This window comes from Hermetia illucens, chromosome 5 (genome assembly GCF_905115235.1).
Source record: "Hermetia illucens chromosome 5, iHerIll2.2.curated.20191125, whole genome shotgun sequence".
NCBI lineage: Eukaryota > Metazoa > Arthropoda > Insecta > Diptera > Stratiomyidae > Hermetia > Hermetia illucens.
Genome location: NC_051853.1, coordinates 325694 through 395695, shown reverse-complemented (window position 1 = coordinate 395695; position 70002 = coordinate 325694). Strand labels below are relative to the sequence as shown.

The 70002-nt window shown below is 42.8% G+C and overlaps 6 protein-coding genes across 11 annotated transcripts; 2 read left to right on the top strand and 4 right to left on the bottom strand.

Annotated features, from left to right (window-relative positions):
- Positions 1 to 15693: 15693 nt before the first annotated feature.
- LOC119656591 (Werner syndrome ATP-dependent helicase-like) lies at positions 15694 to 31817 on the bottom strand. Of its 2 annotated transcripts, none has more exons than XM_038063003.1 (2): positions 31671 to 31817; positions 15694 to 18849 (listed from the first exon to the last, which is right to left on the bottom strand). In XM_038063003.1, exon 2 carries the CDS (start codon positions 18842 to 18844, stop codon positions 15743 to 15745), a length of 3102 nt encoding a protein of 1033 aa, XP_037918931.1. In that variant the 5' UTR covers positions 18845 to 18849; positions 31671 to 31817; the 3' UTR covers positions 15694 to 15742. The 2 variants fall into 2 exon arrangements, with proteins under 2 accessions (XP_037918931.1, XP_037918930.1); XM_038063002.1 differs by lacking the exon at positions 31671 to 31817 and adding an exon at positions 31103 to 31316.
- A 99-nt stretch (positions 31818 to 31916) lies between these two features.
- LOC119656590 (general transcription factor 3C polypeptide 1) lies at positions 31917 to 43888 on the top strand. Of its 4 annotated transcripts, none has more exons than XM_038062998.1 (16): positions 31917 to 31989; positions 32070 to 32104; positions 36855 to 37136; positions 37198 to 37388; positions 37614 to 37756; positions 37819 to 38034; positions 38102 to 38366; positions 38424 to 38592; positions 38649 to 38865; positions 38925 to 39015; positions 39077 to 42498; positions 42560 to 42713; positions 42780 to 42938; positions 43002 to 43201; positions 43263 to 43540; positions 43598 to 43739. In XM_038062998.1, the coding sequence occupies exons 3-16, from the start codon at positions 37052 to 37054 to the stop codon at positions 43708 to 43710; spliced, it is 5703 nt and encodes a 1900-aa protein (XP_037918926.1). In that variant the 5' UTR covers positions 31917 to 31989; positions 32070 to 32104; positions 36855 to 37051; the 3' UTR covers positions 43711 to 43739. The 4 variants fall into 4 exon arrangements, with proteins under 4 accessions (XP_037918926.1, XP_037918928.1, XP_037918929.1 ...); XM_038062999.1 differs by having other exon boundaries at positions 31958 to 31976; XM_038063000.1 differs by lacking the exon at positions 32070 to 32104 and having other exon boundaries at positions 31928 to 31976.
- A 6620-nt stretch (positions 43889 to 50508) lies between these two features.
- On the bottom strand, positions 50509 to 52042 carry LOC119657533 (TIP41-like protein). The gene is made up of 6 exons (XM_038064476.1): positions 51811 to 52042; positions 51595 to 51743; positions 51355 to 51534; positions 51056 to 51275; positions 50782 to 50943; positions 50509 to 50704 (listed from the first exon to the last, which is right to left on the bottom strand). The coding sequence occupies exons 1-6, from the start codon at positions 51862 to 51864 to the stop codon at positions 50609 to 50611; spliced, it is 861 nt and encodes a 286-aa protein (XP_037920404.1). The 5' UTR covers positions 51865 to 52042; the 3' UTR covers positions 50509 to 50608.
- A 588-nt stretch (positions 52043 to 52630) lies between these two features.
- On the top strand, positions 52631 to 59918 carry LOC119657532 (delta(3,5)-Delta(2,4)-dienoyl-CoA isomerase, mitochondrial). Its single transcript, XM_038064475.1, has 7 exons — positions 52631 to 52827; positions 58685 to 58844; positions 58900 to 58988; positions 59045 to 59148; positions 59203 to 59487; positions 59545 to 59691; positions 59747 to 59918. The coding sequence occupies exons 1-7, from the start codon at positions 52773 to 52775 to the stop codon at positions 59843 to 59845; spliced, it is 939 nt and encodes a 312-aa protein (XP_037920403.1). The 5' UTR covers positions 52631 to 52772; the 3' UTR covers positions 59846 to 59918.
- A 4704-nt stretch (positions 59919 to 64622) lies between these two features.
- On the bottom strand, positions 64623 to 65831 carry LOC119657111 (transcriptional adapter 1-like). Its single transcript, XM_038063870.1, has 2 exons — positions 64879 to 65831; positions 64623 to 64823 (listed from the first exon to the last, which is right to left on the bottom strand). Exons 1-2 carry the CDS (start codon positions 65733 to 65735, stop codon positions 64697 to 64699), a joined length of 984 nt encoding a protein of 327 aa, XP_037919798.1. The 5' UTR covers positions 65736 to 65831; the 3' UTR covers positions 64623 to 64696.
- A 192-nt stretch (positions 65832 to 66023) lies between these two features.
- LOC119657934 (annexin B10) lies at positions 66024 to 67528 on the bottom strand. Of its 2 annotated transcripts, none has more exons than XM_038065122.1 (4): positions 67286 to 67491; positions 66526 to 67234; positions 66282 to 66463; positions 66024 to 66225 (listed from the first exon to the last, which is right to left on the bottom strand). In XM_038065122.1, exons 1-4 carry the CDS (start codon positions 67460 to 67462, stop codon positions 66169 to 66171), a joined length of 1125 nt encoding a protein of 374 aa, XP_037921050.1. In that variant the 5' UTR covers positions 67463 to 67491; the 3' UTR covers positions 66024 to 66168. The 2 variants fall into 2 exon arrangements, with proteins under 2 accessions (XP_037921050.1, XP_037921051.1); XM_038065123.1 differs by having other exon boundaries at positions 66169 to 66225; positions 66526 to 67235; positions 67305 to 67528.
- Between the last annotated feature and the right edge of the window lie 2474 nt (positions 67529 to 70002).

Genomic DNA, 70002 nt, shown 5'->3' with positions numbered 1-70002 from the left:
GACGTGAAAGCACGGGCAGAAGCAACAGTGTCGATAAGCCAACAAAAAGCGATGGTTGCCGTAGCAACCCAAACCACTCAGAAGACATCTCTTCCCAAAAAGCTCTTTGGCAAAGAACTCTTCCAAAGTGAAAAGGATATCTCGGAAATTCGGAACAAACGATTAAGAGACCCAAATGAAGAAGTGCAATCTCCCCAACGAACAGCAAAAAGGAAAAAAGAGAAACAGATGCCGGTGCAACCTGGGAATGACGGAAGATTATCTGGGCATACGGAAAAGGCCACTAACAGCGCCGAAGACACTTGGACTAAGGTAGGACCTAAGAAGAAGCTGCAAAAAAGAGCCAGGCCGGACGCGCTGATAATAACAAAAACCAGCGAGTTGACGTACGCGGAAATCCTACGCAAGGTTAAAGCAGATGCCTCCTTGACGGATCTGAGTGCAAATGTCACGAGGATAAGACGAACACAGAAAGGCGACCTATTGTTCGAACTTAAAACCGGTGATGACGGAGGCGAAAACCTACGGAAGAAAATTGAAGCATCACTAGGTGAGGCTGCGGCGGTCAAAATGAGTAAGGATTCGGTGGTGATCGAATGCAAGGATTTGGATGAAGTCACCACAAAATCTGAGATCTGCGAGGCCTTGCAAATCCAATTGGGATTACAATCAGTGAGCGAGTCTAATGTGCTACGACTTAGAAAAGCGTACGGTGACACGCAGATAGCGTCCATAAGTCTTCCTATTGAAGCAGCGAAAAAGGCGATTGCAGTGGGCAAAGTACGTATTGGATGGGTGGTCTGTCGGTTACGGGAACAGAGTCCAGTACATAAATGCTATAAGTGCTGGCAGGTTGGTCATATAGCGAAAGCTTGCACTAGCTCCCAAGACAGATCAAATCTGTGCCGCAAATGTGGAGAACAAGGCCATTTGGCAAAGGACTGCAACGGAATGCCCAAGTGCGTATTCTGTGTGAAAGCAAAAAGTAGTGACAGCGCCCACATTGCAGGAAGCAGTAAATGCCCAGTGTTCAGAAAGGCGTTCATAAATAAAGCCAAATGAAGTTTATGCAACTCAATCTGAATCACTGTCGAGCGGCCCAAGACCTACTTTCCTAAAGCGTTTTCGAGAACAACGTCGACGTTGCGATTGTATCTGAACAATACGAAAATCTGCATAGCGGAGTATGGATAGCAGACAAAACCAGTAAGGCGGCGATATGGAGCTGCGGAAGCCAAGCTATAGTAGATGCGAAAAAACATCCAGAAGACGGGTTCACCCGTGCCAAGATTGGAGGGATATATGTCTATAGCTGTTACGCAGCACCGAGCCTCACATTAGAGGAATTCACGTCATTGCTGGAGAAACTATCCTTCAATGCAAGTCGCTACAACCCCAAAGTAATAGCCGGCGACTTCAACGCATGGGCAGAAGAATGGGGTAGCAGAGAAACCAACGCAAGAGGACGAATATTGCTGGAGACATCCTCGCGCTTGAACGTGGTACTTGCCAACTCTGGGGGAGCCAACACATTCCGGAGGGGAGAATTGCAATCGGTGGTAGACCTCACCTTCGTCAGTGATACCCTAATCAGAGACTTGGAGTGACGTGTCAGCGAGGAGTACACACACAGCGATCATCAGGCTATCATCTTTCAAACCTCGCAAAGGAATAATTTGAAGCCACTAACACGAATAACGATGAGCTGGGTAACTAAGAAATTCGACGCAGAAATGTTCAAGGAGGTACTTCTGGAAGATACATTGCTATCGGGAAGCGCACAAAACAAAGTTTCACAGGTCGTGGAAAAATTGCAGCGGGCATGCGATGCCGCTATGCCTCGACGTAGCACTTTTCGAAGACGAAATCCCAATTTTTGGTGGAATTCCGAAATTGAGGAATGCCGGAAAAAGTGTCTCAAAGCTAGGAGACGCTCCCAGCGCAGAAGAAACCGACCTGAGTTCGAGGAACTACACGTGCAATATAAAAATGCGAGGAAAAAATTGCAAGTAGCTATCGCAACGAGCAAATCCGAACATTTCAAGCGGATGTGTACTGAAGCTGATTCTGACCCATGGGGTGGCGCATATAGGTCAGTGATGTCATCACTAAAAGGCGAGCGCTCCCCACCGATTACTTGCCCAGAGTTGCTGCAGAATATAGTGAACACTCTATTCCCAGTGGATCTGAATGGTACAAGTCCGCCTGCAGTACATTTAAATCCCGACGAAGTTCCGATAGTGGTAAATGAGGAGGTTCTAGACGCAGCAAAAAGATTGATTGAAAAAAAGACTCCAGGACCGGATGGAATCCCTAAAATTGCCCTGAAGGTAGCAGCCAGGACAGCACCAGGTATGTTTGCCCAAGTTTTCACGGCATGCCTTAGGGAAGGAGAATTTCCCGAGCAATGGAAGGTACAAAAGCTAATACTCATTCCGAAGGCAGGTAAACCATTCCTATAGGCCGATATGTCTGGTCAATACCATTGGCAAACTATTTGAACGAGTAATATATAACAGACTGCTCGCTGTTGCGGAAAAGGAAGGAGGCCTTTCCGACAAACAATTCGGATTTCGTAAGGCAAAATCAACTGTCGACGCAATCAGCATGCTGACTGGCTTGGCTCAGGCTGCAATAGAAGAAGGAAAAAGCTGCGCAGTAATAACCCTCGACGTAAAAAATGCGTTCAACAGTGCAAAATGGAATAAAATCATCGAGGCACTCGACAAGATACAAGCCCCGAAGTACATTGTACGCATTGTAGTCGAGTTTCTCCTTGGGAGAAGACTTTACTGCGACTCGGACGATGGGCTAAAAATATTCCCGACAACTTGCGGAGTGCCACAGGGTTCTGTCCTGGCTCCCTTGCTGTGGCTAGTTATGTACGATGGAGTGTTGACGCTACGCCTACCGGACAACGTGACAACTATTGGCTTCGCCGATGATATCGGAATAACGGTGGTTGCAAAGCACCAAGACGAGATCGAGATCTATGCAAATGAAGCGATATGGGAGATCAATTCCTGGTTGAGAAATTCTGGCCTTTCACTTGCCGAGCATAAAACAGAAGTAGTTCTCATTAGCAAGAGAAGAAAGAACACAACTGTGAAAATCAAAGTTGGCGGAAAGACAATTTACTCCCAACCATCCCTCAAATACTTGGGAGTAATTATAGACAGAAGACTCAATTTCAAAAGACACATTGAGTACGCCGCAACTAAAGCGTCTTCCATCGCTACAACGATCTCGAGGATACTACCGAACATTGGTGGGCCAAGACAAAGTCGACGTCTTTTGCTCTCCAGGGTAGTCAGCTCCGTGCTACTCTACGCAGCTCCAGTTTGGGCAACTGCTCTGAATAACAAAGTGAACTGCCGAAAATTGGGAATGGCGTATCGGTTAAGTGCACTCCGGGTATGCAGTGCATATCGGACAACATCAGGAGAAGCGGCATATGTACTAGCAGGGATGCTCCCCATAGACATCTTGGCGAAGGAAAGTCGGCGACTCTACGACAAAACGTATGCAGCTGGAGAGTCTAGCGCATTTCGACGGCAGCTGGCACGGTGGGAATCTATCGAACGGTGGCAACAGCGATGGGACGAGTCCCAAACTGGTCGTTGGACATACCGCATCATTCCGGATATTCGGAGATGGTTTGAACGAAACCATGGGGAATTAAGCCACGAGCTAACACAATTCTTGAGTGGACATGGAGGTTATCGTGCTTATTTACATCGATTTGGTCACGACGAATCACCATGCTGCCCAAGATGTGGTAACGTGGCTGAGAATGCGGAGCATGTCATATTTGATTGCCCCAGGTTCATCGCGCACCGAACAAGAATGGAAGCGGTCGCAGACAGGCGTTTAACACCCGAAAACATTGTGGAGTTTATGCTGGAGTCAACGGATGCCTGGAACCAGGTTGTAAGGGAACTGCAAGCTATTCACCAACAGCTTAGGCAGGAAGAACTACGACGAAAACAAGGAAGGGAGAGAACCATAATGAGCCGCAGCTAAAAGCTGATCCAGCCCCGCGATGCAATACTTGATAGGAGTTCCGTGGGGAGAGTGGAATGAGAAGGAGGTGGTTTTAGTGAGTAGAAGTCTCACATAACTGCGTGGCAGGAGCCAGCAGTAGGTTTTGAACCTTTCCACCTTCCAACGCCGAAAAAAAAAAAAAAAAAAAAAGACAGACCTGTGAGGAGTGGCCAGATCTCCCATCAGGCGCGACCCCAGCTGGCGGATTGGGGCATACCTATTGATGTGTAAATATGTGTTCATGCACTTTTCTTTTCTGACTGTGCGTGGGCTAGTGTTTGCTCATCTCTGGTGCGCGGACCAAAATGGCTATGGGAAGGATACCCAGAATATAAAACCACCATGGAAGACGAGACAAGGAGGAAACTTACGGTGCAGGGGCTCGGAACCCCAGTACCGGCGGCTTTTGGGAATGAGCAAGCGGGCTCCCGGTCGTCGATATCCCTCGACCGCAGTGCCTCGGTGGTGGAAAACTTGGCCACCGTGGCATATAATGCTACAAGTGATTTGGATCTGGAGAAGGAGGTATTCAAGCGAAGTACGACCTTACCGAGAACACCAATAACAAGAGCAAACATAGATGAACTAAAAGCAGCTTTTTGGACAACAAAAACCATGACAACACCCACCGCATATGTTCAAGATGCTCGACAGCAGGAGGTGCTCCAGGAACAAGGAAGAGATCCATTCAAAAGAAGCTCATCAACTTTGAGATCTCCACCAATGCCAAAGACGATGAAGGATAAAGTACAGGCCAAAAGTGAAGGACCATGTAAAAGGAGCAACCCTGCCGGGACTTATACGGAGCAGAGTCCCGATCCGGAGGAATTACCCTTCACCCAGCTTGGGGCAAAGATAGTTGAGCTGTTGAGTTTATCAAGGACAAGCACAACGTGCACCAAGTCATAAAGAATATGGTGAGGGCTATTAGAGTCCTCTATAATAGATCACAGATGGAGGAGAAGAATAATAACAACACGCCGAACCCCGCTGTGCCAACAGTATCACAAGCGACCCAAGTGACGCCTAACCGTACTACCATCGAATCCCAGCGAAATAAGCGAGTACGTGAAAAAGAGGGGGATCCTTTAAATAATCAGCAGGCGCCTAAGAGAAAAAAAGGCGGACAGGACATCCTGAAAACCAACACCAATAGTTCAGAAGGAGGAAAGCATACAGCGAATCTAGGAAACTCGACCAGCGTTGCGAAGCCCAAGACGAACGAAAACGATGGATGGACTAAAGTAACCAACAAAAAAGCGAAACGAAAAGCAAAAGTGCGAACTCGTCCAGATGCGATTGTTATCTCCAGTAAGGGCAATCTGTCCTACGCGGAGATACTCAAAAAGGTCAAAGCTGATCCCGACCTAAAAGATCTGAGCGGAAATGTGAACAGAACCCAGAAAGGGGATCTCATGTTCGAGCTGAAAAGATCCAGCGGTGGCAAAACTGATGACTTTCGCACTCAAGTGAAAAACTCACTTGGGGAGAATGCCGCAGTGCGTGCCCAAAAACATGAGATCTATATACAATGTAAGGATCTCGATGAAGTTACATCGAAAGCAGAAATTTGTACTGCTCTGAAGGAGCAATTCAAGTTGAAAGAACTTACAGAGGAGTCTGTTGTCGGTCTACGGAAAGCCTATGGTGGCACTCAAACGGCCACCATACGAGTGCCAGCAGAGGCAGCGCAGATGTTGTTAGCTGCCGGAAGGGTTCGGATTGGATGGGTTGTTTGCCGTTTAAGGGAGCAAACTTCACTAAAGAGGTGCTTTAAATGCCTCATGTTTGGGCACTTCGCGAAGGCATGCACCAGCACCATTGATCGGTCCGATCGATGCAGAAGGTATGGGGAGACAGGCCATATTGCCAGAGAGTGCAATAGGGACCCCAAATGCCTATTGTGCGAAGTAAAAGAGGGACAGGATAACCGGCACATTGCCGGAAGTGCCAAATGTCCGGAATTTAGGAAGGCGCTCACTGCAATGAGAAAATGAGGTTTATTCAAATAAACCTCAATCATTGCAGGGTCGCTCAGGATTTACTTGAGCAGACCACGTTCGAATCAGAGATGGAAATCGCCATCATAAGTGAGCCGTACAGAAGCCGTCACGGTGGCGTATGGGTCACAGATTCGACTGGTGGAGCGGCAATATGGGCTTGCGGTCGACAGGCCATACAATGTACTGCAAGTCAGACAGCCAGTGGCTTTGTGTGGGCGAAAATAAGTGGTGTATATGTATACAGCTGCTACGCCCCGCCAAGTTTGACACTGCCTGAATTCGAGCAAATGCTTGATAATCTTGTTTTCGACGCAAGGGGACGAAGTCCAAAGGTGATTGCTGGTGATTTCAATGCTTGGGCCCTAGAGTGGGGTAGCAGAGAATCAAATGCTAAGGGGCGCAGTCTATTAGAGGCTTTTGCGCAGCTGGACATGGTTTTGGCTAACGAAGGTGCCGTAAACACCTTTCAAAAAGGGGGGTCAGGGTCGGTTGTAGACCTGACCTTTATCAGCCCTGCGCTGGCGTGTGGTATGTCCTGATGCGTCAGCGAACGCTACACCCACAGCGATCACCAGGCAATCTTCTTTGAGACATGTGTCGAGCCACAGGGCAAAGAGCTATCATGCCCAAAACCGAAAAAGGTTTCAGGCTGGTCTGCAAAATCTTTGGATGAGCAGACCTTCATAGAGGTGTGGTTAGATCAACCTGATAAAGCAGGCACCTCTACGGAAAGAGCCGTCCATCTGGCTCAATGCATCGCCAAAGCATGTGACGCGTCTATGCCTAGGAGGTGCTCATTCCCCAGTAGAAGACCAAACTACTGGTGGAATGATGAACTGACCGGTCTTCGATCAGCCTGCCACCGAGCCAGAAGAGCGGCTCAGAGGACGGTAGGTAGAGTCGATCAGGGGCAGAAAGAGTGCGCCTATAAGGCAGCCCGCAAAACCCTCAAGCTCGCCATCCAGCGAAGCAAGACAAAATGCTTTAAGGAGCTCTGCTCAGAAGCGGACATCAACCCGTGGGGGAGTGCTTATAGAATAGTGATGGGACGATTCAGAGGCCGCTCCTCTCCGTAGATCACGTGTCCCACCCTCTTGTTGAAAATCATCCAGGGGTTATTCCCCCAGCAAGAGGAGAGCACCGACATATTCCAACCACCTCTGAATGTGACGGCAATTCCTCCAGCCACCAGAGACGAGCTGCTGGAGATCTGCGGCAGAATAGGAGACAATAAAGCGCCGGGCCTGGACGGAGTGCCGAATAAGGCCCTTAAGCTTGCCATGAAATCCAGGCCGGACATGTTCGCTGAGCTGTTCGAAGCGTGCATGTCCGAAGGAATTTTTCCGGCGGCTTGGAAGCGACAGAAGTTGGTACTTCTGCCTAAGCCTGGTTGTTGAGGGCCAAGGCGGCCTTTCAGATCGGCAGTATGGGTTCCGAAAAGCCAGATCAACCATTGATGCCATCAAATTGGTTACTGGCTTGGCCGAAGATGCAATTCACGAAAAGGGTAGTACCAGCAAATATTGCGTGGTAGTAACCCTGGATGTGAAAAATGCATTCAATTCGGCCAATTGGAATCTAATACGGAAATCCCTAGCGAAGATTGGTATTCCCGCCTATCTCGCTGCTATCGTCGATAGTTACTTAACTGAAAGGAGGCTATGGTATGACACTGATGACGGACCGTAGGAGTACGTTGTTTCCGCCGGTGTCCCACAGGGCTCCGTATTGGGCCCACTACTGTGGAACATCATGTACAACGATGTACTTAATCTTCCCCTTCCGGAGGAAGCCACAGTGGTGGGTTACGCTGACGACATAGCACTGGTTGTTGTCGCAAAGCATCTTGAAGATGCTGAGTTATACTCAAGCGAGGCAATCAGTGCTGTCAAATGCTGGTTGGAGAGCTCTGGTGAGACGCTTGCGGAGGAAAAAACAGAAGCGGTCCTCATCACGAAGCGCCGGAACAGAAATTACGCCTGTATTAGAATCGGGAATCATATCGTCACTTCCAAGCCGACCATCAAATACTTGGGGGTGGTGATAGCAACACTTACAGTATGTTTGTGATAAATCATCCACTGCTAGTATGGCCCTGGCGAGGATGATGCCGAACGTGGGAGGACCACGGCATACCTCTAGGTTGCTTATAGCCAGGGTGGTGACCTCGATCATGCTCTATGCGACCCCAGTTTGGAGGGAGGCGTTGTGGATGTCAGGGAATGCTACCAAACTGAGTTCAGTCTACAGGAGGACAGCCCTGAGAGTATGCTCTGCCTTCAGGACTGTCTCAGATAATGCAGCATTCGTCATCTCTGGAATGATGCCGATTAACATCTTGGCAGATGAGATGGCGAATATATACAATGCAAAGCCAACCTCTTCCTCATCGCGGACGAAGAACGCTGAGAGGGAGAGATCCATAAATAGATGGCAAGAGCGGTGGGAACGCTCGGGAAAGGGCCGGTGGACGCACAGGCTCATTCCTGCCATCAAGGAGTGGTTGGAGAGACGACACGGTGAGATTAATTATAATCTCACCCAGTTTCTCACGGGACACGGAGGATATCTCCAATACCTTCACAGGTTTAAATTGGAGACCTCACCCGATTGTCCAAATTGCAATGGAGTCCCAGAGGACTCAGAGCATGTATTCTTCCACTGTCCGAGATTTGTGGAAGAAAGGAGGAATCTAGAAGAGACTCTAGGAGAGGTGCTGGTACCAGAAAATCTGGTACCGAAAATGCTAGCACATCAAGAGAATTGGGATGCGGTCAACTCCATGATCGCATCTATTCAAGATAAATTGCGAAAGGCAGAGGAAAGGAGAAAAGCGCGGTCACATGCGCCGCGTATAGAAGAAAGGTGACAAAGCTAGAGTGAGCTGACTCCGCCCCGTGATGTAATACCTTGTGGTGGTTCCGCGGGGCAGGGAGGGAGTCGGGGGTGGTTTTAGTGGGTAAAAATCCCACACGCTGGTGTGTCCAGAACAGTGTCTTTTTGAAGATTTCCACCTCCTCAACAAAAAAAAAAAAGACAGACAGACAGTAAACCGATTTTAATAAGGTTTTGTTTTACAAACAAAACCTTAAAAACTGTTTCGCTCGAAACGTCTCAGGATCAAAGCTCTTACTGTACAAGACTATGATCTTGCCAGTCATTATGTATTCCACGAAGACTAGGGTTCTTTGCAAGGAAAATTGCGAACTCTTGGCCGCGTTCGAGAGAAGAATCCTCCGAAGAATTTTTGGCCCCTACATGAGGATGGACGAATCTGTACTCTCAAGCCTAAGGAATATTACAATAGTGCAGTGCTATCCATTAACGAAAATTTCCAATATAGATGATGTTATCTACGAGCAATCACACGCAGTTCATGAAGGGCTCTTAGAAGAGACATTGTGATCATAATAGGTGATCTAAATACCGAGATGGGCTCCGACAGCACCTTGTTCGGGCATGTGATGGGTTTTGTCGACAAGAAAAAGGACGTATCGTTTGTACTCAGGGTTTACCACAAGGTCAATTGGGTTTCGAACGACCGTCTTCTGATGGTCACTTACCCTCACTTGCATGCCGCGTTTACTCGCAGGAGAGTAGAGCGTCGGCCCTTACGCCCCAATACGAACCATCCCCACAATCCGACCTAACCCGATCATTTTCGCCATCAAAAAAGATCAATGGAGATCGTTAACATCCCACACATGCACACGCCCCAAGTGCGACATTTGGAGTGACTTCAGTATGTTCCCTACCCTCGCAAAGATAATAACTAAAATAATCCTGCAATGCGTTAAAGTATACTCTGAAAGTTTATTCGACAAGAAGCAGACTGCTTTTTGTTCTGGAACTCCTTACGGCAATCACATTAACACCTTCAGATCATTGCGAAATGGTATGTGAGATTTTCGACAGCGTCAACAGGAAGTATATCTGGAATACTCTATGCAACGGGGTATCATGGAGAAACTAATAACAACTATTAAAGTGACATATGACGACAGAAAATGTCATGTGCTGCCCGGAGTAAAATCTCAGAGGAATTGGAATTGGAAAGCGGAGTCTGCAAGAACTGTACTTTGTCACCAATTCTTCTTCTGCTCGTTATTGGTGGCGTTCCCCATATTGTCTAGCCTCGAAGTCGTAGACGAGTATGACTGAGCATGTCCTATTTAAATTTAAATTTTTACATCGCTTTGTATTATGACTAAAGAAAACAATGGAATCTGCGCGAGACATAAAAGTAATGCACTAGTTATATTTGAAACTTACATAGAACACCAGTGGCATAGAATGAAAAAAAAAGTCGGGCCTAGGGTAAATCATCCCCCCCCCCTCCCTCTCGAATGGCTGGCACACGATTACTCCTTATTTAATGCATGGCCACAAAGAAAAAACTCGCATTGGCCATCAAAGTGTGGCAATTACATAGGAGTCGAGAAGAAATTTACCAGTTATATTAGATCAACTGAACTGAAATGGATAAGAAACATGGCATCGAAAGGGATGACATCGAAAAAAGAAATTTGTACTGCTTTGAAGGAGCAATTCAAGTTCGAGGAACTTGCGAAGGAGTCTATTGTGGGGTTTCGAAAATCCTATGGCGGTACTCAAACGGCCACAATACAAGTACCAGCGGAGGCAGCGCAGAAATTGTTTTCGGTCAAAAAAAAATCGGATTGGATGGGTAGTCTCCACCAAACTTCACTAGAAAGCTGCTTTATATGTCTCATGTTTAGGCACTTCGTAAATGCATGCACCAGCGGCATTGATCGATCCGATTGACACAGAAGGTGTGGGGAGAAAGGCCATTTTGGCAGAGAGTTCAATAGGAACCCCAAATACCTATTGTGCCGGAAGCGATATATGTCTGGCAATAAGGAAGGTGTTGACTTCAGTGAGAAAATGACGTTAGATCAAATAATCCTCAATCATTGCAGGGTCGCTCAGGATTTACTTGAGCAGACCACGTACGAATCTGATATGGAAATTGCTGTCATCAGTGAAACATATAGAAACCGTCACGGTGGCATATGGGACACAGATCCGACTGGTGGAGCGGTGATATGGGCTTGCAGTCGACAAGCCATACAATGGACTGCAAATCAAGCAGCCAGTGGCTTGTGTGGGCGAAAATAAGTGGTATATATGCTGCTACGCCACACCAAGTTTGTTTGAATTCGATGAAATGCTTGATAATCTTGTCCTCGACGCAAGGAAAGGGAAGGGAAGAGAAGTTTACTTATAGAATTGTGATGGGCCGATTGAGGCTCCGTTCATCTCTGCAGAACACACGTCCTACTCTCTTACTTAAGATCATACAGGGTCCACAGAAAATGGTTAGGTCCGTCTACTTGATTTGAGTGTTAGCATAAAATGCCAATATTACATTAAAGTGAATAATCTCACACATTAAATTTATATGCACTATGGTCTATTAGCAGTCCAACTAACTATAATCGCCCTTTTGCAATCTGCCTTCACTGACTTTTTAATTCAGGTACTATATGTAGTTTCGAACTTCCAAAATTTTTAAGTAATGATGTGCACGAAGCCGATAGATGAGCGTTCAGATATAGTAACATCAAAAAAACTACACAAAGGAGATTCTTCTCGCCGCGAATTATTTGATATTGTATGGTGGAAAAAAATCATTGCGCATGTTCGACCGTCTAGATTACGTGCGCAATAAAAATTCCGTGTATTAGCTCTAGTGTGACCCAGGACATTGGTGTGCGGCCATATGGTTGGCTGCGAGAATGTAGCATTGCACAGCAGTTTATGGTTTGTCACATAGGATGGGGAAACAAACATTAGAAAACCACCTAGACGCCATCGATACACCAACACTCCAATACATGAACCACAAGGGCCACGGGCCTGTTAGCTACCTCACTCCTAGCCCACAAATACGCAATGACATTCCGTGCCACCTAGACACTTGATTCGCTCCTACTGTGTTTAAGTCTTCTTGGTTCACATGTTAATTGCAAGTACCCATTTAAAGAAGTAGAAGAACCGTTGCATTTTAACCAGATACGAATCCACTACTAATTTTTTTACTTCATTTTTCACTTCTTCTGAAACGGTAATGTACATAATTTGCCTAACCTTTAGTAAAAGCGCCTTCCAAGTAATGCAAATTATAAGAAATGGTGAGCAAATCCTCCTTTTTTTTCAAAAACTTCCATGATACTGGGCGGGCATAAATAAAACAAATTAAGACCATACGTATATATGTCCATCGATAGTTGATAAAGGGTACATTGAAGGAGACAATCTGCTCTTTATACTTTTTCATTCAACTTCTGTTGCAGCTTCCTAACTTTTCCGAAAGGCAGCGATTGACAACGGATTCCGTAAGTTTGCAACATACATAAATAAAGTGAACCAATTAGTTTAGTTTAACCATTTCTGCCCTTCCCACTGGAACAACAAAAATCGATATAAGGTTAGTATTGTAATAATAGCATCCTTCCTAACTTAGTTTAGCAAGAAGTTCATTCCTATTTTCAAGCCGTTGTTATCCAGTTCGTAAGGACTTGCATCAAAGTCGCAATTATGCAGAGCAAAGAGTAAATAAGAATGCAATGATTCTGAAAAGAATAATATGAATCGATATTGCTGAATCAGCAATAAATACTATAATAGTACCTTATGCTTGCGGGGATAAATTATGAGTTTGCACTATCACTTCCTAAAATGCATCAATTTCAGGGGTAAACTGTAAGCTCTAAATATGCAAAGGATGCTTGATTACGGAAAGTGATTACGCGATTATAATCGTAATCACAGGTCATGATCACGATTGTAATCGTGCAATCGCAATCACCGTAATCATGATCATATAATCATAATGAATCATAATCATCAATGAAATCATAATAACTGAAAACCGATTGATTGCAATAGGCAGAGAAACTAACAACTGATTGAAATTGTGTTTTCATTGGTAATATAAAAACAAATGTTTGTACTATTTCCTTGGATACGTATCCATGTGGCAAGCCATAAAAAGCTGTACAATTCGTAAAAGTGGAGTGATATTGTTAGGATGCATTTAGAAATTGTTGGCTGTAATTATGTCAAGAAGACTACACACAAAAGTTCAAGTTTATAGGGGGGATGCAATGGCATTGCATATTCGCGGGGTAGACAGACTGGCTCGTGACTCTTATGATTTATGGATTGGTGTTTCGATGGTGCCTAAATGGTTTTCTTGTGTGTATGTCCACCCCTTGTGGCAAGCCATGAACAGCTGTGCTCGCAACAACTTAGCCATATATCAATGCACTGTATCGCATATACGGCACAAAGGCCAGAGAAAGTACACGAAAATTTTCACTCGCCCTGCCTTAAAGTCAGTTTAGTTTCAACTGACCGACGCCATACGAACAATCAGATGGGTCATTCTGCGATCAGTAGTAGATTTAGGAGTTGTCTCCTGGATGTGGGTAACAAGAGAGGCGCTGACATCGGTTTCGAAAGGGATCACCTCCTGATGGTCAATTACGCTCGTTTACGTGTTACGTCCGCCACTTCTCACTCAAGTTCAACATCAACCGCTTGTACGACCCAGCTATGTTGCTGATCGGACGGTGGATATACTAACACGCCTGAGAATAACGATAAGCATTGGGTTGCCATTAAAAATGCTTTTTTCTCGGGTGCTACACAGGTCGTTGGCCACGTTCCGAAGGGACTTTATAAAATCTGACTGACTGCAGAATCGTGGAAGCGAAGGAAGGGAATGGAGGCTCTACTGACCGCTGCGAGTAATGGTGGACATGACGCGCTCGAACTCCGAGCGAAATCCCGAGAAGTTCAGTGTAGTGTACGCCGTGACAAGAGAGAACTTGCTATTGCACTAGTCAAGGAAACGGAATATGCCACAGATTGGAATTTAAAGAATATATGCCGCATCAGGAAAGAGCTTGCATGTGGTCGCAAATCTTTCGATGGCCCTATGAAGGACATCAACGGCCGATTTCTCATCCACGATGATGAACAACTGAAGAGGTAGAGAGAGCATATCACCACAGTTCTTAACCGTATCACATGCGGTGGAGTTCCTCCTCTGGTGGGTGAAATGGCTAGTCACCGTATCATGCGGATACAGACTGTTCCTACAAGCAGAAGAGAAATCATTTCCCCCATCAATGCACTCAAACGGAGTAAAGCCACTGGGCTTGACGCAGAGTTATTTATCACTGCACCCGTAGTGTTGCGGAAATCTTGGAAATCCGAGAGAGTGTAAGAAGGGGATGATCGTCAAGATCTGAAGAAGAGGACCCGTTTTCAGTGTGACAATTGAAGCGGTGTCTGCGTGCTCCCTGCCGACACAAAGGTAATAACCAAAATAATCCTGGAACGCATCAAAGAACATCTAGAAAGCTTGATCGACGGAGAGCAGGCTGGTTTCCACTCTTGATCCTCTTGCATTGACCACATCAACACCCTATGGATCATTTTGGAACAGTGCGCGGAGTTTGCATCATACAACTACATTGACAGATCGCTGCGGGCAGAGATCACCGCGGCATATCGCGTTCCGTGTGGCGAAGGCTATGTGGTATTGACATTCAAAAGTTTCGTTGCACCTGCGCTTCATCGATTTCGAGAAAGCTTCCGTTAGCGTGAACAGGGGAAGTGTCTGGAGTGTTCTATGCAGAAGGACGATTCAGGAGAAAAAATAGCTACAATCACAGTAGAGCGGCATATGATGGCGCAAATTTTAGCCTGCTCCATCTAGGTACAATCTCAGAGAATTTTGAGCTGTGGAGGAATTCAATGGACGATGACATCATTCGTCAAACACCTCGACCATGCTCATGACATCTGCTTGCTTTCACCGGGTCATGGACTTTGGCCAAATGACTCTGGATTGGGGAAAAGAGGCAGGCAAGTAGAGTTGGACAGAAGATAAACACCAGCAAAACAAATATTTTCAGTTTGACAGAACTTCGCACTCTCCTTATCTGCATTAATGGGCATAGCACCGAAACACATCTAGGAAGCGTGGTTTCTGCCAACGGTTGCACAAAACTAGATGTTGCCTGATGCATTAACAGCAATAGATCCAACTTCCCTGCCTTATCTAAAATCTGGAAATGCAGTCTTAACACCAAAATCAAGTTGAGACTGTTCCGTACTAGTGTTCTTTCTGTGTTGTTATATGGAAGTAGCACATTGAAAGTGAACGCTACTCTTATCCAAAAGCTCCAAGTTCTCGTCAATACCTGTCTGTGTCGTATCATCGAAGTGCACTGGGCTGACACTATCTCAAACAAAGAACTTGGTCGACACAGTGGAATCCACTCTCACAAGGTGGCCGACAAGTGGATCGCCCCAAAGGCACTTTGCCCAGAACAGTAGAGTAAGAGTGCAAGCGTCCTGGGAAGTCGTGGATATACTGAAGGGCATTTCCAGTAGGTGTGGTTGACGCGCAATAATGTAACAAGCGGTGAATGGTAACCATATGCATATATATAAGAAGAGACGGTTAGTTATATTCCGCAAGAAATGAATCGAGGAGGTAAAATCATTATGGTTACGATACCTGAAACTCCTGAACTGACAAATTTCGACTAAAGGTTTCCCGCTTTGATGGGCAACTTCACTTTACTATAAAACTAAACTTCAAATAAAGGTCTGTATCAATTGCGAAATATATTCTAAATATTGTAGAAATCACATCAGAAATTATTACATTTAAAAGCCTTCACAATCTTTCGATTTGGATTCTGCTTTTTCGACAGCCAAACAGGTTGCTGAGAAGCTATCGTTGACGATGAGCTGCAATGATTCGACGACGTATCTTCTTCGCTGCTGTCGCTAGTATCAATAAATGCAATTTTATTTACTAAATCTGACTTTCGTTTCAAACCCTTTTTTTTTTTTTTGTCCTCAGTAGTTAGAACTGACCTAGTTGTAATGTGTTTGTCCATAGTTTTAAAACTGTCACTGTTATTTTCAATTTCCTCTTGTTTTATAGCTAAGATCAGCTTATCGAGCTCATCAGTGTTTTCCGTCTCGTCACTGGAAATGGTGTTAATATCCTCGTACATTTTCGGTTTCGATTCCAAAGTTTCGCAATTTAGTTTGTCTAAAACATCGCCTGATGATTCGTCTAACTTTAGAGGTTGTCCTTCTTTCACAGGTGGATCAGAACATGGTAAATCAATCTGGGTAAAGTCAACATCACTGTCAGAGTCAGGAAAGTGATCAATATAATCTTCACATTGCGAAATTGGTTTGGTTGAAGATTCACATATATTCGATTTCATCAAACCATGACTAATATGAACGGAATCTTCAACTTTCTCAATGCAGCTTTTTTCTTGTAGTGACCTCGAAAAATTTCCACCATTTACCTTTAAATGATATTCAAGCTGGCAGTAAGCTACTACATACTTTAACTGATCCCAAGTAATATTAGGAGGGCACTGCTCCTTCAATGGCGTTAGTCTAATATTGAAAATATCTTCCTCTTGCAATTTCGATGAAATATCGCCGAAAATTTTACTTGTTACGCCCAATTTCTTTAAATCCGTGAATGGAATGAAACCCCCTTTTATCAATGACGATATATGGGTGCAAACCGTACTCTCGACAATACCACGAAGCTCTGCTATTTGCAATGTGTTCTTGCCCGCTTCCCATAGTGACAACGTGGCTAAATGCGTTTGGGTGATGTTTAGCCCTTCCATAGGGTGATTGCTTAAGAACTTTTGAAGCGCAGAATTGTCTTCACCAACCGATGTGCTGGGTAAATATTTCTTGAAACGAAGAATATTTTCGACAAATTTAGGCCCAAATTTTACTACCTTTATTTCCGAGAATCCATCTAACTTAGCATCTCGTAATTCTTCAATGTTCATTGGTTTCAACTGGGCCATTTGATATATGGCGCGATTTGAGCAAACAATGTAGGGCATGATATCAAATTGAGATGCTAATTGGTTTCTTGCCTGCATCAGCATCTTTACCAACTCTGCTTTATCGTCGGTGGTTTTCAAACTAGTCGAGTTTGAAGTAGGTTTGAGTGAAGTTGATGGTTCAGTGAGAGGTCTGATTGATACCTCCTGCTTTTTAACTATGAAATATGTGTACATATCTTCTGGCAATTTTAGTTTCAAAGTGTTGTTAGGACGATTTGCAAGCCAGTCTTCGGCCTTTTGCGTCAGCATGATGATTTGAATTTTTCGGAAGCAGTTTGTTTTGAACTGTGTATCCTGTCGTTGAAAGTATGCATGTTCTTCTAAAACATTTGCTACAGCTTTCCACCAATCTTCTGGCTTATTCTTACCCTTTCCAAATAAGGGGAGAGTTTGATATTTTGCGGCAACTTTTTTACTCTTCGACCCTCGTAAAAATAATATCGGAGCCATAAGACCCGTTTTACCATCAAACACTTCAATGCTCCTTAAAAGTAATTCTGAATCCTTAGAGAAATCATAAAATCCATTTTCATCCAAACCTTCATACTTGGATTCCAGTCGACCATCTACTAAATTTTGAAGGCAATTATCACAACAATGTCTTTTAGGTATAGGCTTTTCCTTCGGGCCTTCAAAATACTCTAGGATAAACCATCGTCGGCATTCAGTCGTATTGATATATTCACGAATTTTCATTTCTAAGCTTTCTAAATGATTTTTCGCCCCCGAAATAGAAGTTGCACGCAAAGCAGCATAAAATTGAAAATCAGCAAGACTATAAAACATGTGACATCTCGCTGCAATACCGTCACGCCCCGCGCGACCAACTTCCTGATAATAGCTTTCGAGGTCCTTGGAGGCTCCGTAATGGATCACTAGTCGAACGTCAGGTTTATCGATTCCCATTCCGAAGGCAATAGTGGCAACGATAATTCGTATTTTATCTCGAACAAAATTCTCATGAACAGATTTCCTTTCTTTCATAGAGAGACCGGCATGATACGCTGCACATTGATGTCCTTTCCCGTTCAATAGCCATGCAATATCTTCAGTTTGTTTTCGCGTTTGACAATATATTATTGTACTGCCGTGATTAGTCCTTCGCAGCAAACCGCCTATATCAGACCACACTCCTTGGCTACCTTTTTTACTAACATGAAATTGCAAATTCGGCCGGTCGAATCCTGTGCAATGTATCTGCGTATTATGCATTGCCAGCGATGTAATAATATCCTTCTGAACCTGGGGAGTAGCTGTAGCAGTTAAAGCCAGAATTGGAACGCTCGGAACGGTACGTCGAATAACAGCTAAGTTTCGAAACGCAGATCTAAAATCATGGCCCCATTTGCTTATGCAGTGAGCTTCATCGATAGCAACCAACGAGAGTTTGCATTCTAAAGTTTTCAGCATGGACACGCCAAGATCGCATGTTAAAAACTCCGGTGTTAAATAAACCAAGGTATAATCTCCTTTTAACACGCTATCGTATGTCGATTTGTCGCTTTGTGCCGATCCAAGAAAACAAGCTTTTATGTTAGAAACAGTTAACGATAACACTTGGTCTTCCATCAATGAAATCAACGGTGATACGATGAAGGTAACTGTTTTCAAGAACACAGAAGGAAACTGAAAGCAAAGCGACTTCCCGTATCCTGTAGCCATTACTGCCAGGTTATCACGCTTCTCTTCAATTATAGAAGATATGATTTGCCATTGCGTTGACCGAAAATTGGAAAATCCAAAGTTCTTTTTTAAACATTCAATATAAGATGACGCGATCGGTTCTTCCTTGGGAAGTTGCTCGTTCGAGAGAATCTCGCTATCTATTTCGAAATCGTCTTCGAACATGTCGTCCATGATTCCTGTGAAATTACAGTTTGTAAAAAGAAACATAATAAAGAAACAATAATAATAGATTCACAAATGGTTTCTATGAGTAACTTAATAACTTATTGGCGTTAGTTATACGATCACAAAAAAAACCCAGGAGTAGATAGCTTTACGTTTTATGTAAGGTAAGATTTCACTGGTTTCACTCTATCTCCCTATATATCAGTTATAATTATGCGACTTAATGAGAAATTAATCACATGAATTTTTAAGACCCTTACAGAAACGTAGTGACTAACAATAATTTGATATTGGGTTGTTTCTGACTATTCCGGTAAGGTACGCTCGCTTGACATGGAAACCGATTTCACACTCACTACAAGATTCCAGCCCAGGTTGAGGAATATCACAACTGTGCTATGCGCCAGTAGAAACTTCTAATATATTTGAAATCCGGTGAGGCTCCTCCTATTATGCACGAAATGGCTAATCACCATAACACCTTCCAAGCAGAAGAGAAATCATTTCCCCCATCAATGCACTCAAAAGGAGTAAAACCGGACGGCTTGACGGTTTCCCCGCATAGTTATTTACTGCTGCACCCGCAGTTACTGCAGATCTGCTGCTTCCACTCGTACGGAAATCTTGGGAATCCGAGCCCTTCCCCAGAGAGTGGAAAAAGGGGATGATCGTTAAGATTCCAAAGAAGGGCATCCATTTTAAGTGTAACAATTGAAGGGCTATCTGCGCGCTGTCTGCCGTTGCAAATATAATAGTTAAAAAAATTCTGGAACGCATCAAAGAACATCTCAAAAGATTGATCGACAGAGAGCAACCTAGTTTCCGCTCCGCATCATCCTGCATTGCGCTACGGATCGGTTTGGAACATCGCGCCGAGTTTAGATCTTCCCTTAATTTGCTTTTCATGGATTTTGTACCATGGCATGCTCTATGCAGGAGGGACATTCTGGAGAAACTATAACCTTTATCAAATCAGAGCAACATACTATATGAGTGCAAAATGTCACGTGCTGCACCGAGGTAAAATCTCAGGGGAATTTGAGGTGAAAAGTGGAGTCCGCCATAGCTGCATTCGGCACTAATATTATTTCTTCTTGTTATTAGTAATATTCTTCATACTGCCTTGTCCAGAGGACGTGGAGGAGTTCAATGATCTATAACATCTTTCCTCAAACACCTAGAATACGCTCATGACATCTGTTCGCTCTCTCATCGGGTCATGCACTTTCGCCAAATGGCTTTGGATTTGGAAAGATAGGCAGGTAGAGCTGAGCTGAAGATAAAGACAAACAAAACCAAAGTTCTCAGTCTGATGGATCATCGTACTCTTCCTATCTGCATTAATGGGCAGAATATCGAAGACGTCGATTAATTTGTATATCTAGGACATGCAGTGGTATGCACTCTCCCAAGGTAACTATCGAGTAGGTCGCCCCAAGGGCATTTGGCACAGTAGGGAAGAAGTGCGGACGTCCTAGGAAGTCCTGGGGAGAGCTGAAGACCATTTCAAGTAGCCGCCTGTTCATTATATATCATTTACATTTTAGTTTGTGTGGTATTATATGTATATTGATTTGCAGTGGTATTACATTGATATTATTGCTGCTTGTGATATTTCTGATATTGTGAGTTTATTCGTGTCCGATTTAGTTTTTCCAGCTCATGAAAAAGGTATGTTGTATGCGGTCGGGTGTCAAATGTCAACGCTTGGGCCATCAATAAAGTTAACTAGTTTGATGACGGACAGAGGTTGAAACTCCTATCCTAGCTGGAAAAACTTTATTGAAGGTGTGATTGATGCTAGGCAAAGTTTATTTTGATAGTTTTAGGTCTTAGGTCAAGTGTAGAGAACCAGGAGTTGGATGGAATTCGAAAAAAGATGTTAATAAAGAGTTGTGTTGGTATTCTTCATTTCAGGCAATCATCACCTTTTTCGTAATTATCTTAAGGCCAACATTCGAGGGTGGGAAGGGTTTGTGGGGGTACTGAGTTAAATAATGGGTGGATATTTGAGTCCGATGCTTTTGCCCACTTATCAACTGTCAATTAAAATGATAACTTTTCGTCAATCTCAGTCCTATGTTGCTACTATAGTCACTGCCGAATTTGAGTGTGCGCTCAGTAAAATAGCTTCGAACCCATGACGAAATATCCGTTGGAACTACATGGGAATGCAAGTAACATTTCGGATGGTTCAGATCAACCATTCCGGATCACAAAGAAAATGACTGATATATAAAGCTTTTCTCATTTCTTCAAAGTAATGTGTAACAGAAATTTATTCAGGTAAGTACTTGTAAATTTATGTTGCCTATAATCATAGCTTCCGCTTGATAAGTATCTAAAATCCTCTAGGAAGGAGAAGGGGGTCTTTGGCTTTCTGGCATTCATTTTATTATTAGTTGCTCAGAAACTGCATTCTGTGCTTCTGAATGGAGGCGTAAGTTAATTAAAGTCGATATTGGTCGGGAGTACATTTATGTAAAGTTGTATGTTTTGAGAAAACTTCATGCCAAAAAAACTCTGCCCTTTGGGCGGTAGAAAAGGAGGGGAATTAGACAATTCTATGACATACCACCAAAGGCAAGGGTTACCTATTATAGTTAGAACTCAGATAAGAGTCCGTCTATTGCTGATAAAAAGGTAATAAGTGAATTTACCACTGTTTATAATTTCAAAATCTGTTATTGTGTGTTATCTGTAGTTGCCTTCATGTAGTGAAATTTGCTGTCAAAACTTACCAGCTAACAGCCTAAACCAAGTTGAATTTAACGCATTACCCAAGGTTCGACGAATGTCCACAAATCGCGCAGCTGTATTTTCAATTTTTTTTTTGAATATTTGGTGTGATTGGCCTAACAATGTGGTTGACATAGTACATTTTCATGTGACAGCCTTAAGGTCCCCTAAGTTTATTATTGTTATCCAACATATTTTAGGACTTATGATGGTTTCAAAGAAATCAAGTGTTGAAATTAAATAAAACCCTTCCTTTTTATTACTACAATTTAATATAAAAAAAAAAAACAAATAGAGAAGATTTTGTGGAAAAGCCTTCTTAAGAGATGCTCATCATTAGCGACAATTGGTGCATTAGTTAGGCTTAGTGAGAACATTTGGACACATGGAGTTCAGCTGACGGATATCAATGATTCAGATTTTATTAAGCAAAGAAAAGGAAATACATATGTGGTGCAAAATATAAATATTCACTTGAAAGCGTAAGTGTGACGTTAACCTAGCCTGGGCTCCTGTTGGCGTAGTGGAGAAGTTGACGGGATGCGGAGGAATATCGTGGAGGAAGATGTTAAAAAGTTTGGGAGCTAGGATGAAGCCCTGTGGGACTACTGAGTCTATAGGAAAGTCGATGGACCGAAGTCCATTGAAGCACAGGCGACAAGTTCTGTTGGAGAGGCAGTCTACAAGTATTCTAAATATGGGGAGGGGAAATTAGTCTGGATTAGCTTAAAAAGTAAGCTTTTCAAGGTCTAAGGCGCAGGCTACGATGCATTCCTCATTTCCCGAACTGACTCACGCACGTCCCCGGACTTCAAAATCGGCCAGTAGTTAGGAATAGTACTAGAATTCATTTTCTAACGCCAATATTCCTTTACTACTTGACTGCCAGGGCACTGGGCCCAGTTATCAAGAACAGACTCTCCACCCCGCGGTCACAGGCCAACGATACCAACTTAAGCCTCTTTCACGTGACTCTCAATTCCGAGGTAGAAGCCACCATAGTCTCTAAACTAAAAACCCAGGAAAGAGAAAAGGGGCTTTAACTGCCAAACAATTTGCCACGTTTCTTCAAATTGCGCCTACGATTCCCTCGTTGGACTGTCTAAGACAACGCCGATAAGGAGTCGGCGGCGCCCCTTCAAATGCGCGAACTTTGGTCAACTGGGTCACCCAGCCAATTTCTCCAAAGATCCCAATAGGATGGAATCAATTCAACGTAAAGAGAGAGCTAAAAGTGTCCCCCTCTCCTGTTCTGCTTCGTTCTTCCACTCCCACTGGACCACCCCTCCCTCACTGACCTCTTCTTTCGCCGCAGTGGCCAGGGCTTGAGTAAGACCCGAAACCCTCAACTACACCGCCCCTACATTCTTTCACTCCCGGGGGCTTCGTTATGGAAACCATGTCCCTTTTCAGCATGTCTTCCTCCTCACTCTGGAACACAATCTCTGACTTCTATCACAACTACTTCCGTCTCCCCCCTGAAGATAAACTTACAACGCCTCCCCAAATTGCTAGACAGCCAAAATGAAGGTGCTGACACTCAACCCTAATTCGCGCATTTCAAACGACAAACGTTTCTTCAGAAGCCGCTCGATGAATCTGACCCCGATCTCGCTCTCCTAAACGACACCAGACTTGGTAAAGCCACCAACGTGAAACTACATGTCCCCGGTTACATCGATTTCCACAATGAAGCGGGGAGAAGTACAGCCATCCTAGTCAGAACGGGACTAAGAGCAAATATCATCCCATCGGATGCACTTGCATCAAACTACCTGTTAGCAATAGTCAAACTACCAGGCACGAGCGACAGCGTCCTCTACTTCCTGGACGGTACAGATCGCAACCTCACTCCCATCTTGTCCAAACTTTGAAAAATCGGCGGCGACCTCAACGCCTGACATGTAACTTGTTCGATTCGTTTCAGACAGGTCCATTCCTTAGCGCGGACATTATCAACGCGAGAGTAGCATCTTTTCCTCGAAGGTCTTCCTTCCTAGACGGCTTTATAATCTGGTCCAATCTCTGAGCATGTGTCACTAGCTGCTCCTCACTGGCAGCTCACTCCGATCACCATGCCCTCAATCTCTCTATGCATTTACAGCAGATCCTTCAATCTGAAAAACTGCGAAGATTTTCAACGCGGATACCAATGATCCAGAACAGGGATTACAACAAAGCAGCACGTTAGATGCAGAATGATTGACTATTACCCATCTATGGAATCGACGCTGACTAATGGTTGAAATAAACTTATAGGTTTCTTTAAAAAAGATTTCAAAATAAAGAAACGTATTAGCTTCCGCCGTCAAATGAAAATCACGACTCCAAGTGGTATGTGGAGATAGTATGAATGAACTAGAAAAGAGAGACTTGAACTTGAATAAACCAATCAAGAATTTTAATAAGGCAAATAATAAAAATGTTAAGTGCCATCATTGTGAAAGATCAGGACGTTATATAAAAGCCTGCAATTATAATAAACCTAGTGCAAAGTATAAAGAAAAGAAGTAGAACATGTTTCCTGTTCAAAATTGGAACAATAAATTAACACTTCGCCAAAAAATAAAATATTGTCTAGCTCGGGTAACTTTCAAACTTCAACTATGCGCCCTGGAGTGCGATTCGTCGACGTAGTGAAAACACAAGACTAACAAGAATCTACCACTGATAGTTTACAGGAAGAATTACCTTCGATTCTCGCTATACTATCGAGTAATATGAATCAGTTCATGAATACCATTTTTTTTCTTTTTTTTGCGGGAGGGGCGGGAAGTGGAAGTGAATACGTCTACGCACAGGGTTTTGGGCTCTCCAAACGGTACGCCTTTGGACTACCAACTAAACACCTCTAAATTGTGAGAGAACTAGCCTCGAACCGTTTGCCACATTACTACGGGCTAGCCCCTGGGCTCTTCCGCCTTGAGAGCGCAGTTCTATTTTTTTTTGCGATAAAAAAAATCCCAACCTAATGTGCAAAACGGTTCCACCAGTCAGCGGTCCACACCGTCTCCTCGAAAATATTGTCGGGAGAGAGCTTTCACGTGTTTAAATAAAGTTGTTGGCGAATCCCATACCACTTTCTACCAAAAAAAAGTTCTGACATCCACAAACTCATTGCAGAACCCACAATCAGGAGATCCTGCCTTCCCAATTTTGCACAGGCATGACTGGAAACCTTAACGCCCATTTAGCAGTGGGTAAGGAAGTAGTCAGTATCACCATGCTTCCCATTCAGCCACGTAGCTAAGTGATCAATTAGCTATGCATTCCATTTGCCTCTTGTCTCGTTTTGCCAAGAGATTTGCCACTCACGAGCAACCACCTCCCTTGCGCTTGCATACGGCTCTATGTTCCATAACAAGAAGAGCAATGGGAATCATTATACCAATCAGCATCACGGCCAGTGCAGGTTGTTTACGATATACACGCTTGCTAGAAGGATCAGCCTGTGCATAGAGCAGAACACACTGCGTTGTATTGTTTATAGAAAACGTAGCCTGCTGGATGTAGGACCCCGAATGTTAGCCATTTGCAGATTTAAAGTCAAAACTATAGATGCAGCCTTGTCCGTGGCTGCTTTGATTTGATCAAAAAGGCTGATCTTTAAGTCGAGCGTCAGTCCAAGATACTCAACCGCTGCTTTTTACCCGATTATCAACTTATCGATCGCTATGAAACGCAAGGGCAAGATTCTCTGTCCCGTCAGGATAACTACTTCAATGTTTTCCAGTGGAAGGTTGAAACCATGAAAAGTCATCCATCTGCTTATCCGTGCTGATCAAGTCTGCTTTGAGTCTGTTTGACAGTGTGTCCGGCAACAAGCACCACAATGTCATCTGCATAACCAACTAGGCGCGACTCTTCGGGCGTGTTCAGTCTTAGCAGGCTATCGTAGTAAGTGTTCCAGAGGCCCAGTCAAAGGATGAATACCCGCTCTACTTCCGACGTGATCTCCATTCTCCCCTAACTCTTTAGAGTCTCATAGAGCAGGAACCGGTTTCTCAGACAATCCCTCAATATCCGTTAGAAATAGCTCGATACATGGAAAGTACTGTCTAGTATGTCTAGAGCATCTCTTCATCTTCTGGAAGTGAAAGCATTTCTGACATCAAACGTTACGAGGAGCATCACCTGCCGAGCTCGGCGGGATACTATCGATATGTTTTTCTTAGATAGGACTACCTTTTCTAACTCGTGTTATAGAAAAAAGTTGGCAGTCGTCGGTACCTACCACACTGCTGTCATCATTCCGTACGGGATGCGCAGGGAATTGTTCCCATACAGTACGTAGAATACCGATTTTTTACGTTGCCAATTTATAATCGAGTCCGCACGGGTCTTCATTCACCCAATCGCGAGCTTTACTTCTGTTTATTGTGCTGCAGAGTTTCATTTTGGCTCTGTAGTTGGGTACATGCCGCCTCCTGGTCGTTTATCCTAAACAATTAATTTAGCTTTAGCCAGCTCAGGTTCAAACTATTGGTTTCGATTGGATATAATTCGCACCTTTGGTGTGTTTTTCTGAATTTATAAAGGAGCGTTTTCCATCTGATGCCACTCACGGTCACGCTGCTCCCAGGGCAGAAGTGAGGCAGCGTCTGAAGAGTTGCCTCTGCCCTGGACGAAACCGTTTGTCCTATAATTTTTTTAAGAAGAAAAAGTCGAAAAATAATAATAAACAATTATATCATCCCTTCACATTATGCTCCTCAAGTTTTGCGTTTATGCCTGGAGATAAAAGTGAAAACATACAAAAAGACAGTGATAATAACTTGATAACTTTGCATTCGGGTGCAACCAACCATATAATTAATGATGAAAGTTTCTTTGCAACCTATGAGGAATTAATTCCCATGAACATTTTTGTGGCTAAAAATAATGTTTATTTTTGCAATAAAGAAAGGAATACTTAAAGTAACCAACAATATGGACTTAGAAGGTGTAATCAAAGATTGTTTTATTTTCGAAAGAATTGCTGCAGAATCTGCTATCAGTAGAACTGATGCAGAAAGCAGGTTTGAGTGTGATGTTTGACCAGAAAGGTCTTGAAATGTATGATAATGAAAAATAAGCAAAAGTATAATTTAAATGCGATGTAGATACAAATAATACAAGATCTATTAGGCCATATTAGCTAATCTAAATTTTTAGATTTGAAAAATAAAAATATGGCAGGTCATAAAAATCTTATTAACTATATTCTACCAAAAAATACATTATATGGATCTTGTATTGATGGTAAACAAGCAAACAAATCAGAAGAAAAGACTCATATCAAACCACCATTGTTTGTGGTCGAATCAAATGATGAAAGTGATAGGAAAGGATAGGAAACCGGTTATTTATTTAAATTATTTGAAAGATGCACTATATACTGGAATAGTAAGAAACAGTAGAAGCTTCATCGACTGAAGCTGAGTATATGACTCTGTATGAATCAGTAAAAGAACCACTTTGGCTAATATCATTAGCTGAGGGTATTAATATAAATATTGAAAAACAAATTACCAGTTGGTTATATTAGTATTGCAAGCAATCTAACCAGTCACAACAGATCTAAACATATTAGCATAAAATATCATTACTCTAGAGAAAAAATTGAAAATAATCTAATCAAACTTGAATATATTCCCACAGATAAACAATTAGCAGATGTTCTAAGCAAGCCGTTGCCTGCTGTCAGGTTTCTGGAAGTCAGGAGCAGTATTGGCCTAAAATAATTTTGAAACATTAGGTAGTGGTGGTGGTCAAAGGGTAGTATAAGACCCAAGGCGAAACGTGGATTAGTACCCATAATGGAGCATAAAGCCTAGAAAACGCCTGCTGAACCAACAGCTCTACTACCAAACCCTATCTCCACTTCCTCGTGGCGACCGCTGGGAGCTCTTTCTTAACGGAAAACTGCAGACGGAGAAGGACGAAGGCGAGTCTTCCGCATCTAAAAATGGGAGAAATTGTACCAGCTGGTCCTCCAGGTTCGGGGTTGGGTAGGGCTGACAACCCTACACGCAAAAAAAAAACTTGTTTTGAAGCTACAAAAGGAGCCTGGAAGACTGGTTTGACTACACAACGATGAACCCGGCATCGATAACGGAATAACGATTTGCGCATTTTCTCATGAGACGTCCGCCCCCTGTACAGAGATGAAGCTGCCAAGCAGCTAACCGATACCCTGTCCCAATATAGGGGACAAGGATCGGTTTCCTCGAGAAGAGCCACTACACCATATATTATAGTGGCCATCCAGTAAACCATGTGCTCGGAGTAGGTTTCTTAGTCAGCTAAAAAATTAAACCTGCTGTTATCGGCTTTGAAAACACAAGCGAAAGGCTATGCACTCTGCGCTTGCGAGGCAAATTTAGAAATAGAAGCCTCATTAACGTTTACGCTCTTACAGAGGAGACTGCAAAGTCGGGCAAGGATACCTTCTACGAGGCAGTAGAACGAACCCTCAAAGCCTGTCCCAGATATGATCAAATCATGATGAAATCATACTTGAGGATTTTCACAGTCAAGTAGAGAAGGAGCCCGTATTCAGGCTATACGTTGACTCCCATAGCTTACATCAAAATACAAATCATAACGGAATGCGGATTATTCAATTAGCAGTGTCGCGTGAAATGGTTGTTGGAAGTACCTGATTAGCGCGGGAAGCGGTCCACAAACAAACGTGGGCGTCTCCAGGCGGGACCACTTTCAACCAAATTGACCAGGTGCTGATTGAACACCGCCACCTCTCAGCCTTGATGAATGTCAGTAGGGGGGCCAATATCACTATCTCATTACCTTAGTGCTCTGAGCTCGAATAACAACACCGCCCAGAATTCCGTCTGACAATCAGGTGAGAGTTAACACTGCCTGACGAGTGGCAACGAGGCATTATCTGTCCCATACATAAAAAGGGAGATATCACACAGTGCAGCAATTATAGAGATATCACGTTGGTGAGTACCATCTATAAGATATTTTCCGCCCATACCAAAGAGGCTTCATTCCAGGCAAATTAGCAACAGATCCTATTTTACTCTGCCGCAAGCGAAAACTGTTAGAATATGAACATCAATTGCACCATCTTTTCATCGACTTTAAGCCCGCCAATGATAGCATAGCCAGGGTAAAACTCTACACGGCGATGAGAGAATTCAGTATCCCGACGAAATTAATAAGATTGACTAGGCTGACCCTGACCAATGTGCAAGGCCAGATAAAAGCAGCAGGATCACTTTCAAGACCATTCGATATCAACAACGGTATAAGATAGGGACCCTATCATGCGTCCTCTTTAGCCTGGCCCTGGAAAAATTGATCCGGGATGCTGAGGTAAATGTAAGGGGTATGATCCTCTTTAAGTCCACTCAACTAGTGACCTGTGCTGACGATATCGACATCATGGAGAAACAAACCCGAGACTTACAAACTCCCTTCATCCAGATCGAGCAGGTGGCGCGAACTCTTGGGCTGCATTTCAATGAAGGCAAGACAAAATATATGGTAGCAACGTTAGCACCAAAAACCAACCAACCAACAACATCAAACCGCACTGGTCAAACGGGTGAAATAAAGATAGGAGGCTATAACTTTGAGACCGTTGATAATTTCCCCAATCTAGCGTCGAAAATCACAACCGATAACAGCTACGATGATGAAATCCGCGCACGGTTGTTGACAGTCAACAGAACCTATTTCAGCTTACAAAAACTGTTCCACTCGAAACGTCTTAACATAAGATCAAAGCTCTTACTGTACAAGACAATGATTATTATTATTATACTGTTAAGGGAAAGTCGCACCGCGTCCTTGAAGAACTATTGTGCCAATTTTGCTGGTTATAGTGTACCTGTTGATCATAGTATCTCAAGCAGGCCTGTAACCGTTAGGAACTTTAGTATGTTCCCCACTTCCAGAAGTTTCAGCTTTGCATCTGGTATTAAGTGTTCTCCCAGATGTATCGACCTACTTTGCACAAGTGCCGGACACTGTCCCAGGACGTGTATAGAGGTTTCGTCCTCCTCCTCACAGAACCTGCAGGCAGTATCCGTAGATATCCCTAGCTTCCCTAGGTGATAGTTCAGCCGACAATGACCAGTGAGAATTCCCACTATGATTCGGAGGTTCTTTTTGGTGAGGTTTAAGCAATCCTTTGTGCGCATGGGTTCGTATTCCCCAATAAGCACCCTGGACTGCTCCATCCCTGCCCAATATAGTTCCCTCAACCGTTTCTCTTCGTTTCTTAGATTCATAGCCATGAAACCGTTTCCGATTCCACAGAAGGGTTCTGGCCCGTGTAAAGGCATCCCTGCTTCCTTCTTGGCTAGTTCATCCGCTGCCTCATTGCCTTCCAACCCAGCATGGCCTGGAACCCAAAGTATCCAGACCTGTTGGACGAGCCGAGTGTATTCAGTCTCTCAAGGCATTCCCATACCAGTTTAGAGTTCACCTGGTTGGACCTAAGTGCCTTAATGGCTGCTTGGCTATCGGTGAGAATAGCTATGTTCTGCCCCCTGTAGTTCCTTTGCAGATTAAAAGAGGCACATTTGTCTATGGCGTAAATTTCCGCCTGGAATATGCTAGTGTACCTGCCCATTGGCTCAAAGTACATTTTCCTTGGACCAATGACACCGGCACCCGCTCCCTCTGCTGTGAGGGATCCGTCAGTGTACCAAGTAATCAGTTGCTGGTTTAAGCCGTATGTCGCAGCCACGCTCTCCCAGTTTGCCTTGTTACTCCAACGTGTTTCAAACTTCTTATCGAAGTGAAACCTCGTTGTCATGTTGTCCCTCGGTATCAGTAATTCGGGATACCGCCTAGAAAGGATATCAATCTTCCTTCGATTTAGGCAGCTCCCCGCCTCACTCATACTACCGGCCATCCTGAATATTGATCTCCTTGCCTGCATCTGTATGTGCAGATGGAGAGGGGTTAATCCCAGAAGGACCTCCAGGGATGCCGTTGGGCATGTCCTCATTGCCCCACTGATACACACGCAAGCCAGCCTTTGGAGCTTATGTAATTCCCTGGCTTGTGTGTGTAAGACAATGATGTTGCAAGTCCTCAAGTATTCCTCGGAAACTTGGATTGTTAGCAAGAAAAATTGCAAACTCTTGGTCGCGTTCGAGAGAAGAATCCTCCGAAGAATTTTTGGTCCCTTACATGAGGATGGATAATTCCGTAGCCTACATAACGACGAAATCTATTAGCGATACCATTACCATCAGGTTGTGGATAAAATCCAGCTCTATAGGCTACGGTGGACGGGTCATTTAATCCGTATATATGAGATCCAGCCCGAAAAGTCTATAAGGGGTAGAAAAAGAAGACGAGGTAGACCCTGCCTGAGGTGGAACGCTGACGTAGGTTAAGACGCCAGGCAGCTTTTAGGGATATCGAATTGGTGGATTCCGACACAAAACCGGAATACCGGTTGTTGCGCCGTTTATGATGATGAGTGAGTTATAGGACCTGCAGTTAGATGGTTCAAGCCCTTTTCTAATAAAGGGAGTTCAAATATAAAATGATTGTTACCTTTTGAATAGAACACCAACAACATCTATCGAATGCTGGATTAGACCACAAACCAGTAAACAAAAATTTGTTAGCATAGCAAAAAAACAACGGGTCGTGTGGAACGCCAACTGGATGAAGATTTGTAAGTTGACCGATGGGTCATCGGTCGGCCTTCTGCACTTTGGCGGCAATAATCGCCTCCACCTGCTTTTGAGATGCTACGCGAGAATAAAAGTTAGACACAGTCAAGCTTTTCGAGAGAAGGGTGGAAAGGGGGATTCACCTCGGTCCCGGAGCAATAATAAGGGTCCATAAAACTTTCATCTTAGGTTTTTACCCCGGTCCGGATTTTCACTCTACGGCCATGAGCACAGTAGATGACTTGAATAGAAGCCAATAGCGCTAATGGACAGATAACACCTCGAAGATGAAGTGAAATCGTCTTCGCACGTCACTGCAGCACAGTAGTGCTGTGTTAACTTATTAACTCTTTTTATAGCGAACTCATAATCATTATGGAGTAAGGTTTCTTCCAAATCACATACTACTCCCGATATAGCAACTACAGAACATCAAGATATCTTACCCGAAGTGCTGCGATAAACAAGCAGCTCGCGGGAACTCTCTGTGCGTCTCTGCGGTCCTCAGAAACGTCAAAAGATTCGAAAACCAAACACGCTACTGCGCACGAAACACAACAACGAAGTGCATCCGCCCACAGTTGTATGTACAATTGTCTGACACTACAGCTGACTTTGACAAGTAGATTGTCGGCGGCTGGTGTTCTTACAATCGATGACATTTCTTGTTTTCCTTGCTTGGTTGCAACAGTTTCTTTGGAAGTTCTTTTGCTATTGCTTCGTGACATCCGCCGTGGGCAGACGCATTTCGTGTTTGTATCGATAGTGCGTTTTAGTTTGAAGTTAAATTTCTTTTTGCCTATCTGCGTGGATGTAATAAACCGTGTTTCTCTTTGTTTTGATAGTTTGGCGGTGAATCTGTTCCTACTTAAGGAAAAAGGTGAGTGCCTTAGTTTTATTTCTGCTCCTTCACCCAATCAAATCTTGTCAGTAGAAATCTGCCTCCGTATCCTTTGGTGGTTTTTCCCCTGTAAACAGGCATTCTGGCCTTAGTCAAGATAGGCCATGGAGGTTAGGGAGTGTGAACCGCCGGACAAGGGGAAAATAAATTTCGACCGGTCCGTTTCCCAAATGCCAACATCTCCTCAGACACCTGTAGGGCCACAGTTCAAAAGCCCAACAGAAATCGGTGGCTATGTCCTAACCAGGAAAGAGCGAAGCGCTTGGAGGAGCCTGTCAAGATCCCCAATCCAGTCTCCCACGATTAAACAACAAAAGGTTTCTGGAATTCTACCAGCCACGACTCAACTCAAAGCTTTCCCTGAGGTTACCCAGTCTCAGGACCTAAGCAAAACCTTTTCTCCAATGGAAAAGCAAAATATAGTTCCTATGGAGCAAACAACCCCGTGTTCAAATACAGCGAGAACGCTCAATGTAAAGTGTACACAGTATGTGTGAAGAGAAGCAACCCCACGACATACATAGAAAAAATTAATGGAAAAGAAAGAATTGAGACTTTCAAACCCCTCAATTTCCATAAACTTACGAGGCATCTTAATCTCAAATCTCAGGATAAAAGCTTATTGTAAATCAGCGTCCTGCGCGAACAACCTGGCATCCGACAATCGCTTGAGCACATGAGGGCTAAAAGCATACATCTCCTTGAGAGATACCCATAGATATGGGGTTATTAAAGGTATCCCCACGGATTTCACAGAAGATGAAATACTACAAGACATTAACTCTTCGATTAAAGTGGCGAAAGTGCAAAGGCTGAATTTCAGATCTAAGGAAAACAAAGATGTCTTTCTTCCATCTCGAACAGTCAAACTAACCTTCGTAGGGTCTGAGATCCCCAAACATATCTCAATCGGTAGCGTGAGGGTAGAGGTTGACAACTGCTTGTGGTAGATTGGGCCACATTGCCACGAACTGTAAAGCGAAATCGAGTAGATGTTTAAAATGCAGTGGTCCTAAAGATCAGTGTGATGCCAACTCTTGCGAAAAAAAAATGTGCTTTATGTGGTAAGTCAGACCATGACACCAGGGATAGAAATTGCCCCATCTGGGTCGAACATATGACGATCACCAAGACGGCAGCTATAAAAAATATCTCCATGAGGGAAGCTACCAAAGAAGTTAAAAATTATTATGATTCACTGGACTGCAATGTTGACTGTGACGTTGCCATCCCTCCGCTGAAGAAAAGAGCAAGTCCGAACAACTGGACGAGAAACCCTCAAGATGAGTTCAACGGAACCATCAGAGGGAGTAAAAAATTCAGTTCTGCTGTCAAATCAAATCCACGCCTGAACACCAGAATACCCTTTCCCAAAGGCGACTATCAAGAACTCCCTACGCCAAACCATCGTGTTTTCGAACACCCAACCTACATGGTTGTATTCGAGTATCAGAAAGTATTGTCGCAAATTCTTAAACTCATGAACAGCATCTCTTCAAAGATACAAGATCCATCTTTGAAAGAAGACATACAAACAATCAAAAAACAGACTGTCAAACTAAACAACACGAGCGACTTAACATTCGTAGAAATTGCAAATGATCAACATCCTACAATATAATATTCAAAGTCTAGCTAACAATAAGTCTGAAATAGAATACTTTGCTAATACTCACGGCTATGACATACTATCCCTTCAAGAAATTTTCACTTTTAACTCGTCCCATCATTCTCGTTACCTAAAAGGTTTCAACCTTAGGTACAAATTCAGAGAGGATGGCTATGGTGGAGTTGCCCTCATTATCGCTAAGACCCTGAACCTTACTTCAAATATCACAATTGCCTCCATATATATGCCCCCACATACAACTACGACTACTTTCAAGGTAGAACTGGACAAGCTATTTCAATTTCTAAGCAACACCCCAAACACAATAATAACAGGCGACCTAAATGCCAGGTCATTTATACTCGGGGATTCCATCCAGAATAGTAAAGGAAGGCATCTCTCAAACACAATATGCAGATCAGGCTTTAGACCTCTCAACAACGGTTCACTAACCTTTGTGAACCAGGTAACAAATGGCAAAATAAGAGCATCTGCCCCAGATGTCACCCTCACTAATTCTAATACTTTATCCTGGTCCTGGAACGCACTGGTATAACCGATTTCTAAGAGCAGGTATAAACCAATAGCCATTCACAGTAACACCATTGTAATTCAACAGAAATACAAAATAGGCCTCTTGCATCTAAAAACTGCCTTGCAGTCCATCCCCCATCCCATCCATCTCCCACGGAGAATTTGAATGGTCTGACATCGGAAATCCAAAGCAAAATTAAAGAGTCGACATTCAAACTCCGCAAAGGCTCCTCCCACAAGCTATGGTGGAACAGTGATCTGAAAACACTATTTGCAGAGAAAAGGCAAGCTCTGAGAGCCTGCCACAGTAATGCCAAACATAGCAACTTCATGTCCTTCTCGGTTGCAAACAAGAAATGATTACAAGCGGTGAAGGCGGCTAAGAAAAAAGCCTGGGACGAGATTTGGGAGAAACTGTTGAAAAAGACACTAAGGTATTCTGGAAAAACATAAAAAATTTTAAAAATGTTCAAGAGGATGAAACCAATAACTGAAGTTGGGACTCTGAAAATGACCAGAAATACCTAAACTTTCTAAGCTCAAGCTACAACAACCCAACTCCAAATAATGTAATCCCACTTATTGTCACCATCGCTGCAACAAAATTTTACTCCTAAGGAATTCGCTCTGGTCCTCAACAAACGGAAAAAGAACTCCGCACCGGGCAATGACCAAATCACGTACACGTACATCCAGTGGCTAAACCCATCTGCTCTGTTAACCTTCATTAATGAAACTTGGCTAAATCTAAACCCTCCACAAGAGTGGTCTGTTATTAAGATAGTTCCCATACCCAAAATAAACAAAGACCTGTTAGACTTTAAAAACTTCAGACCCATATCCCTGATTAATGTTTTCGCCAAAATCCTCAACACACTTATCAAAAATAGACCAAACCATTTCATTCAAGAGCACAAAATTCTCCCTCCCAACAGCCATGCCTATCAAAGCGGATTATCCACTGTGACATGTATAAACGACATCCTCCTCTCAATCTCTATAGCCAAAGCAAACAAACTTCAGACACAAGCAATAGTTTTTGATGTATCCAAAGCATATGAAAGTGTAGATCTAAAAACCCTTGAATCCAAAATGATCTTACATAAAATACCAGCCGAAGTTAGAAATTAGCAATGGTATATCCCAAGGATGAGCCCCACATTATTCAACATTAACACGGCCTCACCAATATGACGATTTTTTCATATTAGTCACTGGCAAAACAATTTCGGAAACTGAAACCTCCCAAGCAGTGGCCCTCATTAACGAATGCAAAAGCCTAAATCTTCATATAAATCCGGACAAATCAAAATTCATTACCCTTAAAAGATACAGCAGTATATTACACCCCTTGAACCGTGGCAATGTCAGCCTACAGCAAGTCAAAAAGATAACCTTCCTAGGCAAGACTATTAACTCATCCTTAAAACTAAAAGATCAAACAATTGAAACTATCACTAAAGCTAAAAAAACTGCTAGAGTCATCAATTTATCTACTGGGCATTCTTGGGGCCGTCCTCCTAAAAATAGTATCAAATTGTTCAGAGTGCTGATACGACCCATCCTAGATAACGCCGCTGCCACATCTGCAATAGCACCCAAATACCTAAATAACAAAATCACCTCAATAGCGGCCACAATTCTAAAAAGATGCCTAGGGCTTACCAAAACTGCTCCTCACCTGTCTGCTCTGGCAAATAAACCACCGCCCCATTTCAGAATAACGATTTTAGCAACTAAGGAGCTATTAAGGCTTCATGCAAATCGACCTCATGTCTTTCGGAATGTCCAAAAGAGTGCAGATGCTAAAAATTGCCTCTCTGCAACTTACAAACGTTTCTCTAACCTTTTTGACCTCCTGAAGGCTGACAGAAAATCAAGCAACTACAAATCCAGAAACTTTGAAATATATGCCACTGATGCCTCTGTCAGAGGAGGCGATGTATGCATTGCAGTGGTCAATGATCGTGCTGAAACGGTGGGGCAACACAAGCGAAACCAAATCACAACATTATCAGCAGAACTCCAAGTGGTTCGGCCAGCCACTAAATATGCGTTGGAAAAAGGTCATAAGAAAGTGGTCATAATTACGGACTCCTTACACGTGTGCCGGCTCCTGGGCAAAGAATCTACCGCTCACTACATGGTCAATGAAATCCACAACAACATCAAATACAAGAAATGCGAAGAAGTAGTCATAATGTGGTGCCCGGCAAGGAGTGGCATCAAATTAAATAAAAGTGCCCATCTGGCAGCTACCGAAGTCCAGAAGAGTGTCACGCTGATGAACTGTAACCTAGCACCCATTGATATAAACCTTCTGGCGGCCAGTGGAGTGGGACTCGAGCTATCAAAACGACATTCGCTCCAAAAGTAAATTCTTTGAAAAACAATGAAATTTTTTCCTCCATGTACCTATAAAACCTCCGAAAGACCTATGCAAACAAAAGGTGTCGCGGATAAAAACTGCCAACAGAATCATGTCAGGTGATTCCTATAATAAACCATGGCTGAAAAAAATGAAAATATGCAAAAAGAATTTTACTTCTTACTACTCAATCACTTTAACATAATGAAAATTTACAGAGCAATATATGGCCCAGCAGCCCATATCTTTCGTAATCATGCTGGCAACATAGACAACAGTCTAGCCAATCGTGTCACGGAATCATCGTAGATGGTATCTGGTGTCATACATCGTTAGATTGCCGAAACAACGTGGGACAAATCAAAAACACACACACACGAAGTTCTTCTGCACGCTCTTAGCGCGTAGTACAAAGATGAATCAAATTTTTGCAGGACACTTTGAGGATGCAATCGTTGATGAGATAGCCCTCGAAGGATTAGAAGGAATCACACTTGAAGGTAACCCGCTGGTAAATAATAAGCTGACTTTACTTCTGCTGCGAATTCCACTTTCTTCTAGGTCTCTGGACTCGCCTTGCTGAGAATCTGAAGGCACAGTTGCCTTTAAGATGGGAAATCTGCGTGCAGGTTTGGCAGTTCATAGTGAAACTGCCGCGCCATTTTCAGTTCTTCTCACTTCCTGATCCTCGCCCAAGTCTGCAGATAGTGAACAGGTTTAAGCTGCTGTGTTCGGACGCATTGGATACGCAAGTAAGTTGTATTGCACTTTACCGCCAAAGCGGGTTTTATTATAATTAGTGAGCGATTTGGCGTAAACGCTTATCAACATCGGGAAGCCGGGAGTCAATGCTCTAGCTATCCTGACTTGTACGCCATAAACTAGAAAATAGGAGTAAATTAACTCTATTCCAACCCGCGTAACCATCTCATGTCAGAAGCCACAGCTTGTGTAGTAACCAAATGGAATTTCTATAGATTCAAGAGTGCCCTTCACGATATTACAAATATAACCAAATAGAAGACGGTGAAATCAGAGGATCTTGTGAGTTCTACAAGGAGCGGGTTGAAATTGGTCACGAGGAAATTAAAGATCTGACTTTGGAAGAAATTAACGCTAAGTATGGGGTTTCCGTATATTTGAGCAGGCCTCCAAGTGCATGCACGCCGTAAATTCTTTCAGATGGGGAAGCAGATTCATTATTGTTGGTGTTCAACATTTACGCGAACAAGCACTTATCCTCGACACACACGTGCCATCTTTACCAAGCGCGCTGAAAGTGCAACCTTATTGCTTTTTGGAAAGGATTGGAAGATCGCGACACTATGGCGAGGCAACTATTGGGAAACATTCTTTATTGAATATCTGCAGCGAATCGGTCATAATTTTCTATATTAGGTAAGATCACGTTAATCTGCTCTCATAGATGCAGACACTGCCACCGATGTTTATTTCATTTTCACAGAAACCGTTTGAGTAGTTTGAATCTGATCAAGAAGCAGCACTACTACGAAAAGTGCCAAACAGGCAGTGTCCTCCACTTGACTCGGTTTTCCACAATACAGCAGCCTATCCAGGTGATCGTGCTGGCAGACGCAATTAGGTATTTGCAAAGTCGCAACGGTATTGCTGAACATGGCAAGTTAAAGTCCTATTTGAGCAAGCACTACGAACTTTCTATTAGGAAATTTGCGCAAACAAGTCTTTTCAAAAGATATATTTTCTCCGATGTAAGTAGCGGTCATTTTGCCCCATCCCCACTTTTGTGAGCAATGCAATCACTTTAGAAAGCCCTTTATCGTGATGTATATCCGGACGCGACCAAAGAGGAGTACGAGAAGAAAAGCAATCGCAAGGAGGAGAGAGTGCTGAAGGTGTTGAAGTTGATAGATGCCAATATAAAGGTGGACGATATATACGAAGAGGAGGACGCCGAGGACGAAGAAACGGTCAAGTGTAAGTTAATTTCACCGCTAGTTTGTGAAACCCATTTAAATGTTTGCAATGTGCAGCTTTCCTTTCAAAGGAGAATCTATACCTGGATTTATCCATGACTGAACAAATCTACGAGACAGTGAAATCACACGGTCCTGAAGGGATAAGTCAAACAGCTCTAGCCAAATTCTTAGGTTGTAGAAAGCTATGCATGCGGAGATTTATAAAGAAGGTGACGACCTTAGGACTAATCGGATTCTACTTGAAAGATGAAGGAAGGCAACGTTTGAGAATGTAATGTAATATCGAAGGCAATGTAATTGGGAAATAATCATCAATATTTCTCCTCACAGGTATGTGGCAAAGAAATTCTTGCAACCAAATGTTCAGCTCGCGGAACAATCAACGAATACCAAATCATCATCATCTGTTGTTGAATCGCCGGTAAGTTTTTATCGATTTTGCAAAACAGCATCTAACTTATCCTGTCGTTTGCATATTCCAGCAAGTGCCTGCAATCTTAACGCCTCCCATTCCGGTCAAAGAAGAGGCTGCGATATCTTCGCTCGAATTTACTGATAAAGACGAACCAGATTTCAGAATGACAGTGAAAGAGCATCACTACGAAACAGGCAATCCCAGACGTACGGAGTTACTAACAGTGAAGCAAAAGCATCGTCGTGACACAGTTCTAGAAATCACTCGGAAATTTCACATCGTTGATACGATTCAATTGATTCGCGCCATTATAGACGCTGAGCAGAACTTGGGCTATGCTGACACAATTTGTCGCAAAACGCTATCAAAAATCTTAACGCCATTGGTGGAGTTAAAATTGTTGAAAATTTATGACGTTCGATTGGTTTGGCGTGAATATGTTAAAAACATGAAGTTAGTATGTGATGCACCGATCAACCTGGAGCACAAAATAATGTCCGACGAGCTGCTGAAATTAAAAGATTCATTCTTTAGCACAATTACTATAAAAAAACGCAAAAGTATACAAGATGCATCGGCATCCCTTTTGAATTTGTTGAAAAAGAAGAAGGGAGTGCAGAGGAATGTAAAGGATCTGAGTGAACGTGTGGGAGCCGCGAAATATATCCGCGCCAAATTAATCCATGAAATACTTTTCCATTTGGTGTACACTTTGAAACATGACCAAAAACCAATCACATTTACAGAAGCGGCAAAAGCATGGAAGGAATTTGATTTATCCATAGATGCAAGCGAATTACAGCACAAACTGCCTGAAGTTTTCAATACGGAAGTCAACTGGACAATGTTTCTAAGCCCACTGCCTGAATATGAAGATTACCCCGAAGGCTGGATTTGCGTTAAGGACTTCTTACTTCGTATTCCCCTTTCCTTGTTCGTGAAAATTCATCGAGTTGGTGATCATGCAAACCTACTTATACAGGAATACCTGAAACACCCTATTCGACGCTTCTTTACTATTCGAGGTTTACCCCTTGAAGTTCGAGACTACATCCACTTTGACAAGTCTTACGTGCGCACCATTGAGGAGATTCTCAGGCTTCTTGGTTATATGGGCCTGGTTCAGTTCGGACCGCGTCTACACAGGGAAACCATTTACAATTACATATACGTAAATAGACATGCTATTCTTGTGGATACAACTACATCCGATCCTGGCTACGCGAAGATTTCGGATGATCGTGAATATGCCCAATTACAATTCTACTTTGAAACTCCATCAGATATAACGGAGTTTTGGTTAACAATTCAAAATATATGCATGGGTACAAAATTAGGATATCGTTGCAAGAAGGACAAATCAGAGAAGCCTATCAGGCTTATCATGAAACCTCTGCCAGAAGTACGAATCGAGGAAGCGTCGCAAAAAGATGTGGGTTATATAGTAGGCAATGGCCGAGGTGCAGCGGGTTTAGACTGGAAACTTTTCGCGCATAAAATGAGAAACTGGGACTTGTCGTACAATGCGAACACGAAGAGCGTGGATGTCACAAAGCTGCGTCCAAAAACACGTTATACAACGCAAAAGATGCCTCAACGTGGCGTCCGACAAGTGTTTGTTAAGCGCTTCAAAAAACACATTGTAGTGAAGCGCGTGAAGAAAATCATCTATGACGATGTAGACAAAGAATGCTTGCAACGAATGGATCAACTTCGCGTTAGGTGGAATGAAAAAGAGGATCGATTGTTGATGATTTGCCGAGTGGCAAATAGTTTCCTTCAGGGAAATGCTGGACAAAAAGCTACGATTGCATTTACATGCCGGGACATTTTGCAATGGCATTTACGTTCAATGCAAAAGTCCTCAAGAGCATGTCAACGGCGTATTTTGTATTTGATGAGAAATAAGGCAAATGTAAACCAAGTGAATAGTTGGCTTAATGAATTATATCAAAATGAGTACGTAAACCGGACATATGGCGCGAGCTTCTTCGTTGAACTACGGAAACTCTACCGTTCTGTTGACATGTTTGGCGCAGTTGCCCGAATATACTTTGTTCAGCTTGTTTGCTTCCTCGTTCAACTTTTAGATAAAACCAGCATCCGGCAAAGTGACATTATTCCTGACACTTTACAGCAATTTAGCTTACTCTATCGCAAATCATACGACAACAATACTGCTATTCGGCACTTTGATCCGACAACTATTGACGAAGTGAATGAATCGACAATTAACCTTCTGATACACAGCTCCGTTTGCAGCCAACGGGACAAAATGCTGTATAATATACAACTGTTCGAAATCTACCGCTCTTACGACGAGGGACTAATTGAACGCTGCTTTCGGAAGGTTCGCTTTGTCGATCAGCTTGTGGTCACTGGAAAAATGATCTCAAAGCAAAAGTTCCCATTGCTTGGAAAACAAGTGTGCGTTTCTAGCATATATCGGCAGCAATTCTTCGTTCTGATTCCGTACACAATCTTTGAGCAATGCCATCAATCTTTGGATGCGCTACTTGAGAGCTGTTACCGCCCTGGAGAGCAGTCACAAATAAAGTATACGTGCGTTAATAGCGGGGCTTCGATTTTAATTATGGAACTAGTGTCGATCCCTGGAATTCATTTCGATATTCAAACTCCAAAACAAGTCTTAAAGTTCGATCCAAACCAAATACAAAGTTCAACGCACATGCCTGATAAAGTAATTGACCACTTTTACATTTTAAACGATAAACAAACCCAGGCGGAATACGCGAAAGAAATTCCACACAGCTCAACGACGCAGGCCAAAAAGATCAAATTCAATGTGAATGTATCAGTTCATAAGATCGCCTATAATACATACGACATAATTTCACGATTGTCCGAAGCGCACATTCACTTTTTTTGCGCTTTGCAGCATTTAAACTCAACTATTAGCATAGAAGACCTTCAGCAAAAGCCTTATAATTGTCCTTTCCGATGCATTCTACAGGATGCTGACTATCTTACAACAATTTCAAATCTCGTTGCCGAAAACGCTACATTAATAAGTCATCTTTTTAAAACTAGAAGTAAAACGGATACATCAGCAGATATCGAAGATGCAGAATTTGTTGGCCCCACGGTTAACTTGAATGGCAACAATATATTATTCGCTGCCAACTACATTCGAAACATTGTGAAAAAATTGTCGATTGATGACCAGAAAAAAGATTTGGGATATATTCGCTTACAGCAAAGACAGCCGGATATACTGCAATTGGCAAATGATGCTCTCCGAATGGACAACGAAGCAGACGGGTACGTTTCAGATGAGGAGGAATTACTCATGGAGCGTGGGGAAGGAAATCCCCGCTACCAGGATTTCTTAGTAGTAAATACGCCTACCTTATCAATTAACTTCGAAGCGACCGATGATCAACTCCTGCCTTACAAGGAAATGCAAGTTCCAGAGAGACTTTTACCGAGTTTCAACAAGAAACAACAAGTTTTAGATAAGGCTATCACGTAAGTAGAAACAGATGAATGTATCTTTTTTGATCTACTTATCAATTGAAATAATGCGCAGGGACGCTTTGTGGAAATACGTGGAGTATTCAGTGGATGACTTAGAAAAGAAAATGAATGCAGAGAGATTTTCTGAGAGAGAACAAGAGCTCACAAAGCAATTACTGGAATTTATTGAAAAGTCTGAGTTTGGAGTGACGGTCTCAAAGCTGATTGTGAGTGTTGTGCTGTTGTAAGCTGTGTTTATTAAATTCAAAATTCATACCGCCACCTGTTTTTAGGCGCAATTTCCCGATGAAGACTCGCTTCTTAAAGGTCTGACAATATTACGAAAATTGAGCTTCATAAAGCGTGTGGGCGTTGGATCGTTTATGTATGTGCATAAAATGAAAGTCAGACCGTGGATTATTCACTCCTTCCATGTGAAAAGATTAGAAAGGGTAAGTTATCTTGAACTTCACACAAGTTGCAAAGTGTCAGTTGAAATGGAAATTCTATTGCAGGAAGCCATGGCTGGCCAACATGGAATTACCCTTGCTGGTATGAAACGAAAACATGGAGTTGAGGTCGATAATCCTGAAATGCCCAAGGAAAAGAAACCGAAAAATGATTCTGCGCCGTCCACATCACGGAGTAAACGTTCCTTGAAACCGACCTCTCGTTACAGCAGCGAAGCTATCACTCACAGGAATTCAACGCCAACGTAAAATTTCTTATTCTTGAGAGATAACGCTTACAGTTAAAACGATTTTTATAAATTTCAGGGAGAAAATTAATATGAATATGCGCCCTGCTCCATGGGTCCGTGTCAACGGAACTCTGAATAGGCGAGTATTCGACAAATGGATCGGAACTTTATTGTTGGAGTGTACTATACGTTGTTCGATCCCAGTTAAGAATTTATTTATGAGATTTCACCAACTGCACCCGGTCAACATAATGTTATTGCTTGAGTGCTTAGAAGAGCTCGAATGTATCCAGTTGAAGCGATGTATTAGCAAGACTGTCAATCTGTTCTCAGAAGAAGATCAAATAGAAGTTTGTGAGTATATGAGATGCAATTTTCTTGGCATTAACATCTAAAGATTCTACTCTCCAGCGGAAGGGAATGAATTGACGAATCCCGAAAACATGTTTGTTATTGTAAAACCCGATGCACTGCTTCGGCTGTCGGTCTTCATCGGTGACAAGAAGTATCAAATAGACTTTTAAATTACATCTGCACCTCATTCGCAAGAGTTTTTAATTATCTTCACTGATACTATTATTTGAACCATGTAATTTACGAATATTTGAATGTAAGAAGTACGTCAGCACTACAGAGTTCCATTTTGATTATCCTGATCAGAACATCAGTGATGTTCGCAAAATATAAAGCAGTCGATTTTTTGAAGAATTTGGTTTTTATTCTTGATTCTTTTTGGAATTTGTTCAAATTATCCGTGTGTGATATCAAAGGGAAAGTCTCGACTAGTACTGGTCCAAACAGATATTGGCTTTGACACTCTTTTAAAAAAATTGGGGAGGGGGGTCGTGAAAGGTTAGAAAAAATAGGAGAGGAGGTGGATAAAGAATGCAGAAATACAAACGTAAAGTGAGAATTTCATCTGAAGATACGTAAAAACTGCACGCTTCAATGGGTTTTACAAAAAGAGTGTCTAACCCAATAATGGTGCACATAACCTGTCTGAACTGTGTAGAACTTTGAAACAGTTTTACAGGTTCCTTTTTAACGCGTTTTCTCTTCCGTGACTCGCTCGACTTTGAAGCGAAATTGTGCTTGGCATAATGAAGAAAAAGTTAAGACAATTTTTTTCCAGATTCTGTTGGTAGAGTTGAGGAAGCATTTAAGAACCCTTCCACTACACCAGATTAAAAAAAAAATACAGATTAAAAGAAAGAAACGGGAAGCAAAATTAACAAGAAAGAAAAGAATCACCCGCGATCGGCAAGCTACAATTCTCATTACCAGCTCAGGCTGAAAAGGCATTGTATGGGGAAGAAAGGAGGAAGGATCTGCTGGTTCTCTTAGATAAACTAGTAGTTCATAGATGGGTACGATGAGCTCTAGTTTTTTGAACTAACGATAGGTCTCGCAAATTGGTGCAGCTAGCTATTTTCATGGGGAAATCAAGCTGCTCAACTCCGAAAAATGACTTCACTGACCTGCGGAAAAAACCCGGCTCACCTTCCAGAAACACCCACAAGAAGGCGCGAACAAATTCTAATCGGCAAATGATCTCCTCTCTTTGAACAACCCTCATATTGTGCAGACTCTCAAACAATAATAACTGGCAAAATCAGGACTTTCGTTCTATACACCCTAACATTCGAAAATCCATATATCAACGCTCTCTGTCCCTTTATAACAAACAAGCGGGATCCCGCACACAAAAAACAACAGGTGGCTAAAAGCAAATAAGAAGAAGTTGGGGAGTCAAAGTGAACATTTGCTAACTTCGAAGACTGCAACCAACAAAGGCCACTATCCAAAAGCAGGGACCAGCGGAAATACGTCTGAGATGAGTATATGAGACGTCGTAAGGAGACAAGTCTCAGTGGCGCAGCCGCTATCTGAAGGACGGTCAGAAAGCAAAAGATGTTCTTAAGAAGGTTCAGGACAAACCTAAGTCTTCAACGGCGGAGCTAAGAAAGCGGAGAGCAGCGGAAATTCCCAAACAAGAGGGGAATACTCCCAAAAAAGCCTAAACCCGAAACCAAGAGCAGGAGATCCCAGGTAGGTCAGGGGTAAAGACAGGAGCCAAGGGGCCGCCGTTAGCTACGCTAATGCGGTCAAGGGCATTCGCCTGACCATATTGCCGAAAACATTTCCAGAGCAAATACTCATGAGGAGCAGGAAGTTTTTGACGACCTTGTACGACGCTCGCTTTCACGGTCATACGCTTTCGACCAGGTCATATACTAGTTGACTATGCGATGAAGGACACCGCGGACTGGTTTAAGATCATAGTCTCTAAATTGTTGGGTTGAAAAGGAGCAGAATTGTCACCATGTGCTGGAGATGATATATCAGAGGCATACATGGTAACTGTGTATCATACTAAAGCCGCAGCACTAGAGATGGAGTATCTTATTGGTCTCCTAATTGCTCAAAATGAAGATCTCCCTTTGTAATTATGAAGAGTCTTCAGAAACAGGGTCGCGGGCAAAGGCGGACTCCTCACGACTGGGGTAGATGACTAATTCCTGGAGGCATTCAAACGACAAAACTGCATTATCAACTATAGATTTGGCTACATATCTGTACATGTTCACAGAAGGAAGCCAAATAAAAATACTTTGGAAAAGATATCGGGTGGAAAATCTACCGAGTTCCCTGGAGGAGTCTCAAAGACCATAGAAGCTGAAACGACAGGACCAACAGGAAAGTATATCTCCTGCCCAGTGAGGAGGAGAAGCTTGAGGACCTACACCTGGATCGTTTAGGGTTCAAGGTGGACAGTAATATGCAGGAAAGCGTTATGTCGGAGGAGCATACTCCGACAGTGGAGAATTGGAGCTCTTCACACAAATGGAGCCAATGGTCAACACAGAGATAGTCCAGGTAAAATAAATGATTGCAAGGGCTATATCAAAGGAAAATATTGGAATAGTGCTGGCTGAAGAACCATGGGTGTATCGGGGGAGATGCGTGGTCTGCAAGGAGGAATTATGTAGCTAATTTTGGATTCTTCTTGTGAAAAACCAAGAATTTGTATCATTTTTAAACGCGACCTAAAATATATATGCCTTTCAGAGGTCTGTGGACTGTGGCTGTCCAAGTCTGAATGGGTCAAGTCTGGGGGAGACCTCGGGAGGCAGGAGACCCCAAGAGACGACATCCGGATCCCACCGGAGTAGTCGCTAGACTGGTGTAGTTCCGTGAAAAGAAGGCACTTCTCCCCCACTGCCATGCCAATAGCCATCACGAAATCTGGGGAAGCGGGGGCACTGGTCGAAAACGTGAATACCTTCTTGAATTTATTCTTAGCAATAAGTTAGAAATATACAACATAGGGCACACTCCAACATTCATGACCAGCCCTAGACAAGAGGCACTAGATATCACTATAGGGAATACTGTGATGAACGGACATATCAGCAAATTTCATACCAAAATATTCGCTATGGATAGATGTGCCTCCTAAAACCTCAAAAAGATCTGTAAGGGGCAAAACATTTTTATTCTAAGCGACAGCGAAGCGGCTATTAAGACACCTAGATCCTACTAGGGGAATTCCAAACTGGTATGGGAGTACCCTAACAGACTGAACTCGCTCATTAGGTAAGAAGACAATGAGGCAGCGGAAGAGTTGATCAGGAAAAGAGCAGCAATGATGCCGCTATACGGGCCATAACCATTCTGTGGAGTCAGAAATGGGTTCGACCGATATAGAGCCACAAACAAAATATTAAATATTGACAGATTTCATGAGAAGAAAAAGGGGCAACGTAGAATAGCAGCTGGTCCCAAGGAACCTAGTGTCGATTTTGGGAATACACCAATGCGCAATGGTAATGATTTCGGAAAATCAATCCTACAGCATGCGAAGAATCAATACAAGCCACGTGACCCAGTTACAATCCTCTTCTGTCATGCCCTTTTTTTTAAACTTTTCTCGTCCGACGAACACAACAGAGCTCTAGACAACCACAAGCACCAAGGATGGAGAGTAGAATGTATACCTATATACAAAGAGGTGCTTCTAGAAAAGTTGAACCATCTTAATTGAAAAACTCCATAAAAGTAGTACCAATTTCCAACAATATATAAGAAATTTCAATGATTTCCGACCCACTTCTTTTCTGAATGTCTTTATCAAACTGCCATGCAATGCCATGGTGAAAGCCGAACTTGATTCTTCCATTGAGGATCACCGATGCTTTCAACAACTTTTTTATCTATGGAAGGCAGAAATCTGTTATCTTGTGTATCAACAACCTTATTATCAATGCTGTGATAAGGATGCGTGTTGAGTCCGGTTTTCTTTCGTATATACAAATTCGGTACGCCAACGATTTCCTCATTGTGGCATTTAGGGACCCAATAGAGAAGATTTAACACGTTGACTGCCAAGGCAATTATCAGAAATCTGGCCAAAAATGGCAATTTGATTTTATCACATTATATTATTAAAAACTCAAATTCTAGTACGTAGGTATCATAAAAAAATTTTTTTTGTTGCTTTTTTCATAAAAAAAAAGGGCATACGAATTATCTCGTAGTTGGCTTCTGGAACAGAAATCTCTTCGCGGAAGCCAACTACGAGATAATTCGTGCACAGACACGTTTCTACCTGTCGCTTCTCTAATCTCTGAATCATAGATACGCGTGCATATTTCATCATATTTCATCAGTAGTGCTGCAGAACTTGTCGAGTACATCACATTTGCGTTTCTCTTGAGTGTTTTGTTTTATAATTAATGTTATAATTAAATTATCAAGAACCCAATATGGAAAAGAAAAGACCACTGACTCAAAATGAAATGGAGTATTACGCAAATCTCAGATTCAAAATTTGACGAGATGTTTGATGAGGATGATAACGATAGTAGTGATTATGAACCTTCTGATAATTCAAGTGATGGTGAAGATATGGTCGTCTCCGAATGTGAAGTTGATCCTGAACCTGAAAATAATAACGAATATTCTCAAACAACAACATCAAATGCGAATGATGATTTATGGACAGAAATTCAACAAAATCCTGAATTATTTATTTTCCAAGAAAATATTGGTGTGAAATTGGATACGGCAAATTTTACGGTACATACGCTGGTGGACTTATTTTTTTCGGATGAATTTCTTGCATTACTGGTGGAACAAACTAATTTATATGCTGCGCAAGAAATGGGAAAACGCAAAGTAATAAAAAAAAAAATAACAGGTTATCACAGTGGAAAGACGTCAGTGCTGCAGAGATGAAAGTTTTTATTGGACTTTTGTTGCAAATGGGACCTTGCACTTTTCCATCAATCGAACATTACTGGAGCACAAACAAGCTATATAGTGTAAACTTTTGGCGCTCACATATGAGTCGAAATCGATTCCAGTTGATACTGCGTTATTTTCATTTGGTTGATAACTCAATACCATCTGCCGACAGATTATACAAGGTGAGACCGATACTAAATCATTTCAATCATGTTATGCGTGAAAGCTATGTACCAGATAGAAATATTTGTATTGACGAATCCATGATGCTATGGCGAGGAAGATTGCTTTTCCGCCAATATATAAAAAATAAAAAACACAAATATGGTATCAAACTGTATGAACTATGTGAGTCCGACGGTCTTGTCATGAAAATAAAGATTTATAGCGGAAAATATTAGGAAACTGATAATAAAGTAGGGCACACTGCTGACGTTGTTTTACATTTACTGGAGGACTATCTGGATAAGGGATACACACAGTGTACATGGATAATTTTTATAATTCTGTTACTCTTACAAAACTGCTAACTACACGAAAAACTTATGTGTGTGGAACCCTACGAAGTAATAGAAAAGGAAATCCCAGAGATGTGGTAAATCGCAAGCTGAAAAAAGGGGAGTGTATTTGGCAGCAAAATGGACCCGTCACTGTATGCAAATGGAAGGACAAACGAGATGTCCTTAACATTTCAAACATGCATGCTGTTGAAATGGTAGAGGTCTGTAATCGCAATGGAAAAATTTCTATGAAACCGAATATAATACGAGATTACAATAATGGAATGTCTGGCATAGACCGATCAGACCAAATGCTTTCATACTACTCATCTCTAAGAAAGAGTATTAGATGGCTCAAAAAGGTTTCATTACATATTATAGAGATATATATACACAATGCTCACAAAATGTTTCAAAAAGTTACTTCTTCTAACGTAAAACTAATAAAGTTCAGAGACGAATTCCTCATCGCGTTGATTGGTGAAGAAATTCAACCAGTTTCAAAAAAAAATTAAATTGCAAGAGCTACATTATTTAGAGAGTTTGCCACCTACCGAAAAAAAAGAGCGCCCAACAAAGCCTTGTCGTATATGTACCCAAGCAAAAAAAAAACGCCGAGAAACGCGTTATTTCTGTCCAGTCTGCAAAGAGAAGCCAGCCCTTTGTGTGGAAAATTGTTTTAAGAATTTACACAAAAAACAATAAAATATTCGTTTTTAGGAATGATGGGGTCCTAAGTAAGTTTGGGTGCAAGCCCTAAACGAGGGGTCCGTGGACCAGGAAAGAGGGAGTAAGTTGCTTCCCATTTGGTCCGGTCCAGTATTAAGTTGATACGGACTTAGGACCCCATCATTCCTAAAAACGAATATTTCAGCTCTGGCCAAGCTCTGGTCAATAAGGCGGATTTGCGCTCAATATAATTCGTAGTCATGTTGTGTTCTACGAATTATATAAAGGAGCACTTAACATCTGCGAGCCGCTACGGTCACGCTGCTCCCAGGGCAAAGGTGAGGCAGCGTCTGACGATTTGCCTCTGCTCTGGTAAGAAACCGTAAAGCCGCCATCGCTTCACTTTTTTTAACAATAAAATGCAACCTCTTGAATTTCAATTAATTTTTATAATTATATTTTTTGTTAGTTTCTAAATAAATTTTCTGTTCGTGCAAGCTAGCATTGATTTTTTGTTCTTTTCCTAGAAGCCATCTATCTATATTAGCACTGATATATTACGAGTTTAATCGTAAATGCACAAAAATGGTAAGTAAACATAGGACGAGATAACTCGTAGTTGGCGTCCTAAAAAAGATCGCAATCTACGAGTTATCTCGTAGTTGGCAGTCAACGTGTTAATCAGGCGGCAAGTCATTGTGTTTGTAAGCGAGTGTGATAGACTCAAGTTGCAATCAAATCTGGAAAGCGCTATAACTTACGCGAGACAATAAACAGAGTTTCGCCTACTAAACATTTGGAGCCTACGTCTCGAGGTAAGGTAACATCATCGGTGACAATTAGGAACCACATCATTCCTGCTAATAAAATCCGCGCTGTATTTGAAAATGTAAAAATAACAAATCATTTCCAGCCAAAGTTTTTATTTAATGCTATTTACAATGGAATTTGAGTGAAAGGACGTGCATCCTGCTAATTTTTACAGTGGATTTCCGTACTGAGGTTTTCACTGAAATTTCAACTTTTCCGTCTTCCTGCTGACTTGAGGGAGCAAAGTTTCTGGATTTTGAAGATTGTTGTCGTGGAGCCTTATCCTCACATCCTAGAAAGTTATCAAATATGTTTAACAACAGAGTGGGTAGTGTAGACAAGCATCGATGAAGCATGCAGATAACTCACAAATTTCATTTTGTCACATTCCTCGGAACGAGCAATACATTCCCTCAGAACGTAGTCATTTTCAACTTCATAGTGATAGCGGGCGTCGTTCAACATACACATGACTTTATCCAATCGTAGGAAATAGCGTGCGAGAATATAGTATCCGGACGGCATTACCCTCTGTAAGTAAATTATGTAAAATTATTCGGTATATCTGGGATGTGACGCATGGTGACCTGCTTAGTGTACACAACGGTCAGGTCACCATCGTCAGATAGTTTGCAAAACCCACAATTTTAACCGAATATTTGGCAATTCCATTATCGTGGAGTTCGTCCTCGAATAGAGTGATGTCAGTGTAAAACAAGATTTCCTCCCGTCTCGCTAGCTTTTTGAAATCCAGCTGCATATCAACGTCTTCAACCTGAAATTTCTCATTGATTGTGCCCGCATAATCAGTTTTGAATGTCCAGTCGAAAGGCTTGCATTTTTCTTCAGTGTGTTGGGGTGATCTGGAGAACGGAAACAATGCCAGCGAGTTTTCAAACAGTTCTTAGCACTTAAAAATATGGTAAATTGGTCGACTCCTACCTTGATTCCCTCCACTCTCCGGCACAAGCGACCTTCGGGCCCATTTTTCCATTCTCGACCAGTTTGAGAGCGTCCATAGGATTGAATTCCAGCACAGCACCACTTTCGTGTTCCAGGCGTAGCACATTTTTATGGAACACCATGTCGGGCAAGTGAGGCAAACCAAGGGTCCGTTCGTACCTGCAAGCGGAATTGAAAAATATCAAAAGTGGTCCAATTGAATCAATGTCTGCCACTTACACACACAACTCGCAAGGACTTCCACTTTCCTCCGTGCATTGGTCCACACAAACACTCTTCAGAATGTGCGACTGAGTGTAAGAAATCTTCCAACCATGAAATTTAAAGCTTTCGTGTTCCTTGGGCAGTGTTGGTATGAATCTTTCATTCTTCAAGGGACATTTGATTAGATGCTGAACGTAAGTAAGCAAAACCTTGGGAAACAAGACGACTTACCGTCTGAGGAGCTTGTGCCGAAGCTCGATCTAGTGCTTTGTTCACTGCGGCCATGTGTTTAGGCAGAAGAATCTATAAAATCTGTAAAATTGCTCGACAATCGGAATGAATTTTCATAACCGAGACCTGGTCACAGTGGAATCACAGAGTAAAACGCCGAGCGCCCACCAACTTCCCCGTAAACGATCAGTCAACCCTTGACAGAGCTGTCAATTCGGGAAATTGTTTGAAAGAGAGCTAGTTGTGCCATAAAACGCAGGCGCGCAATGGCGCGGTGGTACGTAGGGTGATATTGCTGGACACTCGCGAGCCTCTGTCGGTGGATACCGTTTCATTTGCTTGTGAAGATTTAACTGTCATGGCGTGCTGGGGATGTTATACCGAACTCAATTAATAAATTTTGCCTCTCCCATTAACTACATAGCGGCGACTTTTCATTCAACCCTTTTTCCACTGAACGAGGCAAAGGCTGAAGAAAAAGAAGAAGAAAATTGTCGAATTGATACTTTCACCATGTCCATGACCTGTCGGCAAAGATAGGTCGTGGTGAGCTAAAGCCGGAACTATAATGGTCATACCGTTGGTCATTTGGAAATGTTAATAAACATAAATTAAAGATCTGTCAAAACTTATTCTCGTCCATAATCGCATTGATTCGTTTGAATACTTGACATTTCAAGGAGTTGTTTTGAACATCTCACTGTCCCCGAAAAGGGTGACATCACAATGACAACCGTGGCTTAACGCCAGCAGAAATGGAACGACACAACAGGCTCACGAGCACTCGCTTAGTGCAATGCAGCTCGTTTGCCGGCTAGAGTGACGTATCTTTCTGCATTTGTGGGGATACCACCAAAGTGGATTGTTGACGCGAATTAGTTCAGCGAAGATTTTACCTTGAATTTACATTTAATATTAAGAGTATTGTTCGAAACTAGTGCCTTTTAAAATAAAAACAAACTATGCTGGGTCAAAGGAGCTTGATGTTGGGGAGATCCGTTATTACTAGTCAAATCCGTGAGTTTTTTCTTGCATTGCTCTGGACTTTGAACTTTACTATGTACTTTCCCCTAGAACTAACAATTCGCAGAAAAAAAAACAATTACAGTTTATATTTGTGGAAGTCTATAGGAAAATGTATATAAACGAGTATTTCTCCTTGGCCGTTTATTGAACTAACGGCCAAATTGTGTTATACGCCTCGACACGACAAATTAATCCCCTGGAGTTTTTACATCATTTCGAAATGCCTTTATCTTATTTATCATATTTTGTATGAGGCTGCGTATCTATATTTCATTTTTGTTACTCATCATCATCATCAACGGCGCAACAACCGGTATCCGGTCTAGGGCTGCCTTAATAAGGAACTCCAAACGTCCCGGTTTGGCACCGAGGTCCACAAATTCGATATCCCTAAAAGCTGTCTGGCGTCCTGACCTACACCATCGCTCCATTTTAGGCAGGGTCTGCCTCGTCTTCTTTTTCCACCATAGATATTGCCCTTATAGACTTTCCGGGTGGGGTCATCCTCATCCATACGGATTAAGTGACTCGCCCACCGTAGCCTATTGAGCCGGATTTTATCCACAACCAGACAGTCATGGTATCGCTCATAGATTTCGTCATTGTGTAGGCTACGGAATCGTCCATCCTCATGTAGGGGGCCAAAAATTCTTCGGAGGATTCTTCTCTCGAACGCGGCCAAGAGTTGGCAATTCTTCTTGCTAAGAACCCAAATCCCCGAGAAATACATGAGGCCTGGCAAGATCATTGTCTTGTACAGTAAGAACTTTGACCCTATGGTGAGATGTTTCGAGCGGAACCGTTTTTGTAAGCTGAAATAGGCTCTGTTGGCTGCCAACAACCGTGCGCGGATTTCATCATTGTAGCTGTTATCGGTTGTGACTTTCGACCCTAGATAGGAGAAATTGTCAACGGTCTCAAAGTTGTATTCCCCTATCCTTATTCTTCTTCGTGTTTGCGTTTGACCAGTACGGTTTGATGTTGTTGGTTGATTCGTCCTCGGTGCTGACGTTGCCACCATATATTTTGTCTTGCCTTCATTGATGTGCAGCCCAAGATCTCGCACCAATCGCCGCCTGCTCGATCTGGATGAAGGCAGTTTGTACGTCTCGGGTGGTTCTTCCCATGATGTCGATATCGTCAACATAGGTCAGTAGTTGGGTGGACTTAAAGAGGATCGTACCTCTTGCATTTACCTCAGTATCACGGATCACTTTCTCGAGGGCCAGGTTAAAAAGGGCGCATGATAGGGCATCCCCTTGTCTTAAACCGTTGCTGATGTCGAATGATCTTGAGAGTGATCCTGCTGCTTTTATCTGGCCTCGCACATTAGTCAGGGTCAGCCTAGTCAGTCTTATTAATTTCGTCGGGATATCGAATTCTCTCATGGTCGTGTACAGTTTTACCCTGGCTATGCTATCATAGGCGGCTTTAAATTCAATAAACAGATGGTGCAACTGTTGTCCATATTCCAACAGTTTTTCCATCGCTTGCCGCAGAGAGAAAATCTTATCTGTTGCTGATTTGCCTGGAGTGAAGCCTCTTTGGTATGGGCCAATGATGTTCTGGACGTATGGGGCTATCCGGCCTAGCAAGATAGTGGAGAATATCTTATAGATGGTACTCAGCAACGTGATATCTCTATAATTGCTGCACTGTGTGATATCTCCCTTTTTATGTATGAGACAGATAATGCCTCGTTGCCAATCGTCAGGCATTGATGAGCAAAAGTTGATGAACCACTTGGTGTAACTGGTCGCCTCCATATTTAACCAATTCGGCTGTAATTCCATCGGCTCCTGGCGACTTATGATTTTTAAGCCGATGAATTGCACGGACTGTTTCTCCTAGACTTGGTGGTGGCAGTATTTGTCCGTCGTCTTCAGTTGGCGGGATCTCCAACTCGCCAATGTCTGGTTGTTCAGTAGCTCATCGAAATACTCAACCCATTTTTGTTACTAATTTACTTTAACCTTTATCCCGGCCGGTTGCGGGGTCGACTCGTCTAGATTGGGTTCTCTATCTCTCTCGATAATAGGCTTAGTCTGGGTGGAATCGAGAAGTCCGGAAATCATCATCTGGCGCGTCAAGTCACCGCTGTTTTGAGTTCTGCTTAGCGCGGATTACATGAAAATATCAAGAAGATACCTCTTTGGTAATTTATCAACGATGAATCCAGTCCATGCACGTCCAATGTCAGTGCATGGATATCTTTATTTCGGGCGTGAACATAACATGTTATACCATGTTACACAACATCTTCGGCTCTATTACCGTAAAACGACACTAATTGCTTTTGGTAGCTGACGGAGGGAAAACGACGCTATGGTAGAAGTTAGGTTTCGCTGTGAACTTTATCCCCTGATTCAGCACGCTCGACGGATTCGACAGGCATTTCTTTTTTCTATATTTGGGGAATGTTTACTTTTCAATTCTTGCTGTTGAGTTAGTCGGCATCAAATTTGCAACCCGTGCAAGCACAGGAACGAGATCTCCAAATGGTTATTTTCACCGTCAGCCCGGGAGCGTGCAAATGCTTGGCATTTCAAACACTCACCCACTGATTAGCTGCGGATTCATGCCTTTGTTGAGGATTGTCACCTTGAGGAAGTCCGACTCATTTGAACTCCAGTCTACGACGGGCTTCCTATTAATGAACTAGCACACCAGACTTCCAAGAGCTACCCTAGCGGGCACACCCACAAACCTCCTCTCACGACGGACTGACAACAATCACGAAAAAGTTCATGGACACCTCTAATGAAGAGAATCAACAAACCTGTAGGACAAAAGGAAAGATCTTCGCCAACATCTTCAAACCAATTCCAAACAAGCCTAGATTCTCCACGCTAAAAAAATCTGAAACCACCAAATTGATTAACCGCCTTGTCACCAACAATACTACGATCTTCCTGGCTAGAATAGGTGCATCAACTACGGACCGCTGCAACGCATGCGGTGAAGTTGCAACAAATGACCACACCATCTTACGCAGCAGCAAACTCCAACTATTTCGCCCGCAGCTCACTCCATCTTCAAAGAACAGAGATGTCTAGCTGCCCTCTTTAATGGCATGAAACACAATAATATGATATTATTAGACTGCATCTGTTGTTGATATCTAATACAACACAGCGTACATCAATCTCTTCAACCGTAACCTGGAAACAACTTTTTGGAAATAAACAAAACCGAAACAACCTCACTTTCCTGCTCAACTACAAAATCGATGTGATACCACACCAGGCAATAATATAAACACATGCTGATAAACGGATATGCACACATAATCTAATAGGAGTCACATCAACAAAAATCGAAATTAACGACATCGCTGGCGTTATAGGCGCAGCCTTCCAACCGGCCTCGCGAGATCTTTCTGCTCAAGAAAATCACCTAGACACTGCGAGCACCCCGAATTCAAACAAACAAACAATAGCCTTTATCCCGATCGGCTGCGGGGTTGGCTGGTCTAGATAAGGTTCTCTATCTCTCTCAATAATAAGCTTGGTCGAGGTGGAATCAAGAAGTCCGTAAATCATCATCTGGCGCATCACCGCTGTGTTGAGTTCTGCTTAGCGTGGATTACATGAAACTATCATAGAAGGTGCCTCGCTAGTAATTTATCGACGATGAGTCCAATGTCATATCGAGCGCGGATGTCTTTATTTCGACTTGAATGTAACTTGTTACACCATGATCCAACGCAACATCTTCGGCTCTATTATCACGAAGTGACACTCTTTGCTTTTGGTAGCTGACGGAGGAAGTGCTACGATAGAAGTTAGGTTTCACTGCAACTTAGTGTTGGCTTCATTAGGCTTGGGCCTCGAAACGCCTATTTTGTTCAGGTCCATGTGCTCCCTGGGACGATCATTCTATTTTTAACCAGGTTGTTCGAGACCAGAATGGTTGTGAGATATTAGGAAAATATCAGCTCCAAAGAGCAATGTGTAGAGCGTTAGACGTTGGAATTCCCGGGTGACTATCACGCGGGTCATGTCGACCGAATCAGATGGCAATTTGAATACTCTGCCAGGCAGCCTTGTTTTTTCCACATTGGAACGGTAGTGCTTTCTTGCCGGTCAGATGTTGTTGTACCCTCCTTAATGCCGCAACTGAGGAACTCACTGCGCCAGGGTGGATTCACAGTCTCTTATTGTATTGTTTTTTCCTTTCCTCCACGTTGATTAGGTGTTAGATCTACAGCAGCGAGATAACGTCCATGATCAGATGAGATTCGAACTCTCGCATAGACAATCACGGGGTTCATTTAAGATGACTGCACTTGCCAGCAGAGATAGCGGCTTGCAGCTGGAACCCAAACGACAACACCAACAACAACAAACACGACGATACAACCAGCAATAGCTAAAATTTTTAGAAGGAGCGACAATACACCACGCTCACTGCTTCTGGCAGCTAAAAAGGGAGATTCCACTATTAATCCCTTTGCAAGAAGGGCGAAATTACGACGGTCACCTGCTGAAAAAGCAGGAAGGTCCACTGTCCCAACGGCAAAGGCGATTGCAAGTGAAAAACGGAGTGACACCACAGATGCTAAGAGTCGTAGCGCCAAAAAAGGGGAGACGCCACCGAATTCGAGAAAAGATGGCAAACTCCGAGCTGCGTGACACCCTTTTGTCGTGAAAGAAGGACGAAGAACTCTCCAACTAGGCGGGAACGCAAATCATTTCACCGGAGAGGATGGACCTGGACCGAAGGGCAGGAGGAGAAAAGGCTACTCAAGAAGTGCGGGATGGCTCTGCGGAAAGTGAAAGCTGCTACCATCGCCCAGCGAAACCTCCATGGATGTCAAAAATGCCATACTGGAGATGGAAGAACTGCTGGATCTTGATGCGCACCAGCGAAATTCCTGGATGACACCCGAAAAAAGGTGAGAAAAAACACATCGGTAGTGTAGTTGCAAAAAGTGTAGTGCCCTCAGCCCGTCAGAGGGGGAGGGGACAAAAATTGACAAACGGAGGCGAGGGGAAATAAGCGTGGATCTGCTGACGAGGATGCAACAAGAAGAATTCCACGAGGTGGTAACCAAACGAAGGAAAGAGCGTCGAAAAAAGGAGAAAACTCAAACAACAACAACCAAAGTTGAATAGCAACGGCATTGGCTAGGAAAGTCGAAGTCGACTACGACGGTAAAATCAGCGAAAGAAAAAGAGCAAGGGCAAACCACGGCCAGTGGCCAATCTCATCATGCCGAACAAAGGGAAACCGTTCTTCGAGAAGTCACCAAACCAGAAGACGCTGGGATTTATGTTAAATCTACCCTGGGGAGGATGGTCTCACTAACAAGGAACAGGTGGAAGAACCGATAAAAAGGGATTATCCAGATGTGAGCAACCTTAAGGTGATAATTACGTCTGTCAACTCCAGAGGACGAAAATTGGCCATTGCCACTGTCCCTCAGAAGATAGCGAGTCGACTTCTACATTGCGAAAAAATAAAGATCGAGTAGATTATTTGCAGAATAAGGCGAAAAGCAGTTCCAACCTGCTGTTTTAGGTGCTGGGCATACGGATATACACCAAGGGCTTACAAAGGGCAGGACAGAAGCACTTTATGTTACAAGTGTGGCGAACCCGGGCGCAAACCGAAGACTTGTAAGTCGGCGCGGTACTGTGTCTTTTGCAAGGACCGTGGTCTGCAAAAAGAAGATGTAACTCATGTTCCCGGTTCTGTGGCACCATGATTCACATCCTGCAAACACTTTCACTGTTTATGTTTTGAAGAAGTAACATATATTAACGTTTTCAACCGCTAATACTGAGACCATTATTCTTTTTATATTTTTTCTACAAAAATTATATTCTCTTAATTTCGCCTGTAGAATCTTCTGCCAAACGATTGTTATGTTCTGCTACTGAGCAAACACCGTCAAAAATCAACAAATTCAAAGAGATAGCTGTGACGATACCTAAGCCTTTCGTGTACCAAGTCGAGTTAAACAAGCCCCAAAAATATAATGCAATTAGCATGCAGATGTGGATGTAATAGATACTTTTAGTCTAACCAATTATGGCCTTATACAATTTATTTTTGCAGTGAAATTAAGGACTGTTTTGAACAGCTAAGCGACGATCCTGATTGTCGTGTAATTATTCTCTCAGGTGCCGGAAAACACTTCACAGCTGGTAAGTGAATCAGAATCAACCAATAAGGAAGACGTTGACTGATTTTTATCCGTCAGGAATTGATTTGAATAGTATGATGAAACTTGGTCAAGAATTGAGCCAAATTGAAGATGTTGGCCGGAAAGCAGTCCATCTTAACAAACGTATAAAACTCTATCAGGTACCTTTCATAAGATCGATCTAATGGTTTATGGTTTTGACAGTAAACTTGTAGGATGGGTTTTCGGCTCTTGAAGTCTGCAGGAAGCCAGTGATTGCTGCTGTACATTCAGCATGCATTGGTGCCGGCATCGATATTATAACTGCAGCCGATATACGTTACTGCTCTGAGGACGCATGGTTCCAGGTAAAGGAAGTAGAAATCGGAATGGCCGCAGACGTTGGTACACTCCAACGTTTGCCAAAAGCTATTGGCAGTCAGAGTTTGGCCCGTGAACTCTGTCTAACTGGTCGTAAATTCTTAAGCAAGGAAGCTCATGCAAGCGGTCTTGTGAGCAAGGTAATGAAAACTACGAGTATTATGATATATCTGAAATACTTACATGGCTGATTTCAGGTGTTCGCAGATAAAGATACATTGATAAATGGTGCGATTGAATTGGCTGAAACCATTGCCTCAATGAGCCCCATCGCTGTACAAGCAACCAAGAAAAACATGGTTTACTCCTTAGATCATACAAATCAAGAAGGCCTAGACCAAATTGTAAGACAAAATTCTAAATGATAAGTTTAATTATATTCAACATTTCTCATTTCAGCGGGAGATGAACCAGGCATTTTTGCAAAGTGAAGATTTTGCAAATGCTGTGATGGCACAAATTTCTAAGGATGAGAAACCTGTTTTTTCGAAATTGTAATCGTCTGATTAAATTTTAAGAATGCGATATATATAAATTGTTCATATTTTAATACATTTTGCTTCTAAAGTAACCTGCGCCTAGTTTGTGCATAGTTTTAAACTATAAAACTGCAGCATTACAGCTGCTTCCATTTGGGTAACTAAATTTATTGGACTAGGTTATCAGTTCAGCTCTGCAGTAGGTTTCAAGCAGGAAGGAATTATTATATGAAAGCCTTCATCTATATTTGAGGTAAGAAATCAGTTAAAATCTCTAGTATTGAATTTGTAAAAGCACTTCCCCCGAATGAATCCCTAAATATCTTCGGAACGGGCTTAAATAGACAGGAATCAAGTGTTGGGAAATGATTTTCTGAAGGAGAATGGCATAGGGTACTGCTCATAGTGTTACTGCTATAAAAGGGATCTCTGCTATAACTCTGAAATATTCAAACAAATAATAAAAGAGCATTTTCGAAATTCTTTACATTCCCGTGAAAAGCAAGCAAAATCGCACTTGCAGGACATTTTCTGTAGTTTCTACGCAACTACGTATTGTACGTATGCTCGTCTTCACATCGTCGGCAGCATGCACCTGTATGATCGGCGCTAAGAATTCATGAAATGAAGGTTTCGTATCATCTTTTTATGAATTGTTGCATATTTAATTCAATTGTAAAACGGCTGTGGCTTTACAGAAGCCTAGAAAGCGATGATAATTAAAAATTCAAATCTCTTCCTTTTATACTGAATCTAGCTGTTCTGTTGTTGATCGGAAGTAAGCTTCGTGAACGTTTGTTAATCAAACCGTTGATGATCCAGCCGAAGTTCACTTGGACGGAATCCAAAATGTGTTTGGTTACTTTTACCATGCCTACGATTAGGGAAGGGTTAGCATCCGGTGGATCATGTGATTGAAAGAGGCACTTCTTGCTGTTGGGCGTGGTCCGAAATGCTTGGTTTCTGTCGGTTTCATGTAGGATCCAGGTTTAATGTCGGGAATGGTCATGTCGCTGCCTTTCCCTGCAGAGTGAATCCAGTTGAAAGGCCTGGGAGTACTTACTTTGAATTTATTCTCAAAGTGTTTTGGCTAAGAATAAATTATAATGAAATAAATTGGAGTTAAAATCTTTGATTTGAGGACTTCTTCTTTCCGTCCTATTTAACCTGCAAAACTCACATTAATAAAGGGACACCCTCAAATCTAATGTAGGGCCTGAGGATGTTAAGGCAGGGTGGGGTCCCCAAAAGGCACCCCTCATTGAATATCTGAGGCAGGAGAAGCATCGATTGCTGGTCCAGAGTTTTACAGCTCTACGTGCCCGGTTAAACCAGTATTTTCTTTTTATTTTAACTTCCAGATTTAGCTTACGTGTTATATTCGGGTAGACACGCACAATACCTCAATGGTTCTTTTTCAGGTTCTGGTGGTTCCGCACCGGTATAAGGACACTAGAAATTTTGTAGAATTTCAGGGGCTAAAGTCTTCAAAGAGCTCACCTCATTCTCGGGCCTGGCTAGCAAAGAGGCAAGCGAGAGCGCGTCGATGGAACACTTCAGTAAAGCCTCAGAACTGAGGAAAGCGGGAAATAGTATCCGAAATATGCATATTTTCAGAAAGAACAACTTCCGATTGCCGACCGATCCCCATGAAACAGGTACAATCGCTGTCAGTGGCAGTTATCTGTCCAGAACTGAGCGATTTACATACCTCGGGTCAACGCTATCAGCCAATGGAGAAATTGCTTGACGCATTAACGCAACCTGGATGAAGTGGCGTTCCACAACTGGTGTTCTTTGTGATCGACGTATCAACGAACGTCTCAAATCTAAAATTTACCGCAATGTCGTCCGTCCTGCCCTCTATGGTTCTGAGTGTTGGTCAACTATAAAAGACAATGAACGACGTCTTGCGGTAATGGAGACGAAGATGTTGCGTTGGACTAGTGGCGTGACACGTTTTGATCACATCCGAAATGAGGATTCTCACGATCGTTATGGGGTTGCACCGATCGTGGAAAAAATGCGAGAGAAGCGTCTTCGATTGTATGGTCACGTAATTTGCGCTAACAAAAATTCACTTGCCAAGATTGAGGGGGGGGTGGGCGACCGAAACAATCGTGGCTTGATACGCTGAATGGAGATTTAAAAGCCTCGCGACTGCATCCAGATCAGGCATTTCATAGACCCCAATGACGAAATCGATCATGAAAAACCGACCCCGCTTATGAACGGGTGGTCTTTATGTCACATTTTCATTTATTTTTCCTACTTTTATTTTTCTTTCTTTCTTCTATTTTCAGAAATTAGTTTTATTTTCATTTTTTTTCCATGTATTTGGTCCCTCTGCCTAAGAAGAAATAATAATGTAATAAATTGGAATTAAAATCTTTGATTTGGGGACTTCTTCTTTATATCCTTCTCCCTAATCCGCAAAACTCGCATTACATCGAACCAAAATACCGGATTGCGTTTCTTGATTGAAAACGTTGCCAACGTCTTTGCACTTCCTACGAAATTAACTGAAGAGTTCTCGACATCTACCTAATACAGCGAGGTCGAGAGGCTGACAGTTACCCTGCCTAACCATGGCGCCATCGACCTAAGACTCCAACGAATTCAGAAATGGAATTTCATAATGGCCAAGATAGAACAACAAATCCTCCTCAGGGCCGCTCCGCAAATCAGAATCTCTATTCCCTACCATAATTTGCTTGCCTTAAAGTAGGTAACTATTCCATGCAACAGGAGAAAGGTGTTTTCCTCTATATATAAGAAGCACCCAGACTATTAGATCGTTGAAGTAGCTATGGAAATGTTACAGGGAGTACATGAGTGTGTTGCTTAGAACTACTTGGTGCAGAATGATAGATAAGCAGCACAAGTTCCCCGGAGAGTTTTAACAGAAGTTGATTACCAGGACCCGTTAATTATGGGGAGGAAGCGTGGTCGACTTGCTATGCTCCAAATGAGAGTTTAGGGAAAAATATACATCAAATTCAGATAGCATGAAGCAAGTGGACAGTTAGAGGCGAATATTAAGGAAATCTGCCCCCCAAAAATAAACCAATCATGGGGAAGAAGAAATGAAGCTTTTTACTGTACACTTTTTCGAATACTCAGCGCTTACCACTTTAGAGGGTAGGCCATAGGTTGGAGAGTAAAACTGGGCGCATTATTAGGAGTATTTAGAAGCAGTGTAGATATTTGCTTTTACGAGCCTTAGTTTTTCACCATTCTAACGGGTTACACCATTCATTGGAAGATGGCCGGCAAGTGGGTTACCCTAAGAGCATTTGGCGCAGAACAAGAGAGAATAGGTGCGAGCGTCTCTGCGAATCGTGATGGGAACTGAAGGGCACCACGTTTGTGTGGTTGACGCTGGTTGGTCATTTCAAAATCGATCATAGAATATCTGGGAGCAATGACCGATGCCAAGTTGAACTTCCAGGGGGACCTCGACTATGCGCGAGAAAAGGCAGCAAAGGTTAGTTCATGTCTAGCGAAGATGATGCCAAATATTAGAGAGCCAAAATCTAGTCGCCGATTGCTTATCGCAGGGATGGTGAAATCCATCCTGCTATACGCTGTTCTTGTCTGAGCGGGAGCTCTGGACAACACGGTGAATCAGAGAAGGATAAGTTCGGCATACCGGTGAATTGCGTTGAGGGTATGCAGCGTATATACTGTCTTATCGGGTGTGCCTTTACGGAAAGAAAAAGGGAATGGTCACAGGAATACTGGGTAGGTAAGCTGTATTCCAGTGAAACCGAGATAGAGGCACTCGATGATTGTGCGCAAGTGGCCAGAAGCTATTTGCCAAATGCGCTTGCGGCGTGTAGGATGCCGTCAAGAAAAAGAATCCCAAAGGCCGCGCCTCATTGAACATCTGAGGCAGGAGTTTTATGGTTCCAAGCGCCTGGTTGAGTCGATATTTTCGTTTTATTTTAATTTTCAGATTTAGCTGGCGTGTTATATTCGGGTAGACAGACACAATATCCACAATGGTTGTTTTTCAGGTTCCGGTGGATCCGCACCGGTATAAGGACACTAGAAATTTTGTAGAATTTCAGGGGCTAAAGTCTTCAAAGAACTCACCTCATTCCCGGGCCTGACTAGCAAAGAGGCAAGCGAGAGCGCGTCAATGGAACAGCTCAGTAGAGCATCAGTACTGACGAAAGCGACAAATAATATCCGAAATATGCTTATTTGCAGAAAGAACAAATTCCTAGTAAAGCAAAAAGGGAAAAATTTCAAATTTTAATAATCATTTCAATTAGAATTAGTTTGAAATAAATTCAACTTTTGAAATTATCCCCGGGAATGAGGTTTGTTTTTCTCAATGTGATGATTTAGTGTCGAGAATTTCCTCCAATTGTCACTGATTCGCAATTGTTTCTCCGGCGCCAAATAAAATGCTCAAGAAGGTACAGAATGTAGCAGTTATTTAAGGAACCCCCTACCGTGCGGAGTGGAGGAGCGTGAAAATTTATTTTTTAATACTCAAGGGTCAGGTCAGAGGATTCGAATAAGTTCCATTTGAAGCTGACTTCATTCACTAAATTCTCAACCAAATTATATTTGAATTCCTCAAAAGTATTCATCCAGACTCTGCACATGTAGTAACAAATTCATTCAAACAAATTTCTCTAGAGACTCTGCAAAATCACTTCCGGTGGTAGCAACAATGGAGCGGAGAAGATGAGGAACAGAAACTTTGGACGACAAATGGCAATTGTGACTGAAGCTCCTCTTAAACCTGGATTTTTATGATAAATTAATTCAGAAACTAATAATGTAAATCCACGTTCTTTATGTCTTAGCTTCTATGTACAAAATCAACGTAATCACATTGCAGCCACTCACTGTGCTAATGCAACATTTGGGACATCCGCTCCATATTTACGGAATGAACTGAATGTGACAATAAAATATTTCGCTCTCGCAGAACTTTGTAGACATCGTTTACTGTAATCAAGCACTTCCTTACTGGGTATCTGCAAAAACAAAAATTTGAAGTGTCTTTGTTGAAGCATTACCCGAGATACTTACAACTGCTCACAGGCTGAGAAATAGGTCTCCTCTTCTGGCAGTTTCTCCGAAGCGAATCGCTCCCCGATATTTTTATCGTCGTACATTTTCTGACGCGGTGTCCAACTTTTCTGGAACTCTTCCTCCGGTAACATTTCCTGGTTATACCTTTCAGGAAGGCTTTTCTCTTCGTAAGTTTTTTGGCGTGATGCTCGGTTTCGGACGAAAGGGTCGGGGATTGTTACACCAACATCATAAAAGTAATTACCGGCGGCCGTAAGTTTGCACTGTTTCCGGGACAAAATCACGGCGGTAATTATATTCTTCAGCAAAGACTGGACTGCCAGTACGACATATTCCGCGACGGCGTCGTCGACGTGAACTAGTCCGTGTTCCCACGCTCCCACCATCATCCGTCCCATGATGAATCCGATATCTGGCAGGAAGTATTCTTGGACGCAGTACTTTGGCATTGATGGCGGCTGATCATCGCTTGCGTTGGGCTGTCGTATCAACTCCACATTCTCATCCGGCAGGAATTCAAATAAGTCGTAGGGCTCGAAATTGACGCGGTCAACGCCGGAGCGAGAACTACGTTTTCGTTTCCTGCTGCTCCGATTCAAGGAGATTGAACTAGTGGAAGACGTTTGCGGGAGACGCAACGCATCGATTTTGTTTAGTAGAGCCAAAAAAAATTGGTTGTGTAAATGTACAGATTCGCCTGTTAGTATTTTGCGGCACTCGAAATCGAATTCCTCTTGCGTCCACTTCCCACTAAACCAAGATTTCAAGTGGCTGAAATATCGCTGAGAATTCTCGCCAAGCGATGTAACTAGTGCAATCTTTGCTGCTACGACTTTCTCTGATAACTCCGACATTTTTTTCAGCCACAAAATAACGCCAACAAGAATTATTTACTCCAAAGTCTAAGAAGTGCGACAACTGAGTAAATAAACAAATGCCTTTCTTCAAACTGTCAAAGAGACGTCCCTCGGTTCGGCATGTAGCCGGATTCTGGTGCATGTAAAATTCGATGCAACTGCCGCCCGGTAGGCAATAGAAGAAAGATGGAACGAATACACTTGATGTATCCAACCGACCCCAAAAGCGGGTAAGAGAAGCCCTGCCCTGCAACAAACACAATGCCGGCTATAACCACTCTAAAATACGGTTTACTCAACAAAATGGAGTGTTTTTATTTAGCTCTAATAGTTACAAGCAAAAAGACAATTAGGGACACTGGTTCTTAAGGGAGATTCACAGTTGTAGTTATAAGGCCTCGACGCCATAGGACGGTTACGGACAAGAAGTTCAAGCACATCCAATTAATGCACATAGCGCTCGTTTATAATCGCCTGAAGTTTCCGACTGTAAAAAGACTTTTATTAACAATGTAATTTCAGGAGAGAAATATTCTGTTCCACCTTCACCGCACTCAAAAGTGTGCGATCATGCATTCGCTCGAATTCATCTTTAATGTTTCCTAAGTCGATTTCCGACCGACTCACTATAATTCGGATCAAAGTAGTATCGTCAGTTCCTATGCCATCCATGGCTTTGAAAAGCCGCCGAGCGAAAAATGCCGGGGGCGACTGCACACATTCCACTTGGAAAAAAATTATTTCAAAAATTCATTTGGTGTCTAGAAGGGGAATATTAAGGTCTTACCAACAGCCATCATGGCGTTATGGAGTTCACCACTCATTTCGTGTTTGATAGCCTGCTCAATGGTCATCCCCGAGAGGTTCTTGTACTCCTCGAAGACCAAACGCAGTTGTGCAAAACTCGCGTGGGCCATCACTCGATTGAACACCTCCTCGTCGGTTCCAAGCTTGGCTTCTCCCGCCGCATATAGAGATTCTGCTTGTTCGCGCGCCTTTTCCGGATCCACCACGTTAGCATCATCTCGCACCCCGGTTACAACGAGTGTTAGAAATCGTCGGAAATGACCGGAAGTTTCACTACACAAGTGCTCGGCTAGTGGCCGGTCGTACATTTCCTCGTATTTGTTAACCAACCGCTGGATCTCCTCATTCGACTTAGTGCATACGATTTCAACAAGTGCCTCTTCGTGGGTTCCTATTCCCGCCATAGCCTTATGCAGTTGTTTACACAAATATTCGTCTGGAGGCGACATCAAACCGACGATCACGTCCTCAAACTTCCCACCAAGTTCACTTTTCAAATCTTCAATTAGGTCTCGCCCATATTCTTCAAGAAAGTATTTCTTAATGAGTTGCCTCTGGTCGTTGCTGCGGGCGGTCAAAATATCAATGATTGCTTGTTCGTCTGTCCCGAAACCTTTCATGGCGGCGCGAAGCGCCTGACCATCTTCGGATGCGTTGAACCCTTGAAACGGGACTACAGTAGGCCGCGGCTGCAAAAAATTGTCTCAGCAATTTACAGCTATACAAACGTAACAAATTACCACATAATCCATTCCCAGCGACAAAGAAAGTGCAAACTTTGAACAAGAAACCTGAACAACTTTTCCGTCTGACGGGTCGCCAGGTGCTGGTGACAACCCACGTCGTAAAGTGAAAACAGCAATAGTGGAGAGGAAGCACGAAATTAGCACATAGAATAATCTCAAGTTCAAATCCATTCCATGAAATTTAAAAGATTTAACCGAATTCACAAACCAGCACTGCAGGTCGAGTTAAGTTCAGAACCGGCTGCCGCGCTTTGAAGGCTGTTAGGGCTTGAGGGGCACAACTTGAAGCTCTTCCGTCAGCATACACAGGCGAATACCAGACGCCCACGCTCCGTTTCGCTTTGCGGCGAAAATGCGTTAGACGGGGTCAGTGGAAATTGGCATTTGGCCAGAAATAAAATCGAGTCGAAAATCAGATTCTTAGGTGGCATTCACACTTACCGAAATCATGTATGGATGAAAGATTTGCCTTTGAAGACATTTTCCTTTTCATTCTTCTTTTTCTTCAGCCTTTGTTCCGTTCACAAGCGGGGTCGGCTCGTCGTGATCGGCTTCGCTCTATCGAATGCCTGATCTGGGTGCAATATCGAGGCTTTCAAATCCCCATCTAGCGTATCAAGCCACCGTTGTTTAGGTCTGCCTTTTGGTCGTTTACCGTCGACTTCGATGTTCAGACCAATCTTGACAAGTGAAATCTCGTTTGCACGAATTGCGTGTCCATACCATCGAAGATGCCTCTCTCGCAACTTTTCCACGATCGGTACAACCCCATAGCGATCGCGGATATCCTCATTTCGGATCTGATCTAAACGCGTGACGCCACTAGTCCAACGTAGCATCTTCGTCTCCATTACAAAATATTTTCCTTTTTGTTGGCATTGGTATTTGGCAATATATACAAGTACGTATTTCGGGGACCAACTGTCCCTTCTTCAAAGTTTTATCTTCTGAAGATAAATTTCGGCCAAATAACAAGTTCCTAATTCAAACCATGCATGGATGCAAACAGATACTTTCACTTTTTTAATGGTAATGTTGTGTGTATATCGTACATGAGGTGAATGAGGAGGTCGCGGTTCCAGGTGGAACGTAGATGCATATTTCGCGACAAAATTTGTTAATGCCGGTTCGATACGTTTGACACTTGCCGCAAACTCCAAACCTATACAAACGCTTGCGGGACCAAACATTACCATCCACACGTTTGCAAGTGCGTTAGTGATTTCTGAGCAGGTAAGCAAAATCTTTTTAATTCGTTAAAAAAACCCATACTCGATCGGATCGGCAAACATACACAAACCAAACCGAACACTTTGCCTACACGTTTGAATTTGTAATGGCTTGTTAAGGTTTGGAAAAACATATAGATCCGATGCTAACATCAATCTTGAAAAGATAGACTGATTATCTTTTATTCTTGTCGGAATCAATTTTTTGGAACAATTTCAGGGCTTTATCTTTAATATACTTATCTATAGGTTCTAATCTTAGATCGCTATGTATGTCTAGATTTCTTATATAATGCGGGACATTAACAATTTTTCTTATAGCTATATTCTGACATATTTGCAGTTGCTTTTTATGTCTTCCACGTTTGGTAAAAAATACTGCTTCCGTATAGCAGAGATGGGCGAATTAATTGCTTATGAATTAAAAGTCTATTCTTAAAGTTTAGTTTCTTAGACCTAATTAAAGGGTAAAGGGAATTCAACGTACCTGTGCATGCATCTCTTTTCAACTTGATGTATTTTCTCCAATTTAGTCTGCTGTCGAAAGTCAGTCCTAAATATTTCGCTGTTGGTTTCCAATCGATGGGCTGATTTTCGATTTTGATTTTCCCCGGTTTCTGTTCTTGTGATGAAGATTGCCTGGGTCTTCTCCGGGTTTATTTTTATCTTCCACTTTTTGAAGTATTCCAACATTGTGTTGGTTGCCTTCTGAAGATTGCTTGTGATGAGGTGTGCCTGTTTCGATGTGTGGAAGAGGCATGTGTCGTCCGCGAATAAGGAGATCCCTGTGAAGCGATTAAATTGTCTTGGAATGTCCGCCGTGAATACTGTGTATAACAGCGGGGAAAGCGGCGATCCTTGGGGTACTCCTGCCTCTATTCTTTTTTCCGTTGATTGGTGCCCCTCCAGTGCCACCCTAAAACTTCGATCTGCAATAAAGGATTGGATTAGTCTTATCATTGAATAAGATATTTTAAATTTCTTTAGTTTGGCTACGAGCCCTGCGTGCCAGACTTTATCGAAAGCTTTCGATATATCGAATATTATTAGTCCGGTCGATTTCCGCTTGTTTAATCCACTGCGAATGTGCTGGACTACTCTGGCCAGTTGAAGCTCGCATGAATGATCTCGTTGGAATCCGTATTGTTCCTCTGGGATGATGTTGAGCTCGTTGAGTTGATCCTGCAGTCTGCTCCGTATTACCCTTTCTGCAATTTTCCAATTGTTGGAAGTAGGCTGATGGGTCTCCAGTTCTGTGGGAAGGTTGGGTTCTTTCCCGGTTTCGGCAAAAGGATGATGATGGACTTTTTCCATGCTTTTGGATATGTTCTGAGACGGAGTACTGCATTTATTACTGCGGTGATTGATTCGGCGATGTTATTCGGTGCATTCTTGATGCACTCGTTTGTAAGCATATCCCATCCTGGGGCTTTTTGGCTGCTTAGTCCATGGATGATGGTTTGGACTTCCACCTGATCTGTT

Bases quoted from the DNA above. Each gene is read 5' to 3' on its own strand.
- LOC119656591 (XM_038063002.1), bottom strand. From the start codon at position 31,127: ATGTTGTTGGTGTTCTATTCAAAAG. The intron at 18,850-31,102 runs GTAACAATCATT...GTAATTTCACAG, and splicing joins GTTGGTGTTCTATTCAAAAG to GAATCATGGACGACATGTTC.
- LOC119656590 (XM_038063001.1), top strand. From the start codon at position 37,052: ATGAATCAAATTTTTGCAGGACACTTTGAGGATGCAATCGTTGATGAG. The intron at 37,389-37,613 runs GTAAGTTGTATT...GAATTTCTATAG, and splicing joins CGGACGCATTGGATACGCAA to ATTCAAGAGTGCCCTTCACG. The intron at 43,541-43,597 runs GTGAGTATATGA...TCTACTCTCCAG, and splicing joins AGAAGATCAAATAGAAGTTT to CGGAAGGGAATGAATTGACG.
- LOC119657533 (XM_038064476.1), bottom strand. From the start codon at position 51,864: ATGGCCGCAGTGAACAAAGCACTAGATCGAGCTTCGGCACAAGCTCCT. The intron at 51,535-51,594 runs GTAAGTGGCAGA...TTCCGCTTGCAG, and splicing joins AGTCCTTGCGAGTTGTGTGT to GTACGAACGGACCCTTGGTT. The intron at 50,944-51,055 runs GTGGGTTTTGCA...ATTTACTTACAG, and splicing joins CCAAATATTCGGTTAAAATT to AGGGTAATGCCGTCCGGATA.
- LOC119657532 (XM_038064475.1), top strand. From the start codon at position 52,773: ATGCTGGGTCAAAGGAGCTTGATGTTGGGGAGATCCGTTATTACTAGT. The intron at 58,845-58,899 runs GTAATAGATACT...TTATTTTTGCAG, and splicing joins ATTAGCATGCAGATGTGGAT to TGAAATTAAGGACTGTTTTG. The intron at 59,488-59,544 runs GTAATGAAAACT...GGCTGATTTCAG, and splicing joins CAAGCGGTCTTGTGAGCAAG to GTGTTCGCAGATAAAGATAC.
- LOC119657111 (XM_038063870.1), bottom strand. From the start codon at position 65,735: ATGTCGGAGTTATCAGAGAAAGTCGTAGCAGCAAAGATTGCACTAGTT. The intron at 64,824-64,878 runs GTAAGTATCTCG...TTGTTTTTGCAG, and splicing joins TTCTCAGCCTGTGAGCAGTT to ATACCCAGTAAGGAAGTGCT.
- LOC119657934 (XM_038065122.1), bottom strand. From the start codon at position 67,462: ATGGATTTGAACTTGAGATTATTCTATGTGCTAATTTCGTGCTTCCTC. The intron at 66,464-66,525 runs GTAAGACCTTAA...TTTTTTTCCAAG, and splicing joins TAACGCCATGATGGCTGTTG to TGGAATGTGTGCAGTCGCCC. The intron at 66,226-66,281 runs GTGGAACAGAAT...GTCTTTTTACAG, and splicing joins CACTTTTGAGTGCGGTGAAG to TCGGAAACTTCAGGCGATTA.